This window comes from Drosophila subpulchrella, unplaced genomic scaffold (genome assembly GCF_014743375.2).
Source record: "Drosophila subpulchrella strain 33 F10 #4 breed RU33 unplaced genomic scaffold, RU_Dsub_v1.1 Primary Assembly Seq66, whole genome shotgun sequence".
Taxonomy (NCBI): Eukaryota; Metazoa; Arthropoda; class Insecta; order Diptera; family Drosophilidae; genus Drosophila; species Drosophila subpulchrella.
In genome coordinates, this window is record NW_023665702.1 from 468,886 (window position 1) to 540,974 (window position 72,089).

General features: G+C 48.3%; 1 protein-coding gene across 1 annotated transcript; it reads left to right on the plus strand.

The window, feature by feature from the left end:
* Positions 1 to 18,060: 18,060 nt before the first annotated feature.
* LOC119562591 lies at positions 18,061 to 58,190 on the plus strand. The gene is made up of 6 exons (XM_037875814.1): positions 18,061 to 18,306; positions 18,863 to 18,941; positions 49,645 to 51,025; positions 51,125 to 51,471; positions 52,653 to 53,215; positions 55,334 to 58,190. The coding sequence occupies exons 1-6, from the start codon at positions 18,061 to 18,063 to the stop codon at positions 57,959 to 57,961; spliced, it is 5,244 nt and encodes a 1,747-aa protein (XP_037731742.1). The 3' UTR covers positions 57,962 to 58,190.
* Positions 58,191 to 72,089: the final 13,899 nt, after the last annotated feature.

Consider the following 72,089-nt stretch of genomic DNA (forward strand, 5'->3'; position numbering starts at 1 on the left):
CAAATTGAACGGTTAGTCCTAGAAAAGAGGCGCCTGCGACGTGCCTGGCAAACCAACAGATCGCCGTCATCAAAACAACGTCTCAAGGAAGCCACTCGCACACTAAATCGAGCTCTAAAGCAAGAAACCGAAAATGCACAGCTGCAGTACATTAAAAAACTTTCGCCAACCAGTACAAAACATCCTCTGTGGAGGGCTCACCCAAATCTGAGCTCTCCAATCGAAACAGTCACTCCGATAAGAAACTCATCTGGCATCTGGGTCCGCAGCGACGAAGATAGAGCCGAAACTTTTGCTTTACATCTCAGAAACGTCTTCCAGCCGAACCCTGCCACTGGTTCATTTTTCCTACCACAAATCGAACCTGAATCTATTTCCCTACCACCACTGTTTCAGCCAAAGGAGATCGCGAAAGTCATTGGTGAACTGAAACCGAAAAAGGCCCCTGGCGGTGACCAAATAACCCCAAAAATGTTAATAGAACTTCCAAACTCTGCCATTGAGGTTATTTGTAAGCTCTTCAATGGGATTATAACTCTCGGCTACTATCCGAAAAAATGGAAAAAATCTATCATCATTATGATACCGAAGCCCGGAAAAGACCACACAATTCCGTCATCCTACAGACCAATTAGTTTATTATCGTGTCTGTCTAAGCTGTTCGAAAAATGCCTTCTAACTCGCATAACACCATATCTAGGAGCACACAATGTTATCCCTGCTCATCAATTTGGATTTCGTCAAAACCATGGAACTATCGAACAAGTTAACAGAATAACATCAGAAATACGCACAGCCTTTGAGCATCGGGAATACTGCAGCGCAATATTCCTCGATGTATCTCAAGCCTTCGATCGAGTATGGCTAGATGGCCTCATGCACAAAATCAAAACACACTTGCCTGATTACACTCACAAGCTTCTTGAGTCGTACCTATACAACAGGACCTTCGCAGTAAGGTGCAATACAACAACATCCGACGACTACATTATCAAAGCCGGAGTCCCGCAAGGAAGCGCGCTAGGGCCTACTCTGTTCCTCCTATACACAGCGGATATTCCTACGAACGAGCAGCTAACAACATCTACGTTCGCTGACGACACCGCAATTTTAAGTCGCTCGAGGTGCCCAGGCCGAGCCACAACACAGCTAGCAAACCACCTCCTCGTAGTAGAGAGGTGGCTATCTGATTGGCGGATTAAAATAAATGAACAAAAATGTAAACACATAACGTTTACTCTCAACAGGCAAACATGCCCTCCACTATTATTGAATAATACGCAGATTCCCCAAGTCAACGATGTAACGTATCTCGGCGTCCACCTTGACAGACGACTAACCTGGAGAAGACACATCGAACGCAAGAAAGTACATCTAAAACTAAAGGCCAGCAGCTTCCACTGGATTCTTAACGCTCGTTCGCCCCTGCGTCTAGACTACAAGGTTTTGCTCTACAACTCCACTCTCAAGCCTATCTGGACATACGGCTCCCAGCTATGGGGAAACGCCAGCAGAAGCAACATAGACATTATACAGCGCGTTCAATCGAAAATCCTGCGAACTATCACTGGGGCACCATGGTATATTCGCAACCAAAACATCCACAGGGACCTAAGCATTCCTACCGTAAAAGATGAAATAGACAAACAAAAAGCGTCCTACAACGAAAAACTCTCTGTGCACCCCAATCGCCTCGCAAGAGGCTTGACTTGGGTTTCCAGCCGATCCCGTCTACAACGCAACGACCTGCCAAGCCAGCTATAACTTTCGGGCCCCTTTAGCACAACAGCAGTCATATGACTGAGAGATAGATTAAGTAGTCTAAGATTTGATACACTTATTGTTAGTATCCAAAGGGAGAAGATTCAATAAATAAATAGCAAAGCATTAAAAAAAAAAAAAAAAAAACTTAAGTTACGTTTGACGTAGTAGAGTATCCCACTTCAAGACTATTTTTGGAAGACTAACTATTGTCCTCGATCATTTATAGTGTTTGAAGTGGGCTTGAACGATAATATTGAAGATGAGAGGTGCATACTTAAGATTTTTTAAATTCAAAAACTTAGGTAATTCTAGTAGGTTACATCGACTATTCATTGGTTAGGGGCGGAAACAAAAATGTGTGTTTGAAAATATTCCCCATCTGAGAATCATTAACTTGTGAGATTTATTTTATTGGGGTTTTTTTGATTTCTAAATTAATTTTACAATCATAAAAAATATTATTCCTCAACATGATCGGACATGTTCCTCTAAGATAACCATCTTTGAATACTTTGGGTGTGCGACCTTTCTCACGTGCACAGCAACACCTGTGATAATGAGGCAAAAGGGTACGTGATCACACCTTTCCCCAACATGATCGGATATGTTCCTCTAAGATAACAACCTTTGGATACTATGGTTGTGCGACCTTTCTCACGTGCACCTTTCTCACCTGACTATTAATTGCACATAATGAGGGGAAGGATACATGATCAATATTGTCACATGGGGATGTGGGGCCGATGGGGGCAATTAAGTATACTCTTTATAGACATGATCGTGACATTTTTATGAGTTCAAAGTCCATTAAAATCACTTAATTTATTGGATTATGCTAATTGTCCCAGAACCCGCATAGGTTAATGAGGGGGAGGGGGGCTTGGGGCCCTTAATATGCTAATCGTCCCAGAAGCCGTCTTTCCCTACTACTCATTTAAATGGGTCATTTTTAATTACTTTTAATAGTACTACTACAATAAATAATATACCCTTCTCTAATCTTGACCATAAGATAATAGAATAGTAGTAGTAGTAGTATTCTTAATTTGTAAAAAAAAACATTGAACAAACGGCATTTCAAGTTTCACAAATTTGTATATAAACAAGAATTAAAAAAGGAAATGAAATATATCGACTTGGTTATTTTAACCGTCTGTCGATCTCCGCTTTCCCAGTGTCAAAACTGCACAGTGTACTAAACCTGACTTCCCGGGTCTTCCCCAGATATCACATCGTTCTACCAATCAGTTTAACACTAGGTGAACTGAGTTACGTGTTGGATTTATAATATGAAGTGTTTAAAGGGTTTCCGTTAAAATGTTGTTTCGGTACTTTAGAGCCTGGTTGATGTATCTGTAGAGAGTTGACCAACATTGCCCATCCAGCGAATTAAATACATCCCGCGGTTGCAGCTGTGCCTTACCAAAATGCAGCAGGCGGATCTCCCGTAGAAGGGGGCAGCGTCCTATAAAGTGCACGACGTTTTCCTGCTCCCTCATATTGCAGATCGGGCACACCGTGTCGCTGGCTGTCACGTTTGGGATATAGCTTAGTGGGAGGATTTCTCCCCTGGCCATGAAAATGGTACGAATCTTCTCAACGGTGAAAGCGTCAGTAAAATAGTTATCAAGTCCCAAATCATAATTAAGGGACCTATGAGTCATCCGAGTTGTGCTTCTCCTTGATTCCATTTTGAACTGAGACTTATAGGTTTCGTCTATATGTACTAGAATATTTTTCGCCCATTGCGACCATTGTGAAGGATCGCCTAACTGTAGCCTTTCTCCGTAGGTCTCGGCAAGCGTCTCCCATTCTATGACCTATTGCTTAAGCTCCTGCACTTAAAAGTTCGCTAGAATTCGTGGCAGCCTATTTTCGGGCATGGTTACCACTTTCTGGATATACCTGAAATGCATTTCAAATGTAAAGATATGCAGCGGCGACAGTCCTGTTTCAAGATGTAGCATCCTGTTCGGAGTAAATCTGGGTAGACGAAATATTTTCTTTAAGAACAATCTTAGAAGGCTTTGCACTTCTTCATAAGGTGAGATGCCCCAGACCTGCGCGCCGTAACAAAGGATTGACCGCATTGCTGCACTAAACAGTTTGTACTTGCTACTCATTGTGACGTCCTTTTTTCCTAGCAGCGATTTCCATGTGCAGTTTATGGCTAGTTTTGCTTCTCGAAGTTTCTCCTGTAAATAATTGTTGAAACGACCGTTGTGGTAAATCCAGACTCCCAGATACTTATACGACTTGACAATTTCTAGCTGAATAGACCCTAAATTCCACTTTTCGTTTTGTGCTAGCCTTCTCCAATGCCTCTTGAAGATCAGAACTTTCGACTTCTCGGTGTTTACTAACAATCCCCATAACAAACAGTATTTTTGCAGAGCATTAATCATTGTTTGCAGTTCAACGGGGGATTCGGCGAGGATCACAATGTCATCTGCATACAGCAGAGCCTTGATCGAGCATCCGCATATTTGAATACCGCAAGGCAGGCTATCCGTTATGTCGTTTAAAAAAAGGGAAAACAGGAGGGGGCTGAGTAGACATCCTTGCTTTACTCCAGCTTCCGTGGTAAACCGCTCGGATAGTTGTTCTCCATCCCATACTGTCGCCAGTTTATCCGTGTACAAGCTTTGTAGGACGTTCAAAAATGCCGTTGATATGCCGATATTGCTGAGCTTGTAGTTTAGGGTTCTTCTGTCTATAGAGTCAAAGGCAGCTCTGAAATCTACAAAGAACGCGTATAACTTTTTCCCGCTGTCGATATATGACCTTGCTATACTTGTAAGACTGAAAATGTTGTCTACCATCGAATATCCTTTTCTAAAACCGGCTTGGAATTCAGTAAGAATATTGTTGTTCCTTACCGAGTTTTTTAGCCGCTCGAGTAGCAACGCAGAGAAGACTTTAGCTAACGCATTTTGAAAAGAGATTCCTCTGTAGTTAGATGTCACTTTCGGGTCGCCTTTCTTAAAGATGGGAAAAATTATAGCTTTTTGAAAGCTCTTTGGGACTGTTTCCGGGTGCTTTTCTTTCTTTTAACATTGAAAGTACATTTTCCACTTCTAGTCCTGTCACACATCCATCTAAAGACTGATTCTTTACCCACGGCATTGCAAAGTGCAGCGATCGCGTCCAGTCTGGAGGCGAAAGAAGATCACGGAAATGTTTTCCTAGAACATCCGCATTAACTTCCATTGATTTTACAAATGAGTTTCCATTGAGTTTCCTAATAGTACTCCAATATGCCCTGCTATCTCTTATGGAATCCAATGACCTCGCTAGGTTAATGTAAAATTGCGTCCGAGCGTTATGACAAGTTAACTTGTATGCGGCGTTTGCTTCATGATACATTACCGCTGCACTTGCTGCGTTAGTTGATTTGGCCTGCCTTAGCAAGTTGAAGGAAAGTATTTGAGCTGCCTCACGCTGCTCCGTGTACCACTCTTGGTTAAAGTCTCTGGGCTTTCTTCGTCCCCGATTATTAGCGGCTTTGGTAATGCAATCTGTAAGAAATCCTTCAAATTCGTCAGGGGTTATCAAATCTGCCACACAATTTGTTGCCAGGTTTCGGTCCAACTTTGTCCTATAGTTTTCACTCTCTCGATTTCGCCAGATCGAACTTGGTAAAAGTCCGAGCGGCGCTGTGCTTGCGTCCGATGTTGTGGAGAGGATGACTGTAACTTCCAACGGGAGATGGTCAGAGAATATTTGACTGCTCACTTGGAAGTCCTTGATAGTTTCTATCCATGTACCGCGTGCCATGCATAGGTCGATGGTGGACCGAGCTTCACCTCTCATAAAAGTGTAAGCGCCCAAAGGATCGCTTGCCGACCTTCCATTGACCACCGTGAAGCCAAACAGCTCGACCAAGTCCATTAGGTGCCGGCCATTGGCGTCTGTTTCTTTGTCTTTGGCATTACGGGCTTCATTGAGGGAGGTTGTGACTAACTGTTGGTCGAATCCATGAAGTTGAGCGTCCCACCCAGCCTTGCGTTACAATCTCCTATGATCAGTGCACTTTCATTTAGTCGAGCATGGTTTAAAACCTCATATAACTTTCCAGAATCTCTTTCCCAATGATTGCAGTTAATATACACTGGCAGCAGGTGCAGGTTTTCATTTTCTACAGTCCTCAGTTGGATAATAGTGGTCTCATCTACATTTATGAATCTGATTATATTCCGGTCGTGAAGTTCTTTTTTTATTCCAAATAGCATTCCATCACTTGCTCGTCCTCTTGCGCTAGTTCGGATGGCGGGCACCCATCTAAGCACAAAATCTTTAAATTTGACTTCGACAGCATCTAATTTGGATTCAAGGAATGTTTCAGATAGAATGAAAATTTGAAACGACTGAAAGAAATCGTTATATATAAGCTTATTTTTTATTCCTGCCACGTTATAGGACAATATTCTGATCTCCAGTCTCTTTATGGTATCGGCCTCTTCATTCGCATTTGCACCTGCAACATTACTACATTTTAACAAAGGACTACATCTACTACATTTATTCTTGTTTCTTTTTAGTTTTTTGACTTCGACTTTTGGGTTAGGGACGCATAATTAATGTCAGACATTTTTAAACTGTTTCCGTATATTTCCTTTAATTTGGTTTCAGCTGGTTTTCCTTGCCACATAAGCACCTTATTATTATTAAAGGACATTCAATTTCCGTCTACGTTAATACTGTCGTTTTGGACTTTTACTTTTGTTTCCCTGCGAATGGCCAGAAGAAACTTTTTTAGCTCTAAAAGAGCCATTTTATTCGCCTGTTTTTCCAATGTCAAATCCTTGTCAAGGAACACCTGACTTCCGCGCAATTTATGGCCACTCTTCAAAATATTCTCCGCTTCTCCTTGGGATTCACATTCCACTAGAACCATCATTTTGCAATCCCGCTCATTAAGCTTTCGCACATCGGAAACCCTTGAACCTTTTAATTGTAGTTTCTCTTCAATCAGAGTTTTTACAGCCAATTTGCAGTTTTTTTCCACCTTCAGACCTTTTACAACTAAATTGTTTTTCTTTTGTTGTTCGCTTATCAGCTTCTCTATCTCAGCGAAGGCTCTTAACATCTTCTTTGAGCCGCGCATTGTCGTCGGTAAGCTGTTTGACCTGCAGAGAAATAGACCCAATATCGCTTTTCAGCTCTTGTTTAAGCCCTTCGACGTCCGATTTAGTTGGCAGATTTTTTAACTTTATGTCGAGCAGCTTCGACATAGCTGATGTCAGATCCTTCAAGGATGTTCCACCTGCAATGTTTTGGGACATGTTCTCCAGCTTCCGCTTTTGTGATGCCTGCACCGGTGATAAGTAGTTATCTTTTTCATCCGAACTCGACATGACTAATTATTTACCCGCCCAGCAGTATGCTCTATTTTAATAAAAAAAAAAGTACCTATGTAATAGAATATATCACTGCTAAACAGTATAATGAATTTTTAATATCCGAATATCTTATGTCAAATGATTCGGAACTTTCATTCGATAACATTAACATATTAAGCCCATTTATTCAAATTAAGCAAACACAAATTCCAATAACGTTAAAACTGATCATATTAACTTTAATATATGTAATTATCACGCTTGTATTTAAATTCAAAAAATATCTAATAAATAACCCCCGAAAATAATATGTCCGAAAATGAAAATACCACTGAGGATGAAATTATAGTCGAATTCACAAATCATCTACACTCAGTTTATCCGACACTTCCAATGAATCGGGACGATTCAATTTAGAAGGGGGAGAGTTATCCAGCTCATGATCCCAGCCTCCTTACCCAATTTATAAACAAACTCTTCATATACAATTCTTAGCTGAGAACGCCTTCCAGCTCGAGCTTACCCGCCTTACCCAAGTCGTAAACAATTTCTTATAAACAATTCTTAGCTGGGAACCCCTTACTCAGCGTTCCCACAGAATCCCAATTAGCTCCCCCACTTTAATCGAAGTTCATTATTAAGATTAAATTGCGCCGCGGTCCTCCTAACATAAACTAAGCTGGCTCCAGCTAATGTAAACACAAGCATCCGGTCAACCCCCGGCGAGCCCCAAAACTGCAGCGTAATCCGTTTAGTAATCGAGCAGAGAATTTGATCGTCCGATTTCCCGACTCTCTTAAGTCCAACCCTTGTCCAACTCTTAATGAGCTCCCCAATTCTCTTAAACCGAGGTTTGTTTATCAGATAATCGGCCCTTGGCCAGGCAGTCCGTTTTTGCATCCGAGAAGATCGGTTCAGTAGAAGATATATTGTGAACAGTAAGATAAAAGTCGGTATTAAGGAATAGTTGTAAAGTTGTAACTAAGTGAATAAAAAAAAAAATTATTCGCAAGTGAAATAATTAATTTGCACGTCCGTCTGTTTGTCCTAATTATAGCTTCCGTGTTTTTTAATATATCACCTTCTACTCTTGGGAATATCAGTTTTGATATATATTCGAATTAATTTTAAAAGAAATTTATTTATTTTTCAATAAATTTTTTTTTTATTATTTTTATACCCTGAGATTCCTGCGCAGCGCAAGTTTGTTTCAGAAGAGTGCCACGCCCACTCTAACGCCCACAAACCGCCCAAAACTGTGGCTCCTACAGTTTTGATGCTAGAACAAAAATTTTAACTGAAATGTATTGTTCTCATCAATACCTACCGATTGACCTAAAAAAAAGTTTGCCACGCCCACTTTAACGCCCAAAATCCGCCCACACACTTCAAAAAATCGTAAGTATGAACACGGATATCTCGGAAAATATCAAAGATGGAGAAACGGGATTTCAGATTTAGATTCCGTAGGCTTGAGCGCAGCGCAAGTTTGTTATGCGAATATGCCACGCCCACTCTAACGCCCACAAACCGCCCAAAACTGTGGCACCCACAATTTTCATGCTATATAAAAAAATTTTAACTGAAATGTATTGGTCTTCACTCTAACGCCCACAACGCTTAAATCTGTCTACCGCCGGCGCATTTGCTGCTTGCATATCCCCATTTTCCTTTGGTCCCTTTGTGAGGATGCGTGAAACACACCCTCCACATTTCGCCATTTCTATTTCCGCCACGAAGGCATACAACTGGAGATTACGCCACGAAGGCCATTAATTTATAAGTTGTAATATATAATATAATTATAATATAAGTCGTTACGCCACGAAGGCAATTTATTTAAGTTCAAACTAGAAGCTAAGCCTATCCGATTTAAATATCGCGCGCACCAGGGCTGGAAAACCCCCCAGTGTTGGTCTACCGAGGGCCAACAGCTGATAGTGCCGATAGCGATAGGCGGAGGTTCGATAAGAAACTGTGTTGGGAAACGAAGAAACCCGGCAAGCCGGGCTGACATGCGGCCGCAAGGGCGGAAGCTCGCTCTCTTTTCTCGAATGGCAGCCAAGGCGATCAGACCTAGGAGCGGACTTCAACCCGGAGTGGTACAGCGGCACGAGCGTCGGCACGCCGGATCCAAGGAGTAAGTGGGACAATAGGAGACAATAGCGATCAGACTGAGTGCGAGTAGGGGTAGTAGTAGTAGTACTAGCGAATAATAAAGACAAGAGAGAATGAAGAAGTATGTGTCCGTGTGAATTTGTGTATTTTTCGGGAACCCACGTGCAGTGATTTGTGCCGGTCGGGAATCGTGTTGCGCCAGAGCTGCTTACTCAGTGCAAACGACCACCCGATCGCCCACAAGGAGCATAAGAAAGGATCGCCTCTGGCCACCCTCTCCTGGGAACCCCGCCCCAATTACGGTTTAGGTAGGCGCGAGCCACGTGCAGTGATTTGTGCCGGTCGGGAATCGTGTTGCGCCAGAGCTGCCTACTCAGTGCAAACGACCCCCCGATCGCCCACAAGGAGCACAGGAAAGGATCGCCTCTGGCCACCCTCTCCTGGGAACCCCGCCCCAAATACGGTTTAGGTAGTCGCGAGCCACGTGCAGTGATCTGTGCCGGTCGGGAATCGTGTTGCGCCAGAGAAGCTTACTCAGTGCAAACGACCACTCGATCGACCACAGGGAGCACAGGGAAGGGTCGCCTCCGGCCATCCTCCCCTCGGATCCCTACCCCCTACCCCAGTAGCTTGTGAGTCGCACATCCAGGGGGGAACGGCCACGCCGTGCAGTTTTGTTGGTATTTTCTCAGGGATCGGCTACGCCACTCGTTTCGTTAGTATTTTCGCCGGGAGCAGCCCCGCCCTCCACTATACCTTTCGGGTTCCGTGTTGCGCTAGAGCTGCTTACTCGGTGCAACGCGGATACTCTGGCCTCCTTTCCCCACAAATCCCCGCGGCAACTCCCCGTCCAGTTTCGTCCCAATACTTTTCTACAAATTTAACTGTAGAGGACCCTGGCCGGACTGAGTTTTATCCCAGCCCATGAAAAAGGTCCTTACAGTTTGGCGCCCGAGCAGGGACGAATAAGGACGACTAGATATCCTTCAGGAGAGTTGGGGTTTTACCACCAACCGCATGGTCTAAAGACCCATGTCCAGTAGACGAGATTTAGAGAAAGATAGGAGACCGCAGGAATAGTTAGAGTAGGGGATCCCGTAACGCTGCGCCCGCCAACGCCAACCACTCCCGGAGCGCCACATAGCCACGTGGCCTCCCACGAAGCCGTCAAGCGCATACCGCGCCCCGAGCAGCGCCCACAGAAAGCGGCCCCGCAGCGCCTAGCCGCGCCCTCAGCAGCGCCCACACAGCGCTCCCACCAGGAGCACGCACAGCGCGGCCACCGCGCCCTCAGCAGCGTCACCCGCGCCGCCAGCCGCGTTATCAGCAGCGCAGACCCAGCAGCGTCCCGCGCCGCGCAGTGCCACCCACGTGGCCATCAGGTGCCCACAGAGCGCCACCAACAGCGCCCATCAGCAACGCCCCCCACGGGATCCACAGGAGCGTCCACTTCGTCTTCACTAGCGCCTGCCGACAGCACCCACCGCGCCACCAGCAGCGCCCTACGAGCGGATACCACCGAGCGCCATCAAGCAGGGCAACAGCAGTACCAACCGAGCGGCTACCGCGCCCTCAGCAGCGTCACCCGCGCCGCGCAGTGCCACCCACGTGGCCATCAGGTGCCCACAGAGCGCCACCAACAGCGCCCATCAGCAACGCCCCCCACGGGATCCACAGGAGCGTCCACTTCGTCTTCACTAGCGCCTGCCGACAGCACCCACCGCGCCACCAGCAGCGCCCTACGAGCGGATACCACCGAGCGCCATCAAGCAGGGCAACAGCAGTGCCAACCGAGCGGCTACCGCGCCCTCAGCAGCGTCACCCGCGCCGCGCAGTGCCACCCACGTGGCCATCAGGTGCCCACAGAGCGCCACCAACAGCGCCCATCAGCAACGCCCCCCACGGGATCCACAGGAGCGTCCACTTCGTCTTCACTAGCGCCTGCCGACAGCACCCACCGCGCCACCAGCAGCGCCCTACGAGCGGATACCACCGAGCGCCATCAAGCAGGGCAACAGCAGTGCCAACCGAGCGGCTTCCGCGCCCTCAGCAGCGTTCAGCGCCCATCGATCGGCGTTAGTGCCCAACAGGCGCCCTTAGCAGCGCCAATCACCGAGCGCCATCAGGAGCGCCAACCAGCAGCGCCAACAACAGCGCCGGACACGTGGTCACCAGCCACACAACGAGCGTCACCAGGAGCACGCAACGAGCGGCCCCGCGCCCTCAGCAGCGTTCAGCGCCCATCGGGCGGCGTCTTTTGCACCATCAGCAGCACCCACCGAGCGCCACCAGCAGCGCCCACAGCAGCGCCCATAGCAGCGCCCATCAGCAGCGCCCAACCGCGCCCTCAGCAGCGCCAAACGCGCCGGATACGTGGTCACCAGCCACACAACGAGCGTCACCAGGAGCACGCAACGAGCGGCCCCGCGCCCTCAGCAGCGTTCAGCGCCCATCGGGCGGCGTCTTTTGCACCATCAGCAGCACCCACCGAGCGCCACCAGCAGCGCCCATAGCAGCGCCCATCAGCAGCGCCCAACCGCGCCCTCAGCAGCGCCAAACGCGCCGGATACGTGGTCACCCGCCACGCTACGAGCGCCACCAGGAGCGCCCAACGATCAGCACCGCCGCTCACCAGCCGCACTCACCGAGCGCCAACGGGAGCGCCAGCCGCAACCACATCGGTCAGCCAGTGCCGCACGTCAGCAGCATCTGCCGTGCGCCCAGCGCCCAGTCACGCCACTAGCGCTCACCGAGTGATCCCCAGCAGAGCCATCGGCAGCGCCACCGCGCGTATGCCCAGTGTCTCGGGAAAGAAAACGTCAGAGGACGCAGAATCTAAGCCAGATCCGGCAGCTGCCGGACTGGAAGAGGACAGGTTTTTCACCGCATCCGGGGGTGATTCCACGACCGCAAACATGGGGGTCAGGTGGATCGCCTACCGCCGGAAGGACGAGCTGCAGGCTCTGCTAAAAGAGTTTGGACTTGACGCGAACGGCCAAGTAGACGAACTACGACCACGATTGGCATCCTTCATCGGAGGAGGAGACCACAGCCCGGCTCTACGAGAACGCTTTGCCGCACTGGAGGCAATGTACCCGGAAGCACCCACCCAGAGGACGTCCACCAGTCGGGCCACCTCACCGATGCCCGGAATTGAGGATCACACGCTTCCCGTGCCCTGCTTAGGGAACCTACGGAAAAGCCCTGGACGGGAGATACCGGCCGCCAACCCAGCCGCCCATCTTACGCACAGCCCTATATCCGCGGCAGTGTTCGCCGAGAAACTGCGAGGATGGGGCGTACTGTTTGACGGACAGTCAGACCCCGTTCATTTTATAGAACGCATCGAGGAAGGTGCCACTGCCTACAATGTGAGAACGAGTGACATACCGCGGGCCGTCATTGGACTTCTCTCAGGCCGCGCCGAAGGCTGGTACCGGGCATACCAAATGCACACCGAGCCATGGGAAACTTTCCGGAGAGAGTTTCTGGAGTTTTTCTTGCCTCCGCGGTACTACCAGAGCCTAGAAGATGCCATCCGGACCAGGCAACAACAAGTGGGCGAGCCCTTCAAAATATACGTAGTGGAATTACGCCTGATGATGCAACGCGCCAAGTACTCACTAGACCAGGAGCTCGAGCGGATCTACGAGAATTTGATGCCGGAGTACCAGCTTTTCATACGGCGACATGAGTTCTCCTCACTAGAGGGGCTTACCCAACTGGCAACTGCGTTCGAAATCGCACGGGATCGAGACCCCGTTCGACATGCAGCCCTAATTCCAACCGCAAGCTGGAATTCCGGCAGGGAGAGCAGCGGAAAACCCGCACCTAGACCCCAGAACTTTCTCGCTCCAACGCCCTCTGGACCCAGGAGGCCGGCGATATCCAACGGGATGATCGCCCAGGCAGCGGAACCACCGGTTGACATCGGCCGAGCTTGTCACCGCTGCGGGGAAGTTGGACACTTCACACGAGAATGCCGAAACCCACCGCTGATGTACTGCTGGGACTGTGGGAAACGAAGCATCCGTACCATCGACTGCTGCCGCCGGACGGAAAACGGCCAGGGTCGCCGCCCACGTCGGGAGCCTGCGGTGACCCACTCGGTGCTCCCCCATCACTAGATTCCCCACTCCGCCTGGCGGGGGGGCGAATTGTTGCCAATGTTACCATCGAGGGACAACCTTTCTCGGCAACAATTGACACAGGAGCCTCGCGAAGCTTTGTCAGCGAAGCGATCGCCAAGCGCTTAGACTCAGGAAGAAACAGCAGAGAAGTCCGCTCCCGCATCTCTCTGGCGGATGGATCCCAGAAAGAGGTGACCAAGGCCCTCCGGGCGCAAGTCGGCTTAAACGACCGACAGATCGGGCTGACGCTACTAGTCCTGCCAACGATCCTGGATGAAGTGATTTTGGGCATCGACTTTCTTTGCGCCATCAGCGCAACTCTAATCTGCGGGCAAGTCTGCTTGCAACTAGCCCCACCGGCCACCCGGAAGGTAGAACCAACCCCAGATACGCGGGCGACTCCTACGGCCGCAACCGCGCAATCCCCAAGCACACCCGGTACGCCGCAATCATCGCAAGGCACCGAGGGGGGAACCAAAACAGTTCCAAAGCCTGCTCCGAGGACTCACATAAAGCCAAGCGCGCCAGTGCGGAAGACAAGTCCTGACCCCTCGGGACCCCCGTTGTCGAGGAACCCGTCAGGCGACACCGCAGGAACCTGCATCACCACGGAGAACAGCTACGGCCTACAGCCGCAGGCGGACGCCGCCACGGCAAAGGGGAAGAACCCGTTTCGACGCCCCTCCACGAGCGCCATGTTGGCCACCACAACGGTGGAAACTCACACGCGCAAACCAGCCACGTCACCTGGGCCGCGGGAACCACAACGGAAAATCGGTGTATATCAGCTGCCAGCCCAGTCGGACGCAGCCAGCGCACGGAAGCACAACCCGTTCCGGAGCCACTGTCCCCACGGACACCTGGCCACTGTAGCGGAGGACCCAACCAGGCTACAGGTGACCAAAGAACCTCACGCCGAGGAAACCGCCCACTTTCTACAGGAGGAGCTACAGCTTTTCGACGAGCTAAGCGGGCCAACGGAGATCGCCGAGCATACCATCACTCTCCGGGATAATAAGCCACTAAAGCAGCGGTATTATCCAAAGAACCCCGCCATGCAGAGCATAATCAATCAGCAGTTGGACGAGCTATTACGAGACGACCGAATCGAGCCCTCTCGTAGCCCGCACAGCGCCCCGCTGGTGCTCGTGCGGAAGAAGACAGGGGATATGCGGATGTGCGTCGACTATCGGCAACTCAACGCACATTCCATACCCGATGCGTACCCACTCCCACGAATCAACCACATATTGGAGCGGCTACGGAACGCCCGGTTCATCTCAACGCTGGATCTTAAGAATGGATACTGGCAGATCCCTATGGCGGAAGGAAGCCGCGAATGCACGGCTTTCACCGTCCCTGGGCGTGGACTCTTCCACTGGAAAGTCATGCCCTTTGGACTGCATTCTGCCCCAGCAACGTTCCAGCGAGCCCTTGACAGCGTCATCGGGCCGGATATGGAACCCCACGCCTTCGCCTACTTGGATGACATCATCGTCATCGGGGCGACGTGGGAGGAACATGCCAGGAATCTCAGGGAAGTCTTCCGACGACTACGGGAAGCAAAGTTTCGGCTGAATCAAGGAAAGTGCAAGTTTTTCCAGAAAAAGCTGGTATACTTAGGCCACTTGATCAGCGAAGAAGGCATCAGGACGGAACCAGATAAGATAGCTGCTATCCAGGGACTACGCCCGCCAACCAACGTCAAGGAACTCCGTCGCCATTTGGGCATCGCATCTTGGTATCGACGCTTCGTCCAGGATTTCGCCTCCATCGTTCAGCCCATGTCCCGACTCCTCAGGAAGGGGGTCAAGTGGAGCTGGGAGGAGCCCCAACAGCAGGCATTCGAGACACTCAAAGCCAGACTAACGGCCGCACCGGTACTGGCCTGCCCAAATTTTGAATACAAGTTCCAGCTTCAGACGGATGCAAGTGATACAGGACTTGGAGCAGTCCTCACTCAGAGCATCGATGGAGAGGAGAAGGTCATCGCCTACGTAAGTCGACGCCTCGAGCGGGCCGAGGAAAACTACTCCACTACCGAAAAGGAGTGCCTCGCCATAGTTTGGGCCACGCGGAAGCTACGCTGCTACTTGGAGGGCTACCAGTTCGACGTGATTACGGATCACCTCGCTCTCAAGTGGTTGAACTCGATTGACAACCCCACGGGCCGCATAGCCCGGTGGGCTCTGGAGCTGCAGCAATACCAGTTTACCGTCCTCTATCGGAAGGGCAAATACAACGTTGTCGCCGACGCCCTCTCCCGACAACCCCTAGGGATGCTTCAGCTGCTCGCGGAGCACGGAACTCAGTGCAAATGGATCCGGAGGATGCAAGAAGAAGTCCAGAGGCGCCCCGAAAAGTTTCCGGATTACACTCTGGATCACGGACAGCTGTATCGACACATCGGACACACCTCAGACGTGGGAAACAGCAACCCATGGAAGCTTTGCGTGCCTCGGGAGCAGAGACAACGAGTGCTGGAGGAATGCCACGACCACCCTTCTGCTGGTCACCTGGGCATCCGGAAGACTCGCAGACGGATTGCCCAACGATATTTCTGGCCGGGATTACATCGAGACGTTGTGCGGTACGTCACCAGCTGCTTGGTTTGCCAACAATACAAGGTGAGTCAACGCAAACCGGCGGGCAAAATGCTCACCCGCCATCCCACGGAGCCATTTGCGCTCGTCGGAGCCGACTTCGTTGGACCTCTTCCTCGGACCCGACGAGGGAATACCATGCTGCTCGTATTTATAGATGTCTTTTCCAAATGGGTCGAGATCATACCCCTAAAGAAGGCCACAGCCGCCCAACTGGAGTTTGGATTTCGGGAAAGGATAATATCCCGCTTTGGAGCACCCAGGACTTTGATCTGCGACAACGGCACGCAGTTCACCAGCCGCGGTTTCAAGACATTCTGTCGCACTAACGGCATCAAACTGGAGTACACAGCTCCCTATTCCCCGCAGCAGAACCCCACCGAACGGGCAAACCGGACCATCAAGACAATGATAGCTCAGTACGTGGACCAGGATCACCGGACATGGGATCAGCTACTGCCAGAGATCTCGCTGGCCATAAACACGAGCATCTCAGATAGCACCGGTTTCAGCCCCGCCTATCTGGTGCAGGGTAGGGAACCCAGATTGCCAGGGGCCCTCTTTGATGTGGTCACGCCTGGTCTACACTCGTCGCCGTTGGACCCCACTGAGCGAGCTAAACGACTTCAGGAAGCTTTCCGCACTGCGCTGGAAACCAACCAGATGGCTTCTCAGGAACAAGGCCGCCACTACAATTTGCGACGTCGCGAGTGGAGACCTCAGCTCGGATCACAGGTGATGGTCCGCCTCCACCACCTGTCAAAGGCCAGCGAAGGCTTTAACGCGAAGCTTGCTCCTAAGTACTCGGGGCCATTTAAGGTGCTGAAGTTCCTCTCCCCGAATATCGTCAGGATACAACATATGGAAAACAGGAAGAGGCGAACAGCAGGAGTAGGCGACCTGAAGGAGTACCACCAACGCAGTGACCAACTAGGGGACCCGGAAGAAGCCACCGGAGAGAGCGCGTTCCCAACATAAGGGAGTCGACCAATGTACCCAAAGCATCGTAGTAATAACTTTAGTAGAAAAACTAGGTTAAGCTGAGAGTTGTACCCACTAGATAAGTCGATCCTCGCACTCAGGCAGGGCCAGTAAGGAACGTAGGCCTAGGCTAATATTCTAGCAATTTACAGATCGGAACTACAACAACAGGATGGAGCCTTTCTACCCATACTACGTCGCAGGGGTCTACCAACCGGTCGACCACCGTGACTCGGACACGGATACCAACGACGGCGCACCCCCCAGTCGGGACTCGGTCCTGTCAGACCGGAGCCCCACACCACCCAGCTTCAGCCCAATCCTCAGCCTCCAGTCACGCGAAGGGCGTAACGGCGACTCCATCTCCACCGTGCCCTGGTCGCCGGACGCAAGCATCGCCGTTAGCGGCGAGCCACCTGCGGCGTTTGCAATTGGAGCATCGGGGACGAGGACGACGACCCGACAGCACCCACGGTAGCCCGTTTGGCACGGCTGCAGATCTTCGAATCCGGCGAACCGGGGACGGCAACAGTTCACCGTTCGGTGGATGCTTGGATCCAGAGCCAGGAGCACCACGCGTTCGCACCCGGCTACCTTGAGCAATGCCGGTGGGAAGCCGAACGATGCCCCTCGGGAAGCCCGATGTCTTCCGATGACTCCTCCGTGGCGATGGACGGTCGCTTTGGAGCCGGGTAACTTCGCGCGCCCCAACAGCCGGTCATCGACGAAGCTAACCGGGCCTGGGAGGACTACGGCGGCTACGTCAACCCAGAGCCTGGGGAAGCCGACGCTGGGAGGAGACTCAGCTCCGGGCACGGTTCCGACGAAGCCAACGAGGAGGAGGACGAAGCTAACGAGGAGGAGGACGACGCCAACGAGGAGGACGCAGGACCCGCTGCTGGCCAGGACCCAGGAGTCGGAGGAAACGCTCCCCAGGATTTCGTAGACCCGCCACCGCCGGCCCTACCAGAGGCATCGCCCGGATCACCACCAGAGCGGCCCCCGAGGGCATCTCCCAGAACGCCGCGACAGACGTCACCCCCAGGAGGTGGAAGCCACTATACCAGTCCGCTACCACGAACGCCCGGACGTCGGCAAAGCTCCCCACGAACCCCGGAAGGGATGTTTCGAGCACACAGCCAGCGATCGCCGCACCCAATATCGCCGGGCCTGGGCACCTCTGCGCGCGCCGTACCGCAAACTCCCGGCCGCACGATCGCACCAAGCGAGCTGGGCTGGGAACCGGCCCTGAAATTGTTCCTCAGCAAGGAAGAGGAGGATGAGGTCCTGCAAGCCCTCCGGGAGTGTCCGGACGCTGGACAAGTTATGGAGGAGGCCCAGTGGATCGTCGCCCCAGTCGGCTGGAGGGTAGACACCCACCAGCGACGACTGCCTACAGCCCTAGTCGCATCCATCCAGGAGCAGGATCGACGGAGGGTGCGCTACCTGCGCCAGATCGAGGGTCATCGGTTCCGAGTCACCATCACCGCCGGGCGGGAGGTGATCGTTTCCCTCCGCCATAATCACGCCGAAGAAAGGGGGGGGTGTGAGGATGCGTGAAACACACCCTCCACATTTCGCCATTTCTATTTCCGCCACGAAGGCATACAACTGGAGATTACGCCACGAAGGCCATTAATTTATAAGTTGTAATATATAATATAATTATAATATAAGTCGTTACGCCACGAAGGCAATTTATTTAAGTTCAAACTAGAAGCTAAGCCTATCCGATTTAAATATCGCGCGCACCAGGGCTGGAAAACCCCCCAGTGTTGGTCTACCGAGGGCCAACAGCTGATAGTGCCGATAGCGATAGGCGGAGGTTCGATAAGAAACTGTGTTGGGAAACGAAGAAACCCGGCAAGCCGGGCTGACATGCGGCCGCAAGGGCGGAAGCTCGCTCTCTTTTCTCGAATGGCAGCCAAGGCGATCAGACCTAGGAGCGGACTTCAACCCGGAGTGGTACAGCGGCACGAGCGTCGGCACGCCGGATCCAAGGAGTAAGTGGGACAATAGGAGACAATAGCGATCAGACTGAGTGCGAGTAGGGGTAGTAGTAGTAGTACTAGCGAATAATAAAGACAAGAGAGAATGAAGAAGTATGTGTCCGTGTGAATTTGTGTATTTTTCGGGAACCCACGTGCAGTGATTTGTGCCGGTCGGGAATCGTGTTGCGCCAGAGCTGCTTACTCAGTGCAAACGACCACCCGATCGCCCACAAGGAGCATAAGAAAGGATCGCCTCTGGCCACCCTCTCCTGGGAACCCCGCCCCAATTACGGTTTAGGTAGGCGCGAGCCACGTGCAGTGATTTGTGCCGGTCGGGAATCGTGTTGCGCCAGAGCTGCCTACTCAGTGCAAACGACCCCCCGATCGCCCACAAGGAGCACAGGAAAGGATCGCCTCTGGCCACCCTCTCCTGGGAACCCCGCCCCAAATACGGTTTAGGTAGTCGCGAGCCACGTGCAGTGATCTGTGCCGGTCGGGAATCGTGTTGCGCCAGAGAAGCTTACTCAGTGCAAACGACCACTCGATCGACCACAGGGAGCACAGGGAAGGGTCGCCTCCGGCCATCCTCCCCTCGGATCCCTACCCCCTACCCCAGTAGCTTGTGAGTCGCACATCCAGGGGGGAACGGCCACGCCGTGCAGTTTTGTTGGTATTTTCTCAGGGATCGGCTACGCCACTCGTTTCGTTAGTATTTTCGCCGGGAGCAGCCCCGCCCTCCACTATACCTTTCGGGTTCCGTGTTGCGCTAGAGCTGCTTACTCGGTGCAACGCGGATACTCTGGCCTCCTTTCCCCACAAATCCCCGCGGCAACTCCCCGTCCAGTTTCGTCCCAATACTTTTCTACAAATTTAACTGTAGAGGACCCTGGCAGGACTGAGTTTTATCCCAGCCCATGAAAAAGGTCCTTACACCTTTAGCTGAGTAACGGGTATCTGATAGTCGAAATACTCAACTATAGCAGACTACGCTGCCGTCAAAGTGCAGGGTCAGCACTTCATATCCGGCGATCATTCACTGAGCGAGTGTTCCCAGCGCTGCCGGTAAAGCGCCGGGTCAGCACCAAATATCTGGCCAGCGACGATCACTTGCTGCGTGAGTGTTTGTGGCCGGACTCCGGGCAATGGCCCCCAAAGTGTGGAGTCGGCAGTTTCCTTACTGCGCGTGTTGGCCACCTGATATGGCCTGCAACTCTACAATTTCTACTCATGGAAACCGGGTGTGTTAACTCTTCCCTCTCTTAAGTGGTCGCCGCCCCGGTGACCTGCTATTTCTACGTCACCGTTAGTTCCTCGTTTGCCATGCCTTCTGGTCCTTAGAACGTGGTAGCCGAGCCAAACTGCAGAGTACAATAGAAAGGAGGCGGGTAGGAAGAAGGAGTAGCTGAGGATGGAACCCATGATAAGTTTTTCTCTAAGGGTCCCAATGTGGTGGAGAAACGGAAGAATTGGTCGGTTTTGGTGGGTCGTGATGTTGACCACGGTCATGGCTGACACCGCAGGATTTTTCATCGAACTTCCAAGCTTATTTACGAACCAAGACCCGTTGAGGCTTATTTTGTCGGAATATGTTATCAAGTAGGTTCCAGATATTTTTTGGTCCCGCCCTTGGTCATCGGTTATGGTCATGTTGTCCTCATTCACTATGAGGGTGCCGTGATCTACTACAGTAACTTGATTCAGACGGGCTGGGAGTGTGGAGCAGTGCGCAATAGCTCCGTAAACTAATTGCTGTGCACAAGTACCTTTTTGGAGTTCCCTGTAGAAGGTGGCGCCAACCGTCTTGCAATGCCCGATGTTGAGGATTCGTGCTGGGCACTCAGCGACTAGGATTCCGTTTTCGAAGTCCAGGATCTTGTTGAGGTGCTGGACCGGATAGACCGTTATCTTTTTACATACAAGTTTAGGACTAGGGAATACAATAAGAAAATGGAGTATATCGGAATTTTGACAAACACTTATACTAGATACTTCTAATAATTCTATCAAACTAATGTTAGTAGGCTGCCTGTCCTTAAATGTGTCAATGTCGGAGCTATCTAGAATTGCCGGACTTACAATATTTAATTTTGCTAGGGTTTAGCCCGATCGAATATGTTCCAAATCTGTGACGACAATTCGATTTATAGCTAAAATGATTTCCAAAAGGTGCGTTCCTTTATTTGTTTCAATTTTTATACCCGTTACTCGTAGAGTAAAAAGGGTATACTAGATTCGTCGGAAAGTATGTAACAGGCAGAAGGAAGTATTTCCGACCCCATAAAGTATATATATTCTTGATCAGGATCACTAGCCGAGTCGATCTAGCCATGTCCGTCTGTCCGTCTGTCCGTATGAACGCTGAGATCTCGGAAACTATAAGAGCTACAATACTGGGATTAGGCAGATTCCTGAGATTCCTGCGCAGCGCAAGTTTGTTTCAGAAGAGTGCCACGCCCACTCTAACGCCCACAAACCGCCAAAACTGTGGCTCCTACAGTTTTGATGCTAGAACAAAAGTTTTAACTGAAATGTATTGTTCTCATCAATACCTACCGATTTGTCACGCCCACTTTAACGCCCAAAATCCGCCCACAAACTTCAAAAAATCGTAAATATGAACGCGGATATCTCGGAAAATATCAAAGATGGAGAATCGGGATTTCAGACTTAGATTCCGTAGGCTTGAGCGCAGCGCAAGTTTGTTACGCGAATATGCCACGCCCACTCTAACGCCCACAAACCGCCCAAATCTGTGGCGCCCACAATTTTCATGCTAGATAAAAAATTTTAACTGAAATGTATTGGTTTCGTCAATACCTATTAATTAAAAAAAAACTTTGCCACGCCCACTCTAACGCCCACAACGCTTAAATCTGTCTACCGCCGGTAGGTGGCGCATTTGCTGCTTGCATATCCCCATTTTCCTTTGGTCCCTTTAGCTGAGTAACGGGTATCTGATAGTCGAGGTACTCGACTATAGCGTTCTTCCTTGTTAGAATTTGATTCATCGCATTCGCGAGTTCGCTCAAGCGTTCCTGAAATTTGATGACGATTCTATTGTTAGCTTAAATGATTTCCAAAAGGTGCGTTCCTTTATTTATTTCAAATTTTTGAACTTGATTCATCGCGTTCGCGATTTCGTTCAAACGTTCCTTAAATTTGATATTTAGTTCCGATTGTCCTGCATCTGTTCTCATTAGTTGCTCTTGATTGAATTTTATTTGCTCCCAATCATTTATTTCGGTTGTGCCCGCAATAACCTTTTAAGCTGTCCCAATTAAGTTAATACTCCTAGCGGCCCTATGGTGAATTTCTAGGGTAGCTTTCAACTTGCGAATGTGTCTGAGGTCCGACGTTATAACCGGTATCCTGTTGGCGTTGGTGAACGTCCTTGGCAACGATTCAGTCTGATATTTAGTTCCGTTTGTCCTTCATCTGTTCTCATTTGTTGCTCTTGATTGAAATTTATTTGCTCCCAATCATTAAAGTCGGGTGTGCCCGCAATAACCTTTAAAATTGTCCCAATTAAGTTAATACTCCGAGCGACCCTATGGTGGATTTCTAGAGTAGCTTCCAACTTGCGAATGTGTCTGAGGTCCGTCGTAATTACCGGTATCCTGTGGTCGTCGGTGAACGTCCTTGTCAACGTTTCAGTCTGATCAGCGCAGTCCTCGTAGGTCGTCATGTTTGTTGTGTGTTGTAGGTATCCGTAAAGTTCCCAGACTACGATGACACCGTCTTCTAATGGGATGGTTTGGGGTTGGGGCAGTCTTACTGTCGCGTCCATTCTGACAGCCGTTAGTGCCCAAATTAAAACGTATTTCCTAGCCTAGAAAAAATAAAAGAATATAAGGAAAAAAATTAATTTTTTTTATATATAGAAAGTATAAAATGTACTAAAATGGTCTGAAGTCTAGCGAAGATGGTTAGCGTAGACTGCCCTTTTGAACCACCCTCCCCTTAATTAGGACCGTGGTCACCAGGTCTGCTTCAATAACTTCTTCCTAACAGATTGGTGAGAGCTTGTTACCTAATCGTTTTTTTGCTTTTAAGAAAACCTTTTCGCCACCCGATAACCTTTATAAGTGCTATCCTTGTTTACGTGGTCAAGGGACTTCTCCTGGGCCTGTTGAATTTTCCTACCAATCTCTCAATCGAATTCTGCGGACTTTGAGTGAACTATTTCCAATTGTTTTTTTATCAGTATCCGAGTGAATTGAGTTATTATCAGCGCATGTAAGGAAAAGGGTCTCATCCGTTGAGAAAATATCAACGTGTAGAATTTCTCGCACAAAAGAAGGTATAGGTGTTTCTGCTACCGTCGGCCTCGATGGATGGCGTTAGTATCTTGCCATGGAACAGGTTTTGGAGTTCGAGGTTATTTCCGTTGCTAGCCGAAGCATTTTTGGGAAAAAGTAGTCCCTAAGGATTTGATTCACGTTTTCCTGTGCTGCTCTATGAGTCCTGTTGTGTTCTGTTATAACGATTTCCCTCTGCTCGGTTGTGTCCGTTATGTCTTGTACAAAGCTTTTCGTGTACTTGTATGAAGTGCTAGGGAACGACTCGACTAGTCGGTGTTGGATAAACGCCAAGGTTGGTAGGGAGCAATGTATTGCGTTTACTACCTCAGCGTTTACTACATCTTTTAATGCATTTAGCAGATTTTCCCGGTTGGGGGTTATAATTATGTGCCTCACTTTGATCTTAAGCAAGATTAATGTGTCCACCGAGAAACTGTTTGCATCCTCAATTAGTATTTGATTTCGGAAACAGTTTACTGGGTTGTCAGTTGTATCGATAGTATAAGTTAGCGACTGTTCGCTATGTTTGGTGGCTGCATCTGATTTATGTACGTCCTCTAGGGACGATATTTTCTTTGCCTGGTTTATAAACCAGTTTTGCACCATGATCGTCAATAATCCCCTTCCACCGCTTCAGCTTTGCGTTAGGATTTTTGTCCGAGATGGCAAAGGTAAGTGGCTGGTGATCGGTAAAGATCTGCAAGCCCTCTACTCCGTATAAATAATTCCGGTTTTTCAGTGCCCAAACAATGGCGAGGAGCTCTCGCTCGTTGGTTGCGTAATTCTTTTCGCCGTTACGCAGGGCACGCAATATCATTGTGATTGGGCGGCCATCTTGAGATAGTACCAGCCCTAGACCAAAGCCTGACGCATCCATTGTTAAATCGAATGGCCTCTTAAAGTCTGGGTATGAGAGCAAAACGTCCTCTGATGCCTAAATTTCTTTCAGTCTGTCAAACGTTTCTCTCTGTTCTTTGTTCAAATTGATGTACATTTTTCTTGACTGATATTTGCTGCCCTATAGAATATTCGTTAGAGGTCTTGCGATTGTCGCGAAGATTTTTATGAAACACCTGTAGTAGCTTGCTAGCCCCAGAAAGCAACTGAGGTCGAAAAGCGTTTTTGGTGGGAGAAATTCTTTTATGGCTTTTGTCTTTTCAGGTGAAGTTCGAAGCCCCCCTTGTGACACTATGAACCCCAAGTATTCAACGTTCTTTTTAAAGAATTTTGATTTCTTTTGGGACACTCTCGTGCCTGCTTCTAAGAGTTTCGTTAAGACCCAATCCACGTCCCTAACGTGGTCCCCCGTTGTTTTGGAGAAAATTATAACGTCATCCACGTACACGTAGCACAACTTAGAGATTCCTTCTCTTAGGACCTCGTCAATGGCCCTTTGGAAGATGCTTGGGCCATTTTTAAGTCCGAATGGCAGTATACAAAATTCGTATTTGCCGTTGTTTATAGAAAATACTGTCTGTTCCCTGCCTCTTTCTGCCAGCTGACTCGCCCATGTTCGACAGTATTGTCGAAGGGAAAGTAAATCTATAATCTACGGTTCTTTGATTTAACTTCTTGAAGTCGATAACTAATCGATTCTTCTTTACGCCGTATTGATCTGTTCCTTTTTTATCTACAACCCAGGTATGGTTCTTATATGGGGACCTGGATGGCCTTATCATGCCGTCCGCAAGAAGTTGTTAAACTTCTGCATTTACGAATTCGGTGACACCCATGAATTGCGGGTATGACTTGGAGTATACACCCAGAAAAATTGAGAACGGAAAAAACCGAGATCGGTTCTTCTCGGTTTTAGTATTGTGTCTTCTGACATTTTTCTTATCGGTTTCATGACGGAAGCGATGTCGATTTTAGTATTCCGAACTAAAATCAATCTCTGTTCTGCGGTTGTTGACGAGGGGCGTGAGGGGAAGACGTAGAAAAAATGAGAGTGAGAAGAAAGAGACCGAACTCCTCTCTTGAAATTACCGCAAAGTTATCGAAATAAGCGGTGTCTATATCGCTGCGAATTCACTTCTATGTATATGGTGGCAATGAGTGACAACGACCAAAAATTGGAGGACCTGCTCCAGGAAATCAACCTAATAAAAGGCCTTCCATATTTACAGCGTAAGTAAAATTATTTTTTATATTTATATGTACAAATGTAATAGATTGTGATTGTTATTCGCAGCCATCTTAAGCACGACATAAATGTAAAGGGTATACATATGTTTGTACAGTGGGAATCGGATCCCTCCGCTTTTATTTAACGTGGCATGTTCCGCAATGAAGGGATTACAACCACGGCATTCTAATATACCCACAAGTGAGTATATAATGCACGGGTCTAGATTAAGCGCCAAACCAACGCCCCGGAAGAAGCTATAGCTATATACATAGCAACCACCCCAGTAGCAATTCGAGTGCTTACTTGTCGGGCAAGCACTCCCCTTGCGTAGGGGCGAGATCTATCTAAAATCTCTACCGTTCTGTGGGTCACAGCACCCGAGTTGTATAACGCAACATCCACGTCGAGCCCGAAGACTCTACCCGCGATATAGGTGTCAACCACAGCCACCACGATACTCCCACTAGGGGGCCAACCTTAATGAGCAGTCTTGGAACTGCTCAACCCGTGGTACCGAGATTACAGGCTCGGTGAGCCTCACCCCTTCAGCTCCGACATGCTCGGATGGGGCAACCATTTGCCATATAAGTCGCCTCCTACGACAAGCTATGACAGGCTGTGGCAGTATTCTTCGCCGCTACCACACGGCAGGGGGTTTGGAGGTTTGCATAGAGGGGGCAGTCACACAAGACGTGCTGCCAATCCTGAACTGGATCGCCACATGAGCGTGCGGCAGAGTCCGAGAGCGCTCTATTATGCAGAAATTCGTTTAACGATCCGTGTCCAGTGATCAGAAATCCGGTGCGCATCGGAAATCCGAAGTGTGGATTCCGAAATGCCAGAGTGACATCTGGGATGAACTTGTAGGTCACCCGTCCAGATGCATCTACGTCATCCCATCTGTCCTCCCATCTGAGCAGTAGGCACTGCTCCATACGCACCATCTGGTCTTCCCAGCTCAGACTCGTGAGGTCTTCGCCATACAGCAGATCGTATTCCTCCAGCGGGTATCCACGCTTTAGTTTGTATTTAATCAAACGGGGGAACGCCAGCAAGAACCTGCAGTGCCGCAGTGGACACTGTTCGGCATACCGGAAGGCTTCCCATAAGGACTAGCCTCTGGCAAGCAAGGAGTCGCCTCTTGGCCACAACTTGCTGCGTCGTAGTGACATACCATACCGAGGCACCAAATAGAGCACAGGCACCATGAGTCCGGCATAGATGGTCCGCCTGGCTCGAGGACTGAAACCCCAGTCTACTCGAAGCACACGCGCCAATGCTGCAACGACTCCAGCCATACGCTGTCGAAGGTTCCCGACGTGCTCGAGAAATTTCAAGCCTTCGCTGACTGTGATGTCACGGTACCGGCAGCTGCTTACAAACGGTAAGTTTGCTCCAGCAAATTTTACCGCAGGGGGGCGACTTGGTACACGCGAAGGGCCACGCTTAAAGTATTCGCTTCCTTTAAGCAGCATAATTACCGTCTTACTGGTGGAAACGGCAACGCCGACTTCCATCCCCCACGTTTCAACGATGGACATTAGTTGCGCTCCTTTTGTCTCCAGCGCGAGTCGGGAGTTTCCCTCGACGAGAAGCAGCAAATCATCCGCATACGCACTCAGTGTGCAGTACGACTCAAGGCGCCGGATCAGTACATCCATCAGCAGATCCCAAATAAATGGGCCGCTGATTGACCCCTGCGGACAGCCTCTAGTTACGGGGACATCAACTTCCTCGTTACTGCATCGGATGACTGCTCTTCTGCCTGAGAAGAAGCTCTGCCACAAGCCCATCTCTCGGCATCCCAACTCCGCCAATCGGCGCAGTACAGCACTGCATTCCACATTGTCAAAGGCTCCCTTGAAGTCCACGAAAATGCCAAGCACGTATTTGGCGTGAATACTGCTCTTCACGTGCATCCAAGCATCCTCCACACAACGTCCTTGGCGAAAACCGAACTGCCACCTGCAGCCTTCCGGAAGAACTTCTCTCACACGATCTACCATGATAACCTCCAGCACCTTTCCGAAAACCGGAAGAAGGCAAATGCCGCGGTACGACGATGGCTCACACCTGTCCTTGTCGGGTCCCTTGAGCAGAGCTACCACACGAGGGCATTTCCACTCAGCAGGGAAGTACCCCGACCGGATGCAGCTGGAATACATCGCCGTAAGATGCTGAGGTATGGCGCGCCACACAGCCTTGCAAATCGCACCGTTGGTGCCGTCCATGCCAGGCGAGCGTTTGCTCTTCAACCTAGCGACACAAGCACCAACCTCAGAAACTTCCAGGGGCGGTGGGAATTCCTCCGCTGAAGCAATCGGTGCATCGGACTCCGCAACTGGGAAAAAGTTGCGGAGGAGCACACGAGCACAGTCACTCCAGTTGGTGACTAGCTCGCCATTTACGCGAAGGCACCTAATCTCCGTCCGTTTCTTGCGACCTCGGCACATCTTGTAGACGCGCCCCCAGGGATCGTGTGAATTTTCTGCCACGAAGCGTCTCCAGCTGTCCTCCTTCGTCCTCAGGATGAGCTTCTTGTAGGCGGCCGAGGTAAGTCTCAGCTCGCGCACAATAAGCTCGGCCACGTCGTCATGGCGACGACGTCTGGCATCCTGAAGTCGGCGCCTAAGTCTCCTGACTTCGCGGCGCATCGCACTAAGATCAGCGGTCCACCAACCTGGTCTCGATCTCGGCGATCCTGCAGTCCTCCTACCCAGAACAAGGTCGCACACTTCGTAGACGATCCTGCAAAGGGTAGAGGCTTGTTGGTCCAGCGGCGATTCTGAGAAGTCTTCCGGAAGTTCGGTTGCCCTACTCACCATTTCCTGCTCGAACAACCGCCAACGTGCATTGGAGAAGTTCCAGGACGGCACCGGAGCTAGGCTCTCAACGGCTGTATCGGTCGTTGGGTTGGCCACAACAGTAACGATGTTGTGGTCACTCAACTCCCAATCGTCCACTCTCCACTCATATGTGGCTAGCATAGATCCTGCAGCGTTGCCGATCGTCACGTCGATGTCGCTCCGTCCGTTGCTGGAATCGAACGTGTACACCGAACTTGGCTGGTTTAGAACCACGGCTTCCATCTCCACAATCCACTGAGACAGCAGCTTACCGATTATAGTTTGCAAGTCCCTCAGCGTGAGGAGGGAGCTTACTAAACCACATGGGGGATGCTGCGTTCGCATCAAGGCCAAGGATTGCTGGGGCTCTGCTGGCCAGCAGCAGGACCGCATCCAAGTACGCGAGGTACGGTGGTAAGTCGGCATCAAACTGACAATATGCGGAGCATAGAAAGATTAAGCCAAATCTTCCTTTAATGCTCACACATACGCCGTACTCCGTGGTGAGGGGCTCCACTTGCATGCAGGTGACATCCTGGTGATTAGCTAGGATGGCCGCCTTTCCTCCTTGATCGGTAAAACTCCTTATACCGTCAGGCAGCTCATCCATCCTCCCGTCGTTCACATATGGCTCCTGGACCAGTGCGAACAGGCTCTTGCTCTCTCGCAATCGGAGTCCGAGCTCGATGGTCGCAGCTCGTCCTTTGCCACAATTTGCTTGGATGAAGCTATACATTTTTAATGTCTAGCATTCACCCGCGCCAGCACCGCCGCATACACAGGGCACCCGGGGGACAGCATATGGTGCGCCGATGGGTAGCCCTTGAAGCGGCAATTCCGGCAGTCCACCGGATTGGTGCAGCCTCGCGCATTGTGGCCAGTCTGTCCGCACTGTCGGCAGACCTTGTCGTTCTCCTTCATCCTGCAACTGGCCACCTTGTGGTCGAAACCGACGCACCTATGGCACGCATAAGTGCGCGCCAAGGCCCGGCAGTTGTACGCAAACCACCCAATGTAGGCTTTTCTTCCGTCAAGGACATCAAGAGCCATCGCGTCGACCTCTAGCTTCACGTTGACCGTGGCGCCATTGGCCTGCGACCAGGATTTTTCGAGCCACATTGTCCTCTTAAATTGTGCCAGGTGCATCTTGACCTCGAAGTTGTTTTTGTACAACTCCGTCATTGAGTCCTCGGGCGTGTGCGCAGTGTCGACGTTGCTAACTACAACCTTCGGCTTAAGTTCAGGGGTCTGCTTGATTTCAAGTCCGGCCTCGCTGAACTTCTTGTTTGCCATCACGCGCTTAAGTTCTCCTGATGACGGGGTACGTATAACGGCACCGCCACGCGCCAGTCCCCTGACTTCGTGGACTCGGACTCCTAGTGCAGGAGCGATTTCATTCCGCACCTTCTCCGCCAGGTGCTTGCCCGAGATGGTCGGGTCTGGGCTGTGCACGACTGCCGACCGATCTCCCGCGGCTTTCGCGGCATCGGGATCGGCGTGGCAGAAGGCACTGGCAAACTGGGGTACGCGCCTGCATACGACGGCTGGTTGGCAACAGCGACTGGTCACTGAGCTGGCGGCGGTGGCGTCTTCTTGCACTGCTTGTAGCGATCATCGAGAATGGCATTTCTAATCAACAGCGACGAGATCAAGGCCTCGTACCTCGCTGTGACTTTCAGTATCACCGTCTGGAGTTTCGTAGACACGACATTCACGAAGAGCCCTAGCATTTCATTCCTGATTGCAGTCGACTCTTCTTCGACGCGGCACGATCCTTGCTTCATCACCTCCGTGGGGCAGTGCGGCGAGCGAACAACGGGAGGGGGAGAGGGGACTACGACCTCAGCTCCAACGGCGACATTTGCTGCAGCGGCTGATGTCGAGGCTTCAGCGACGTCGGCAGCGGCAGCAGCAGCGGCAGCGGCAGCAACAGAATCGGCTGCAGCTACTACAGCAGCAGTGGGGGTGGCAGCAGCGGGGGCGACAGCAGCGGGGGCGACAGCAGCGGGCGGCGGCATCTCAAGCGACGAGAGCGTCTCCTCTGCAACAGGTTCCGGGGCACCTGTGGCCCCATCTACAGCCGCTACCTTGGCACGCGACACTTCTCTTGCAGCCTGGTGGCTGCGTTTTCCCCTAGCACGGCCTCTTCCGCGACGACTAGCGCTGCTGCTGCGACTGTTCGCCGACTCGCTGCCCTATTCGACAACGTCCATTGTTGACGGCATCTATCGGCAACCTCTCCAACTAAGAAAGTAGGCTTTAGCAAGATCACTCACCAAGTTCTCTTCCCGCAGCAACCACTTAGTGGATGCACACTCCCGCTAGAACAGCTGATGCGCGAGAGAAATCCCGTGCGAGAGAGAGATCGCCTAACGCCAAGCGCTCTCACGAAAGCTTTCTCACGAAAGTGGTCTCTCAAAAGCGCTCTCCAAGCACACGCGGCGCGCGCACGTGTCGAACTTTCCAAAAAGGAAAACACCGATTACACCGCTCACCGCTGACTTTTCCAAAATGTTTTTGCACCACCGTATTCCTTTCACTAAGGCACGAATTTTAACGCAAATTTTTTTTCTTTGTACACCACGTACTTCCCGAGATATGACGAAATGATTGGGACCACGATAAAACACACGTCCGTCGTTAATCCATTCATGCGCGTCACTGTACGTCATATGTTTGTACAGTATTAATAAAAATCATTTCTTATTTTAGGTGCCGGCAGTACTTACGAGTGCCCTCAGTATATAAATAATAATGAAATTAATGACGCCATCCCACAGATTGGGCTCCGTGTGCTTTTCGGGGTTGACGAAGTGGAAGGAGGTTTAAATAAGAATAATTTTATGCTATTAAAATTAAGCTATTTTTATTTGCCAAAAAAAAAAATTGTTGTAGAATACAATTATTATTTAAGATCGTACGTTGTAAAAAATCAATCAAGAAACTACATTTGTAGTTTGTCCGACTTTGTAACGCCCCCTCCATGTATATAGACTTAATAATGACATTAAAGCCTTAAGGCTAAAATATACAGGGGAGGTCAAAAGTATTTTCACAAAAGAAAAGTTAAATATACTCATAATATGAACTTACATCTTGTTAACTTTGGCATCAATAGAAAGGTAATTTAAATGGCGTTTGAATGATACAATCCATTTTTTAACCCATTCAGTACTTATTGAAAAGGACGAATTTGTGTGAAAATGTCCTTTTTGAACTTTTTTCCTCGACTTGAAAACTTAAATTTTTTGATGCAAAAAGTTTCTTTAAACAAAAATAATAGTAACTGCAAAAAGAATTTTTAAAAAATCATTTTGCTTATAATTTTTATGATTTTTTGAAAATGCTTAGAAACATGCATTTGAGCCATATTTTTCTCTTTTTCATACAAATTTTTTCCGACATTGTCACCTTCAAAAAAGTTCAAGTTTGTTTCAGTAGAGTGCCACGCCCACTCTAACGCCCACCAACCGCCCAAAAATGTGACTCCTACAGTTTTGATGCTAGAGTAAAAATTTAAACTGAAATTAATTGTTCTCATCAATACCTACCGATTGAAAAAAGATTGCCTCGCCCATTTTAACGCCCACAAACCGCCCACAAACTTTTAAAAATCGTAAGTATGAACGCGGATATCTGGAAAATATCAAAGATAGAGAATTGGGATTTCAGATTTAGATTCCGTAGGCTTGAGCGTAGCGCAAGTTTGTTACGAGAATATGCCACGCCCACTCTAACGCCCACAAACCGCCCAAACCTGTGGCGCCCACAATTTTCATGCTAGATAAAAAATTTTAACTGAAATGTATTGGTCTCGCCAATACCTAATGATTGATCCAAAAAAAAAAAAATTGCCACGCCCATTCTAACGCCCATAACGTTTAAGTCTGTCTACCGCCGGTAGGTGGCGCATTTCAATCTCGCTTTGCTGCCTGCATATCTTCATTTCCCTTTTGTTCCTTTAGCTGAGTAACGGCTATCTGATAGTCGAGTTACTCGACTATAGCGTTCTTCCTTGTTTTATTTCTTCTCCTGCTACCGTACGTGTTATGTAAGGAAGCATGCCATGCTGTGGGTTGTTTAAACCTGGAAGAGGTGTCGACCTCCATTGGCTCTGGTGCTGGCTGACCCCGAGTATTCCCTGTGCTTTTGTACGGCCAATGTCTAAAACAACCATTTTGGTTGTTGGCTCCGCTTTCAGTCCTAACAAAGTGAGGGGTTGTTTTTTATTGCTCCTGAGTGTTGGTTCTGTTTGTAGTGTGCCTGGGAATTTTTCCATCCCGCTTGTCGCTGGTAACTCGGCCTATACGTTTTCTCCTTGTTGTGTCGGGCGAAAGTGGCTGCAAAGACACTTCTTTCGTTACTTGATTCAGCTTCTTGCACTAGCGCTAATGCTGAAGGGAAGTCCCGTGGTTGTGCCGGAAAAACTATTCAGAGATTTCTTCAAGCCAGATATGAACGCAAGCAGAGCGTCTTTTCTGTGTTGTTCATTTAAGACGGCCGCTGCGGATGCGTCGTGCGTCATAATTGTTTTCTTAGTAAGAAGCGTTAGCTTCCGTTCTATTTCGTCATAGTATTTGAGCGGGGGTAGTTCCCCCTGTCTCGTCAAACTTAGTTCTTGCTTAATTACATGCGTCAGAGTTTTATTACTTTGTATCTCTGGCTTCAATTCGATTTCTTGGAATGTTTGAATTTGTGGGATGTTATCTTTCACCTTAAGTGAGTTCTACTCCCCTATCACTGCCGCTAATTTTTTATTAAATAGCTCCTGATGCTTTTGAAGTGCACCGACTATGGCGGCCTCCATACTCGCAGTTTGTTCTGCCTGCATTTTTAGTGCCTGCTGGGTTTCAGGATTAGGGACGTTGAGAGCACTGTGTCGAATAAGTGGTGCCCTACTGGTAGATGGGTTACAATCTGCCTCAGTTACCTGTTATTGCTGACATTTTTCTTTTGCAACTTTTGTTTCCAAAAGCTTCTAATATTCCGCAAGAATTTTCTCGTCCGATAAAACGTCTCAGTTATTTCTATTCATGATCTCGTATTTGAAAAGATTTTTCGGGTGTGACAGGCTAAGAGTTTTCCGAAGAATTTATTTTCAATACTAATTATTTTTTTCCAACGACAATAAAACAAAAACAAAAAAAATCGTATCACAAAGTTTTTTTGGGTGCTAAAAAATTTAATTAAGAACTTGTTGAATATTTTTGTCTTCGAAATTTATCGGTTTTTTTATCCCACAATTAAATACCAAAGTAAAAAATTTTATTATAATAAACTTTAATTTTTCAAGAAAAATATTTCTTGTTTTAATTGAAACTTAATTTTTTAAATTAAAAGGTAAAATTTTAATGCGAGGGAATTAATAACCCAGTCGGACCTGTCCATAGGAAAAATGTGCAATCGGCTGCAGGTTTCACATCCCCATTGTGCCCAAAGTTCATTCGCTTTTATTAAGGCTGTCCAAAATTTTCAGCCCCTTCAAAAGGCCGGAAAAAGTCAGCTTGTGCTGAAACGTTCGCGACATCTTTACATAGGCTGTTCCTATTAAAAGAGGCGAGGGAAATTCAGGGGGTCTCATTTTTCGGGTCTGACACCCTGAATTTCCCTCGCCTTTTTACATAATTGGATATAGGAAATTGCTATGGAATTGGATTTAAAAAATTCCAATGGAATTGGATATAGGAAATTGCTATGGAATTGGTAAGGGAAAATGTTTTTAAAATTGCCTCAAAAAAAACGTAAAATAATTTAGCTAAAAATTTGTTTGAATTACAAAATATGCTTTATTTAGCTAGTTATTTTAACATATTGGGTTTATTAATGTTACATAGCCATTAAAGCTAAATGAGAGTATCTAAGATTTAATAATTATAGATAAGTAAGGAACTTTTGGCAACTAAAAATTAGTTTAATCTTTTTTGATTATGTTCTTAGTCCTGCCGGCTTCCTTGTTGGATCTATCCTTTGACTTTTAAGGTGCCTCACGGACACTTTTAGTATAGTCTCCGAAACTATTGCCTTCAGACCTAGTGGCTTTTGTAAGTATAATAAATACAAAATATAGTAAAAATAATATTTTTAAAACACAACATTTAAGACTGTTCCAAACCAAAATGTTTGTAAACAAAACAAACTAACATATAAGTACATACAAGTTATATGACACATTATTTAGGGGCTCTTACCCAATTTATAAACAACTTTGAGCCGAGAGCTAATTTCCAAATAACTCTGACAGACCCGATATAAATCCGTGGTCAGCTATTTCTGTCAACCAGGCCTCCGAATCATTCCCACTCAGATCAATTTCACGCAGCCCAAATCAAACGGATGCTGTAAACATCCAGTCCGCTAACGTAAAAAAAAGATCCCCAAAGCGAGCCCCGAGTCCGCTAACGTAAACAAAAAAATCCCCAAAGCGGTCCCTAAACTCCGCTAATGTAAACAGCAATTTCCGGCCAAGATTGGACTTCAAATTTAATTGGCAAATTGCATCATCCTATTTTCCGACTCTCTTGAGTCATTCTCTTTATCAATTTTTGGGGGATAAATTCTCTTAAGCCGAGGTTTGATTATTGATCATTGAACTAGAGATCAGGCAGTCCGTTTTTGAGATCCGAATCGAGCAGTAGTACTAATCGAGTAAAAAGTAAACGAGCAGTGAATAAACTAAGTTCGACCTATTGAAAAATTGTAATAGTGATTAAGTGATTAAAAAATAAAAATAAATTTTTTTAATTAAATCACGAGTGAGAAACTTAATTGGCGCCCAACGTGGGGCCGTGCGATTAAAAAAATTCTAAAAAAGCAAAGCTTTAAAATAAACACAAAAAAGTTTTAAAGTGAAAAAAGGAATTTAGCGCGGCCAAAAAATCCAGATACAACCGACGAATAAATAAAGCCTATGTTGATAAAAATAAGGTGGAAATCAATAAATGCAATAATCCCCTTAAACTCTATACAACCGGCAAAAAATAAAAAGTTTGTGTTGATCAAAAAAACTAAGGTGGAAAATAATTAATGAAATAATCCCCTTAAAATCTCAAATTACAAAATAGTGATCGTAACATAAATTCACTGCTCGGACAATATAAAAATCAAAAAGTGACAAAAAATTTCATCAAAAAATAAACATTGTGAAAAACAATTTAATTAAAAAAATATTTAAAATCAAAAAATAAAAAAATCTTCAAAATCATCAACAAAAGACATTTTAAGAAAACGGGCTGAAGGGAAATCCCTCGCCAAATATTGGAAAAGAAGGAAGACCCCAATTTAAAAACAGAATTAAAGAAGGAAGACCCCAAGACAAAATCTAAAAACAAAAAAAGAAGGACGACCCCAATCAGGATCATCATTCAGGATAAGGACGACCCCAACAGGCAAAAAATACAACGAGAAGAAAAAATTAAGGACGATTCGTGAGCGATACTATCTTTTTTTATTATTATTATCATATATTTTTTTATTATTATTATTATATAAAAAAATTTGTAAGAAAGGAAATATAAATATACAAAGTGGAAGTGTTAATTTCAAATTTTGAAAAAGTTCTCAAAATGTCAGAACCTTCAACAAGCCAGACTGGAGCTAATAAAAGACTCCACATTAATCCGCCACAAGAAAATACAAGCCATCAGGCAATAACAAACAATACCATGTTAAATGTAGGAGATTTAATTAAACAAATTGTAAATTTGGTATTAAATCCATTGAAGGAGGAGATCGTTAACTTAAGATCGCAGCTTTCTCACAAAATTAAAACGGTTGAGGATTATCAGATAGAGATTGTAGATCCAAATATAAAATGCGACACATCTTATGAGATCATCAAATCTGTTAGGGAATATAAAGGTGAAGAGGATAAATATGTAAGCTGGAGAGAATCGGCAGAAGTAGCCATGGGGCAATATGCCAGAGGGAGTGAAAGATTTTATTCTGTCTTATCTATATTACGGAACAAAATAACAGGAATGGCAAACGATGCCTTAACCCATAACGGTACTGTATTAAATTTCAATGCCATAATGGCCAGACTTGACTTCGTCTTTAGCGACAAACGACCAATTCACATTATTGAACAGGAATTAAGCGTATTGAGTCAGGGAAAATTATCCATACTGGATTATTGTGGTACAGTTAATAGAAAGTTAACTCTGCTAATTAATAAAACTATTATGACCTACGGTAGAAACAAACCTATAACAGCGGAAATGAATGAGAAACATAGGAAGACAGCTCTTAGAGTTTTCATTTCCGGCCTCAACGGCCAAATTTCAGATACTATTTTCTCAATGGATCCACCTGACCTACCAAATGCAATGGTCATAGTTCAGGAATTGGAAAGCAACAACATGAGGGCTCATTTCGCAAATAGTTTCTCTACTACTCAGAGAAAACATAGCGAGCCAAACTCTAGTGGAAATGGACAAACACATTTCAACCACAAGACAAGACAGCAAAACAATAGTTACAGTAACCAGCGAAACAATAATAATTTAAGGTTTAATCATGACAACAACCAGAACAAAAATACTTATGGTTATTATAATCAGAATAAAAATAATTCTTGGAAGCAGGGTAGATTTAATAATAACCAACAAAATCAGTGGAACACCTATAGGCAGCCACAAAATAAGCCGGAACCAATGGAGGTAGACGAGTCTATCCACGCTCAGAATAAGGCTAACAACGGCTATAATCAAGGCTATAATAAATATCAAAATAATAATTATAGTCAGAACAAGTGGGATCAAACAAAAAAATTTGAGACCCAGAACACTCAGCAAGGCCAAGCCCAAAATAAAAGGGTACCAACTGGAACTGTTAACCAACCGGCTAACAAGACGATGAGACTAAATAACATTGAGGAGAACCATTTTTTAGACAAAAGTCAGGAGTAGGCTTACCCTACTTAATTAGAAATGATCCAAAAATAAATAAAAAATTAAAAATATTAATTGACACTGGGGCAACCTCGTGTTATATAAGAACAGGAATCTATAAAAATAAGAACGAGCTTCCAATTTACAAAAGAGTATCCACAGTGAATGGATATTCAATAATTAAATTTTATCATATGATAACTATTTTTGATACGCGATATACTTTTTATGAAATAGATGGGCTAGACTCAGATTTACTGGTCGGCTATAACCTATTAAAAAAAATAGGAGCGGTAATTGATACAGCTAAGGGAGTAATTAAATATAATGGAATAGAAGAAAAATTAAATTATGATAACGGAAACATATTAAACCAACATTCCTTAACAGAAGAAAACACCATTCTTCCATTAAAAGAATTTATATTAAAAAAATACTTTGATGAAAAAGCTCAAATCAGATCCGAATCTGAAATGGGTAATCAAAGCGAATCTAGTTTGGGATATACAAATCCTGAACACGCCGTCGTTGAAAAATCCGACAAAAATAAAAGTTTGGAATTCAAAAATTCCGAACACGCCGTCGTTGAAATATCCGACAAAAATAAAAGTTTGGGAATTAAAAATCCTGAACGCGCCGTCGTTGAGAAATCCGACAAAAATAAAAGTTTGGAATTTAAAAATTCTGAACACGCCGTCGTTGAACTACCCGACAATCAAAGAATAAACAACATAAAAATATCGTCTGCAGATCAAAGAAAAGATCTGGAGAACGAAATATTAAATATTATCAATGAAGAGCATTCAAAAATAAATATGCAGATTCCATTTAGGACAGATATCCGCGGTGAAATAAACACCGTAAATGATAGGGCCATTTACAGCAAACAATACCCTTATGCTCTATCAGCTTCAGATTTTGTAAATTCTGAAATAAGTCGAATGTTAAAAGAAGAAATTATATGGCCAAGTAGAAGCCCTTATAATTCACCAGTACTAGTAGTACCAAAAAAGGGTTTTAATGAAGACGGAACTCCAAAACTCAGACTTGTAATTGATTATAAAAAACTTAATGAAAATACAATACCAGATAGATATCCAATGCATGACCCTTCAGTGATTTTGTCAAATCTTGGGAAAGCCAAATACTTTTCGACAATTGACTTGGAATCTGGATTTCATCAGATTCTCATGAATGAACCAGACATTCAGAAAACCTCATTTTCAATAAACAACGGGAAATACGAATTCCTAAGAATGGCTTTCGGTTTGACCAACGCTCAAAGAATATTCCAACGTAGATTTGAAGTTTTACCGAAAACTAGCTCATATGGACAATAGTCATGTGCCATGGATAAGGTTGTATTTAAAAAATATACGAAGTATCGTAGCCATACATCCCAATCTGTTTTGTCAACTGAGATGTATGAACGAATGAACTCATTTAGTGTTCTGTGGCTTCGCTCCACGGTACCTACTGTCTGGTGGTGGTGTGCAGTTGAAGTTATGTTCTTAATATGTAAGTATTTACATAGATCTTCAATAATTGAATTTTTATATTCTGTTCCCATGTCCGTAATGAACGTCTTCATTGGACCGTACTTTAGAATAAAATCTTCAAATATAGCTTTTGCTACTGTATTTGCACTTTTATTTGGTATAGGTATAGCTACTAGGTATTTGGTTAAATCGCAGATGAGTGTTACTGCGTATTCGTTTCCATTATTCGATTTTGGAAGTGGACCAATAGTATCTACAATTACTCTATCAAAAGCTCGTTGTGGAGTTTCGGTTATAGTTAGTGGGGTCTTAGTATGTTTAGTCGTTTTCGACTTTTGGCATTTAGGACATTTCTTTATGTACTCTTTTATGTCTTTGGACATATTTTTCCAGTAATAGTGTCTCTGGACCTTGGCCAAGGTTTTTGTAATGCCTGTATGACCACCTTGTATTGGATCATCATGGAATGTAGACAATATAGCTTCTTTTTCTTTATTATGTTTTATTACGGTCACCGGGTTGAGTAGCGCTACTCTCAATGATTTCAATATTTTATTGCCCATATTTTTAAAATTATCAATTGAAACAAGTTCAAAGATATTTTCCCACGGTGCCACTTTGAGTTGGCTGACTTTGTGAATACCGGCCTGCTTTTCAAGCCTTTGAAAGAATTGACCTAAGTCAATGGTTCCATTAGTATACAAATCGCTTACATCATAACTTGCTGTAATTTTCTTTCCGTGCTTAAATAAACACATTTTATTATTTACATGCAAGGTCACTACTTTACGTACTTCATCATTGTTTATGACTTCATATACGTTGGGCTTTGAAGCTTTTTCTATAGGTTGCTTATGCAATTCTATTTGATCTTTTCCTGCGCAGGATTTCTGTCTACTTTGGTTTCTGGTAGTGACTTTCAGAATTTTATTACTTGTTTGTATATTTGTTAGGTCTGTGATTGTTATTCTGGAGAGCGCATCGGCTACATAGTTGTCTTTACCCTTTAGATACTCCACCGTAAAATTATATTCCTCTAATTCAAGTCTCATTCGTGTTAGTTTGGAACTTGGATTTACCATTGAAAATAAGTATGTCAGTGCTCTATGGTCTGTTTTGACAGTGACCATATATTGTCTACCATAAATATATGGTCTGAAGTGTGTTATTGCCCAATGAATGGCTGCTAATTCTTGTTCTGTGGTGCTCTTGTTGCTTTCACCTTTCGTAAAGGATCTTGATGCGTATGCCACTGGAAGCTGTAGTCCATTTTTGTTTTGAGTTAGGACTGCTCCACAAGCGTATTTGCTAGCATCTGTGATTATGCAAAATTCTTTGCTAAAATCTGGATATTGCAACAGAGTAGGATTTATTAATGCTGATTTAAGATGTTCGAAGGCGTTTTGACATTGTGTTGTCCATTCGAATTTTACATCTTTCTTACATAATCTTGTTATGTGACGGGAGTATTCAGCAAAATTCTTTATAAAACGTCGGTAATAATTGCAAAATGCAACGAATCTTCTAGCGCCGTCCGCATCATGTGGGACTGGATAATTTTGAATGACGTCGTATTTTTTGTCGTCGGGCAAGATTCCTTTATCTGTGCATTTATGTCCTAAGAAAGTGACTTCATGCATGAAAAATGAACATTTTTCAGGATGTAACTTCAGGTTGTGTTTCCTACATGTCTCGAAAACATCAGTTAAGTTCTTGAGCATATGTTTTTCGGAACAACCTATGACTATTAAGTCATCCATATAAAGAAATGCTTGCGAAGGTTCTAATCCAGAGAAAGCTATAGTCATCATTCTTTGAAAAGAGTTTGGCGCTATTTTTAAACCGAATGGTAATCGCGTGAAGCGGTACGAACCATTGTTTGTTGAAAAAGATGTTATATCCCGTGAACTTTTTTCCAGTTCAATTTGATGGAAACCTGACATTAAGTCAAGGCATGAGAAGTATTTTGCTCTACCTAGTTGATCTAAAATATCATCGATTCTAGGTAATGGGAATTTATCAGACAAAAGTTTTTTATTAATTTGACGATAGTCAATTACTAATCGTCATTTTTTATTTTCCGTATTTGCAAGTGACTTTTTTGGTTCTAACAGAAGTGGGCTATTATAAGGTGATACAGAGGGTTCCACTATTTCATCATTGATGAGTTTTTGGACTTGTTTTTGAATTTCGTCTTGTTGACTATGAGGATTTCTATAATTTTTTATATATACGGGTTCATCATCAATTAATCTCAGCTTTTGTTTATAAAAATTATTGGTAGTGATCGATTCGGTTTCTTGTCCGAACACATCACTATACTGGGTGCATAATGCTGTAAGTTGTTTATTGAATTGAGGCGGGAAGTTTTTGCAAGTTGGGATAATACAATTTTTTGTCTGTCTTCTAAGTTCGTTTTTACTATGTCGTAGTTTGAAAGTGGTTCATGATGAATGTTTTTGATATAGACTACTTGATCTGTGTTTGTAGTATTTAGTAATCTTATATATGCATTTTGGACTGTTGCTATGGTATTTGCGATATAGATACCATGCTGAATTTCTTGATTCGGAATTAATACACTGTCTTCTTCTGAATTTATTTCGATTTTTCGGACGACTTGGGATCTTGCTGGCAGAATTAGGGAGTTGTTGCCAGAACTGTATGCTATTGGAACATAAATTGGATATTTTAGGTTATTTGGTCTTATTATAAGCCAGTCTTCAGACGGCTTGAAGTCTAATTGACAGTTGTATCTTTTGATAAAATCGATTCCTAGTACTCCATCACATGGAATAGCGAATTGCATATTTACGATATGGAAATCATGTTGAATTATGTACTTAGAAGTTTGAATTTCAATAGAAGTTAAGCCTTTAGATTTTGTAACTTCCTGACTTATACCCTGTATGTTTATGATGTGATTATCTTGAATGTTTTGAAAATTATCAGAATTTTCCTTCAATAAGGATATTTCCGCACCTGTGTCTAGTAAGAGAACTAATTCTTTTCCTGTTGCTACGTTCGTGAAAGTGACAAATGTATTTTGACTGAGATTTAAAGTGTGAATTTTGATGTTGTTTACTGTCGTGTATCTAAAGGTGTTTGGTAGTTTCCCAAATTTGTTTGCGCCACTCTAACATTGTTATTGTGGTTGTTGTTTCCCCCACGGCTGTTTCCGCCGCTGGTGTTTCCACCACGGTTGTTATTTCTGTTATAATTGTTATTTTGGTTATTTCTGTTATAACCATTGTTTTGATTATATCCGTTATTCTGATAATATCTGGTATTGTTATCATTTCCTCGATTATTACCTCGATTATTACCTCGTCCGCGATTTCCACCGCGCTGCGGGTAATTTTTGTAAAATAGGACAGTGTTTGGCTGTCCGGTTGCTTCTGTGCAACTGCTTACAAATTTGGATATGGCTTCATTCATTGTATTGAAGGTACCGGCTTGCATTATAGTTTTTACCTTATCTATTTGGCAATTTTTAGTCATTGCTTTCACTGCATGCCGAGTGGAATAACGTCTGGCTAACTCTAGGGATAAGCCATCTGTTATAAATGCACCTTCTAAGGATTTCGTCATCTGCTCAACCTCTTGTGTGTACTGGTTGGCAGTCTTATTGCGTTGTTGTAGGCTCATCAGTTTTGCTGACAACACTTCTACAGATTCGCCTTTGACGTTGTTTTTTAATCTGGAAATGACTTCAGCTATTGTTGTTTCATCTCCGATTAGATTTCTGGCGACACCTTTTAGCTTTGTTTTTATAATTGAAACTGCTAATTGTTCGTGTTCGCCTTTTATTGATTCTATTATTTCTAATGCATCCATAAAACTTGTTAAGTTTTCAGATTTACCATCGAAAACTGGTATAAGTTTGGATGCTGTGTTAATGAAATCAATATTAGATTGTGCCATTGTGATATTGTTTCTTATTTTATTTTCTATTAAGGAATTATCATCAGAATCTGTAGAATTATCCAGATCTGACATTAAAACAGCTGGAATAGTAAGATTATTTAAATCTTGCTCTTCTATTTTAGGATTTGTTTCTGTAAGGTCTTCTGATTCTATTTGGTCACTGTCAGTTTGTTTTGTTGATTCCGATTCATCACCAGTTTCAACTGCTAGGGAGGTGTTAAGTATAGTTGGTACCGATATGTCCAACTTAAACTTTTGTTTAATTGATATTAAATTATATCGTAGTCTGATCAAAAATTTTGATACTTGGGACCAATGATCTTGATTTAATTTTTCCTTCTGGCCATATATTAGTATTCGTGCTTCATTAAAGCATTTTACTAGAATTTCCACATGTTTTTTAATGGTATTCTTTTGAATTGGCCTGTTTTGAGTAAGTGACTTATATGATTTGTCAAAGTCAACTTTTATATTATTTAGCTGCTTATATAATTCATTCCATTCCATTATATTGTGGAGATGAATTATTTCTTGGAGACCATCATTACTATTGTTTTACCTAGTATTGGGTGTTCGTCTACTACTGATCTAACCTGTACCCCTGGGATGGTTGATAGGACAATTGCCTTTTGGGTGCTTGTGCAATGAATTAGTGGAGAGGCATCTAAATTAAATGTTTCAATATATAAGTTTTCTAACTCGTAAATGCTTACTGAAGTTGGTGCAACTAGTTGCAGAATTCTTTCTCTAAAATAGATGTCCCTATCATATGTGTTTGCAATTGCTTTTAGCGTAGCCATTTTTAATTAATTTGTTTTTATTTATTTATTTGTTTTTTATTCCATTTTCTTTAACTTTTTAAAATTTCAATACAGCAATATTTTTATAATAATGTTGTTTGTGCCAAAATGTTTAAATTTTGTCCAGATCATTTGCCTGGCTCATATATTTTTTTTTTTAGACATTTATTGTGCAATTTATAAAGTTTATAGAAACAGTTTGCGCACATTATTACAACAATTATTATAAGCAATGTATGAATTAATTCTAAGTCTATGGGGTTTGATTCTACCTTATTAATAACATTTGCAGTGGAATCCACTGTTTTTGTATCTATTAAACCCATCTTTGGGGTTGGTATTCTTAATATATATCTTGGTCTGTCAAATTCTTTTGATTTTTGAATCAATTCGTAAATGTTGTTAATGTTATTCATAAACAACTAGTTTAATATTGTTCACGTCAAAAGGGCGTTTAATTTCAGGAGGCAGTGTCGAGCGGCAGTTTTATCCAGATGTCTACATCTCGCGCGCTCGCACTGCCGTCCGCTCTCCCTCTCCATCTCTCCCCTAAGTCTCCGCTCTGCTCTGGAGCGCTTAAGTTAAGTTAGGCTTAGGCAGTTCATGTTTCAAAGTGTACTAATAAACACCTACGCTCGTCGCGAAAAAAACCCCAAAAGTACTCCCGTGTTTTTTGGGTACCAATCAGTCTTGGGGCTTCAACTATTTCCAACGATCAAGCCGCATCGCCCCAACATTTTGGTTCACGTCAAATGGGCGTTTAATTTCAGGAGGCAGTGTCGAGCGGCAGTTTTATCCAGATGTCTACATCTCGCGCGCTCGCACTGCCGTCCGCTCTCCCTCTCCATCTCTCCCCTAAGTCTCCGCTCTGCTCTGGAGCGCTTAAGTTAAGTTAGGCTTAGGCAGTTCATGTTTCAAAGTGTACTAATAAACACCTACGCTCGTCGCGAAAAACCCCAAAAGTACTCCCGTGTTTTTTTGGGTACCATTCAGTCTTGGGGCTTCAACTATTTCCATCGATCAAGCCGCACCGCCCCAACATTTTGGTCCTTCGAGCCGGATTTCAAAATCTTTGGATTTTCCTCTCCTGGAGTTTTCTTTGATTTTGTCCCAGCAGGCTTGAACCGCTCCAGATAAGTTCCACTTACTATAATTGCCGGTCATACGCCAGTTTTTCGAACCCTATTTCGACTAACTTTCTGTATGATATATTGTCTAAATCCAAAAGTGATTAATCCGACGCAACGGCATTTAATATATGTATTTCGATTCCGTTACTTGTGCCCGACATTATTCCAGTTTCCTTTGCCCACAATTGTACACTTGAAACAATTCCAGAAGATATTTCAGTGCTACTATTCAACAAAAATATTTCTGAAATATATTTTCAATTCCAATTGTGTGTAAAATATAACTCAGCCACAGTAAAAAATTCCCGATCATAAAGATTGTCCTTAAGATTTGCACTCTTTATTTTTTACTGTGTTCCAGCTGCATGTGTATATTTACAAAAACAATCTAATACAGTCCACTCGAACTACTTTTTTCTAATACAGTCCACTCCAACTACTTTTCTCGACCTACAAATACGGCTATACTATTTCTAAAATTAAAAACAAAGTGACAATATCCACAAATTTACTCCAGCAAATCGTTTGCAATTTAGTTGTGCAGGTGACAAACAAACGCACCGACATACAAACATAAGCGAAGTCTTTCCAATTCCCGCAACGTTATTCCGCTACTCGCACCCCACATATGTACATATGTACAGTGTGCATACATACGTATATCGCCAGTGCACAGTGGGTCAATAGCTCACAAAAAGTGTTCCTTTCAAACAAACAATATTAAAGTCCGTAATTCCTTACATAAGTCCGACCATCCGATATAATAAATATTTATTGCCTATCCGACAGTGTGACCGTATATATTTACAATCTTAATTGGTTCCTAAATTCCAATTTGATTCCAATCCGTTTCCTTACATCTGAATTAAAATTCTAAATTATTTAACGTCATGGCAACATCAGTAAAATCCGCTTTAACCCGATTTATGGCCACAGCTGACTGTCTGATCCACTTTGAGGCCACTGTGAACGCTCCAGGTGCTCCTACACCAACGTTATCCGTCTGTAACATCCGTCGCGATCACCTCAATTCCTTGTGGCAAACGGTAAAGGCAGCATACGACATATGCTCCGACAGCATTATATCTGCCGGCGAGAGCGCCGCAGACACAAAATCCATACTAAAGTCCACGTATTACCAAACGTACTCCACTTACGAAATATTTGCCGCGCAGTTGATGGAACAAATCCAAAAAGGCTCCTCCCAAATACCTCAAGCTCCAGTAACTCCGTCCCGAAATTCCACGTCTTATGGCTGTCGGCTCCCTCCTATCGACACAGAGGTTTTCTCTGGCGACTATCTTCGCTGGCCGACTTTCCGGGACCTTTTTACGGCAATATACATAGACAATCCGAGTCTAACGCCCGTTGAAAAATTATTCCACTTAAATTCAAAAACAAATGGCGAAGCTCATTCCATAGTTTCAAGATCCCCACTCACCAATGATGGCTTTCGCTCAGCCTGGAATAACCTAACTGAGCGTTTCGAAAATAAGCGATTGCAGGTTAACAGTCACCTGAAAACACTTTTCAATGTGCAATCCATAGCACAGGAGTCGGGAGCAGCCTTAAAGGAACTTCAACGCACTTTTCAAGGTTGCTTAACTTCCTTAAAATTTTCCGGTGTTAATATTGAGAATTGGGACCCTATCCTGGTTTATATGTGCTCGACAAAACTACCAAAGCTCACTCTCTCACTATGGGAGCAATCCATCCAAAATAAAGCCGAAATTCCTACGTGGCTTGAGCTTGATTCATATTTGACAGAGCGCCATCGAACTCTTGAGGCCGTCGATAGCTTCCGATCTGCCAATTTCCACCACGTCCAGTCCAAAGACACAAATCGAGTGGCAGAATTTCCAAAAATAAATTCCTTCAACACAAGGTTAGTTCCGATACCCAAGGGCTGCGATCTGTGTTCCAAGAAGAACCACCCCGTGCGTATATGTCCACGCTTCTTACAGATGACGGTAGACGATCGCCTAGCCTGTATTCAAAGGAAGCAGTTGTGCTCCAATTGCTTTGCAAGTAGCCATCAATTCCGGGATTGCACAAGCGCTCACAACTGTCTCACTTGCCAAGATCGGCATCACACATTGCTGCATCGAAACAGCGGCCCTACTACTCCGACGATTCCATCCGACCCTCCAAGGCCAGTAACCGCCTCAGTTCCACACATCATTTCGTCCTATTCAGCGCAAGTTTCCGTACAAAAAGTCCCTCCTAAGAATACTCCATCCGAGTATTGGGTTCCATACCCATCCTTGGATGGCAGACGTACTCGAGGTATTAAATCCTACCAATGCCGAGTCTGCCAAAAGATCCATCCTCTACGGAAGTGCCACCACTTTCTACGGCTAAGCCCCCAGGATCGGCTCCAGGAAGTACATATCCAGAAGTACTGCTCCAATTGCTTGGCTCACAATCATACCAAGGACTCCTGCCGTAGTGGTCATCACTGCCACAAGTGTGGAAAGGACCACCACACTCTCCTACATACCGACGACCGATCTACACTTCCAACGTATTCCTGAGCCTACTATCCTGAGGTTCTTGCTACGGGTGTCCTCGCAAGGGGGGGGAGAATGTTCACGTCAAAAGGGCGTTTAATTTCAGGAGGCAGTGTCGAGCGGCAGTTTTATCCAGATGTCTACATCTCGCGCGCTCGCACTGCCGTCCGCTCTCCCTCTCCATCTCTCCCCTAAGTCTCCGCTCTGCTCTGGAGCGCTTAAGTTAAGTTAGGCTTAGGCAGTTCATGTTTCAAAGTGTACTAATAAACACCTACGCTCGTCGCGAAAAACCCCAAAAGTACTCCCGTGTTTTTTTGGGTACCATTCAGTCTTGGGGCTTCAACTATTTCCATCGATCAAGCCGCACCGCCCCAACAAATATTATTAATTTTGATTTTACTTTTTTTTTTTGTTTTTGACCAATTATTATCATATTTTACATATAATTTCCTGCCTATTTTGTGTATGGTTTTAAGGCCATACTCTAATCGGGCAACTTTTATGTCGCTCAATTTTTACAATTGTTTTTATAAAATAAATGAAAAAATATGCATCGCAGTGCAATTAAAAAAATTTTTGCAACGCAGTGCAAAGATAAAAAAAATTATGCGCTCTTGGTAGCGCTGTCGGTTCACACTTCCTTGGTACCGGTGCTGGCTGCACAGGTGTACTTCATGGTGGGGCACCGGTGCTGGCTACACAGGTGTACTCGCAGAACGGGGAGCACAGTGGTCCCTCGCAGTCATCTAGGCACGTCTTCTTTAGTTTTGGGATGGCTACTTTTCCTGGAGGAGGCAATGTGTTTTTATTTTTTGAAATATTTTGTATTACAGGGTAGGTGGATGTGGCTGTAGCTGTGGTCTGATTTTTTCGTTCTGATAGCAAATTTTTTAGGTATTCGACTTCGGCATGTATTTTTACCGAGTCGTTCCACTGTATTGCTTTGCCGCTGTTGAGCAGCTTCAGTAGATGAGCCTTTCTGGCTTTTAATCTTTTGACCACGCCACTTCTTTTGGCACACATCACACTCTACTCACTGCGTTTCTTCTCTTGTTCTTGTTGTTGCTGCCGTTTTTGCTGTTGTTGCCTTTGTTGTTGCTGTTGTCTTTGTTGTTGTTGATTGCTGCTGTCGCCTTGGTTGCTGTTTTATTTTTCGAAGTCCCGATCCATGTCCAGATCCAGGTCCAGATCCTTTAGGACCAAAGTCACGGTCGCCATGTAGAGTAATGTCATCTTTTATTTTCTATTATTGTAATTCTTTATTTAAAATCCTGTCGCCATAAAAAGTAGACATCTTTTATTGGTTATTGTAATTCTTTATATAAAATCTTTATTCAAAATCTGGAGCAGCATTAGTGCCGCTTCCAACGTCAAGTTGTTTCTGATTTTTACAATTTGCCTTAGGATCTAAGTAAGCCTAATTCTCGTTGCTGCGCTGCTTACAGTTGGGCGGCAGAGAGATGGCTATGTATATCTTATGTATATAAAGTGTATTTAATTATGCTCTCTTTGGCTGGAGCGCGAGGGCATGTGTATGTAATTGAGTTTGGCTGAGCGGCCGGCGTGTGCAACAGAATGCTGACACTTGCACTTTCTTTAAGCGCGCCGATCGACTCATGTTTCGGCCACTTAGGGTTTTTGACCGAGCCTTTTGTTTATAAAAACAATGCAACAAAGTGTTACAGTGTGTTTGTTTCAAGTACTCTTGGTACAGTAGATATTCGATATAAGTGCATACTACACTTCAACCCGGAGTGGTACAGCGGCACGAGCGTCGGCACGCCGGATCCAAGGAGTAAGTGGGACAGACAATAGCGATCAGACTGAGTGCGAGTAGGGGTAGTAGTAGTAGTACTAGCGAATAATAAAGACAAGAGAGAATGAAGAAGTATGTGTCCGTGTGAATTTGTGTATTTTTCGGGAACCCACGTGCAGTGATTTGTGCCGGTCGGGAATCGTGTTGCGCCAGAGCTGCTTACTCAGTGCAAACGACCACCCGATCGCCCACAAGGAGCACAGGAAAGGATCGCCTCTGGCCACCCTCTCCTGGGAACTCCGCCCCAAATACGGTTTAGGTAGCCGCGAGCCACGTGCAGTGATCTGTGCCGGTCGGGAATCGTGTTGCGCCAGAGAAGCTTACTCAGTGCAAACGACCACTCGATCGACCACAGGGAGCACAGGGAAGGGTCGCCTCCGGCCATCCTCCCCTCGGATCCCTACCCCCTACCCCAGTAGCTTGTGAGTCGCACATCCAGGGGGGAACGGCCACGCCGTCCAGTTTTGTTGGTATTTTCTCAGGGATCGGCTACGCCACTCGTTTCGTTAGCATTTTCGCCGGGAGCAGCCCCGCCCTCCACTATACTTTTCGGGTGCCGTGTTGCGCTAGAGCTGCTTACTCGGTGCAATGCGGATACTCTGGCCTCCTTTCCCCACAAATCCCCGCGGCAACTCCCCGTCCAGTTTCGTCCCAATACTTTTCTACAAATTTAACTGTAGAGGACCCTGGCCGGACTGAGTTTTATCCCAGCCCATGAAAAAGGTCCTTACAGTTTGGCGCCCGAGCAGGGACGAATAAGGACGACTAGATATCCTTCAGGAGAGTTGGGGTTTTACCACCAACCGCATGGTCTAAAGACCCATGTCCAGTAGACGAGATTTAGAGAAAGATAGGAGACCGCAGGAATAGTTAGAGTAGGGGATCCCGTAACGCTGCGCCCGCCAACGCCAACCACTCCCGGAGCGCCACATAGCCACGTGGCCTCCCACGAAGCCGTCAAGCGCATACCGCGCCCCGAGCAGCGCCCACAGAAAGCGGCCCCGCAGCGCCTAGCCGCGCCCTCAGCAGCGCCCACACAGCGCTCCCACCAGGAGCACGCACAGCGCGGCCACCGCGCCCTCAGCAGCGTCACCCGCGCCGCCAGCCGCGTTATCAGCAGCGCAGACCCAGCAGCGTCCCGCGCCGCGCAGTGCCACCCACGTGGCCATCAGGTGCCCACAGAGCGCCACCAACAGCGCCCATCAGCAACGCCCCCCACGGGATCCACAGGAGCGTCCACTTCGTCTTCACTAGCGCCTGCCGACAGCACCCACCGCGCCACCAGCAGCGCCCTACGAGCGGATACCACCGAGCGCCATCAAGCAGGGCAACAGCAGTACCAACCGAGCGGCTACCGCGCCCTCAGCAGCGTCACCCGCGCCGCGCAGTGCCACCCACGTGGCCATCAGGTGCCCACAGAGCGCCACCAACAGCGCCCATCAGCAACGCCCCCCACGGGATCCACAGGAGCGTCCACTTCGTCTTCACTAGCGCCTGCCGACAGCACCCACCGCGCCACCAGCAGCGCCCTACGAGCGGATACCACCGAGCGCCATCAAGCAGGGCAACAGCAGTGCCAACCGAGCGGCTACCGCGCCCTCAGCAGCGTCACCCGCGCCGCGCAGTGCCACCCACGTGGCCATCAGGTGCCCACAGAGCGCCACCAACAGCGCCCATCAGCAACGCCCCCCACGGGATCCACAGGAGCGTCCACTTCGTCTTCACTAGCGCCTGCCGACAGCACCCACCGCGCCACCAGCAGCGCCCTACGAGCGGATACCACCGAGCGCCATCAAGCAGGGCAACAGCAGTGCCAACCGAGCGGCTTCCGCGCCCTCAGCAGCGTTCAGCGCCCATCGATCGGCGTTAGTGCCCAACAGGCGCCCTTAGCAGCGCCAATCACCGAGCGCCATCAGGAGCGCCAACCAGCAGCGCCAACAACAGCGCCGGACACGTGGTCACCAGCCACACAACGAGCGTCACCAGGAGCACGCAACGAGCGGCCCCGCGCCCTCAGCAGCGTTCAGCGCCCATCGGGCGGCGTCTTTTGCACCATCAGCAGCACCCACCGAGCGCCACCAGCAGCGCCCACAGCAGCGCCCATAGCAGCGCCCATCAGCAGCGCCCAACCGCGCCCTCAGCAGCGCCAAACGCGCCGGATACGTGGTCACCAGCCACACAACGAGCGTCACCAGGAGCACGCAACGAGCGGCCCCGCGCCCTCAGCAGCGTTCAGCGCCCATCGGGCGGCGTCTTTTGCACCATCAGCAGCACCCACCGAGCGCCACCAGCAGCGCCCACAGCAGCGCCCATAGCAGCGCCCATCAGCAGCGCCCAACCGCGCCCTCAGCAGCGCCAAACGCGCCGGATACGTGGTCACCCGCCACGCTACGAGCGCCACCAGGAGCGCCCAACGATCAGCACCGCCGCTCACCAGCCGCACTCACCGAGCGCCAACGGGAGCGCCAGCCGCAACCACATCGGTCAGCCAGTGCCGCACGTCAGCAGCATCTGCCGTGCGCCCAGCGCCCAGTCACGCCACTAGCGCTCACCGAGTGATCCCCAGCAGAGCCATCGGCAGCGCCACCGCGCGTATGCCCAGTGTCTCGGGAAAGAAAACGTCAGAGGACGCAGAATCAAAGCCAGATCCGGCAGCTGCCGGACTGGAAGAGGACAGGTTTTTCACCGCATCCGGGGGTGATTCCACGACCGCAAACATGGGGGTCAGGTGGATCGCCTACCGCCGGAAGGACGAGCTGCAGGCTCTGCTAAAAGAGTTTGGACTTGACGCGAACGGCCAAGTAGACGAACTACGACCACGATTGGCATCCTTCATCGGAGGAGGAGACCACAGCCCGGCTCTACGAGAACGCTTTGCCGCACTGGAGGCAATGTACCCGGAAGCACCCACCCAGAGGACGTCCACCAGTCGGGCCACCTCACCGATGCCCGGAATTGAGGATCACACGCTTCCCGTGCCCTGCTTAGGGAACCTACGGAAAAGCCCTGGACGGGAGATACCGGCCGCCAACCCAGCCGCCCATCTTACGCACAGCCCTATATCCGCGGCAGTGTTCGCCGAGAAACTGCGAGGATGGGGCGTACTGTTTGACGGACAGTCAGACCCCGTTCATTTTATAGAACGCATCGAGGAAGGTGCCACTGCCTACAATGTGAGAACGAGTGACATACCGCGGGCCGTCATTGGACTTCTCTCAGGCCGCGCCGAAGGCTGGTACCGGGCATACCAAATGCACACCGAGCCATGGGAAACTTTCCGGAGAGAGTTTCTGGAGTTTTTCTTGCCTCCGCGGTACTACCAGAGCCTAGAAGATGCCATCCGGACCAGGCAACAACAAGTGGGCGAGCCCTTCAAAATATACGTAGTGGAATTACGCCTGATGATGCAACGCGCCAAGTACTCACTAGACCAGGAGCTCGAGCGGATCTACGAGAATTTGATGCCGGAGTACCAGCTTTTCATACGGCGACATGAGTTCTCCTCACTAGAGGGGCTTACCCAACTGGCAACTGCGTTCGAAATCGCACGGGATCGAGACCCCGTTCGACATGCAGCCCTAATTCCAACCGCAAGCTGGAATTCCGGCAGGGAGAGCAGCGGAAAACCCGCACCTAGACCCCAGAACTTTCTCGCTCCAACGCCCTCTGGACCCAGGAGGCCGGCGATATCCAACGGGATGATCGCCCAGGCAGCGGAACCACCGGTTGACATCGGCCGAGCTTGTCACCGCTGCGGGGAAGTTGGACACTTCACACGAGAATGCCGAAACCCACCGCTGATGTACTGCTGGGACTGTGGGAAACGAAGCATCCGTACCATCGACTGCTGCCGCCGGACGGAAAACGGCCAGGGTCGCCGCCCACGTCGGGAGCCTGCGGTGACCCACTCGGTGCTCCCCCATCACTAGATTCCCCACTCCGCCTGGCGGGGGGGCGAATTGTTGCCAATGTTACCATCGAGGGACAACCTTTCTCGGCAACAATTGACACAGGAGCCTCGCGAAGCTTTGTCAGCGAAGCGATCGCCAAGCGCTTAGACTCAGGAAGAAACAGCAGAGAAGTCCGCTCCCGCATCTCTCTGGCGGATGGATCCCAGAAAGAGGTGACCAAGGCCCTCCGGGCGCAAGTCGGCTTAAACGACCGACAGATCGGGCTGACGCTACTAGTCCTGCCAACGATCCTGGATGAAGTGATTTTGGGCATCGACTTTCTTTGCGCCATCAGCGCAACTCTAATCTGCGGGCAAGTCTGCTTGCAACTAGCCCCACCGGCCACCCGGAAGGTAGAACCAACCCCAGATACGCGGGCGACTCCTACGGCCGCAACCGCGCAATCCCCAAGCACACCCGGTACGCCGCAATCATCGCAAGGCACCGAGGGGGGAACCAAAACAGTTCCAAAGCCTGCTCCGAGGACTCACATAAAGCCAAGCGCGCCAGTGCGGAAGACAAGTCCTGACCCCTCGGGACCCCCGTTGTCGAGGAACCCGTCAGGCGACACCGCAGGAACCTGCATCACCACGGAGAACAGCTACGGCCTACAGCCGCAGGCGGACGCCGCCACGGCAAAGGGGAAGAACCCGTTTCGACGCCCCTCCACGAGCGCCATGTTGGCCACCACAACGGTGGAAACTCACACGCGCAAACCAGCCACGTCACCTGGGCCGCGGGAACCACAACGGAAAATCGGTGTATATCAGCTGCCAGCCCAGTCGGACGCAGCCAGCGCACGGAAGCACAACCCGTTCCGGAGCCACTGTCCCCACGGACACCTGGCCACTGTAGCGGAGGACCCAACCAGGCTACAGGTGACCAAAGAACCTCACGCCGAGGAAACCGCCCACTTTCTACAGGAGGAGCTACAGCTTTTCGACGAGCTAAGCGGGCCAACGGAGATCGCCGAGCATACCATCACTCTCCGGGATAATAAGCCACTAAAGCAGCGGTATTATCCAAAGAACCCCGCCATGCAGAGCATAATCAATCAGCAGTTGGACGAGCTATTACGAGACGACCGAATCGAGCCCTCTCGTAGCCCGCACAGCGCCCCGCTGGTGCTCGTGCGGAAGAAGACAGGGGATATGCGGATGTGCGTCGACTATCGGCAACTCAACGCACATTCCATACCCGATGCGTACCCACTCCCACGAATCAACCACATATTGGAGCGGCTACGGAACGCCCGGTTCATCTCAACGCTGGATCTTAAGAATGGATACTGGCAGATCCCTATGGCGGAAGGAAGCCGCGAATGCACGGCTTTCACCGTCCCTGGGCGTGGACTCTTCCACTGGAAAGTCATGCCCTTTGGACTGCATTCTGCCCCAGCAACGTTCCAGCGAGCCCTTGACAGCGTCATCGGGCCGGATATGGAACCCCACGCCTTCGCCTACTTGGATGACATCATCGTCATCGGGGCGACGTGGGAGGAACATGCCAGGAATCTCAGGGAAGTCTTCCGACGACTACGGGAAGCAAAGTTTCGGCTGAATCAAGGAAAGTGCAAGTTTTTCCAGAAAAAGCTGGTATACTTAGGCCACTTGATCAGCGAAGAAGGCATCAGGACGGAACCAGATAAGATAGCTGCTATCCAGGGACTACGCCCGCCAACCAACGTCAAGGAACTCCGTCGCCATTTGGGCATCGCATCTTGGTATCGACGCTTCGTCCAGGATTTCGCCTCCATCGTTCAGCCCATGTCCCGACTCCTCAGGAAGGGGGTCAAGTGGAGCTGGGAGGAGCCCCAACAGCAGGCATTCGAGACACTCAAAGCCAGACTAACGGCCGCACCGGTACTGGCCTGCCCAAATTTTGAATACAAGTTCCAGCTTCAGACGGATGCAAGTGATACAGGACTTGGAGCAGTCCTCACTCAGAGCATCGATGGAGAGGAGAAGGTCATCGCCTACGTAAGTCGACGCCTCGAGCGGGCCGAGGAAAACTACTCCACTACCGAAAAGGAGTGCCTCGCCATAGTTTGGGCCACGCGGAAGCTACGCTGCTACTTGGAGGGCTACCAGTTCGACGTGATTACGGATCACCTCGCTCTCAAGTGGTTGAACTCGATTGACAACCCCACGGGCCGCATAGCCCGGTGGGCTCTGGAGCTGCAGCAATACCAGTTTACCGTCCTCTATCGGAAGGGCAAATACAACGTTGTCGCCGACGCCCTCTCCCGACAACCCCTAGGGATGCTTCAGCTGCTCGCGGAGCACGGAACTCAGTGCAAATGGATCCGGAGGATGCAAGAAGAAGTCCAGAGGCGCCCCGAAAAGTTTCCGGATTACACTCTGGATCACGGACAGCTGTATCGACACATCGGACACACCTCAGACGTGGGAAACAGCAACCCATGGAAGCTTTGCGTGCCTCGGGAGCAGAGACAACGAGTGCTGGAGGAATGCCACGACCACCCTTCTGCTGGTCACCTGGGCATCCGGAAGACTCGCAGACGGATTGCCCAACGATATTTCTGGCCGGGATTACATCGAGACGTTGTGCGGTACGTCACCAGCTGCTTGGTTTGCCAACAATACAAGGTGAGTCAACGCAAACGCGGGCCAACGGAGATCGCCGAGCATACCATCACTCTCCGGGATAATAAGCCACTAAAGCAGCGGTATTATCCAAAGAACCCCGCCATGCAGAGCATAATCAATCAGCAGTTGGACGAGCTATTACGAGACGACCGAATCGAGCCCTCTCGTAGCCCGCACAGCGCCCCGCTGGTGCTCGTGCGGAAGAAGACAGGGGATATGCGGATGTGCGTCGACTATCGGCAACTCAACGCACATTCCATACCCGATGCGTACCCACTCCCACGAATCAACCACATATTGGAGCGGCTACGGAACGCCCGGTTCATCTCAACGCTGGATCTTAAGAATGGATACTGGCAGATCCCTATGGCGGAAGGAAGCCGCGAATGCACGGCTTTCACCGTCCCTGGGCGTGGACTCTTCCACTGGAAAGTCATGCCCTTTGGACTGCATTCTGCCCCAGCAACGTTCCAGCGAGCCCTTGACAGCGTCATCGGGCCGGATATGGAACCCCACGCCTTCGCCTACTTGGATGACATCATCGTCATCGGGGCGACGTGGGAGGAACATGCCAGGAATCTCAGGGAAGTCTTCCGACGACTACGGGAAGCAAAGTTTCGGCTGAATCAAGGAAAGTGCAAGTTTTTCCAGAAAAAGCTGGTATACTTAGGCCACTTGATCAGCGAAGAAGGCATCAGGACGGAACCAGATAAGATAGCTGCTATCCAGGGACTACGCCCGCCAACCAACGTCAAGGAACTCCGTCGCCATTTGGGCATCGCATCTTGGTATCGACGCTTCGTCCAGGATTTCGCCTCCATCGTTCAGCCCATGTCCCGACTCCTCAGGAAGGGGGTCAAGTGGAGCTGGGAGGAGCCCCAACAGCAGGCATTCGAGACACTCAAAGCCAGACTAACGGCCGCACCGGTACTGGCCTGCCCAAATTTTGAATACAAGTTCCAGCTTCAGACGGATGCAAGTGATACAGGACTTGGAGCAGTCCTCACTCAGAGCATCGATGGAGAGGAGAAGGTCATCGCCTACGTAAGTCGACGCCTCGAGCGGGCCGAGGAAAACTACTCCACTACCGAAAAGGAGTGCCTCGCCATAGTTTGGGCCACGCGGAAGCTACGCTGCTACTTGGAGGGCTACCAGTTCGACGTGATTACGGATCACCTCGCTCTCAAGTGGTTGAACTCGATTGACAACCCCACGGGCCGCATAGCCCGGTGGGCTCTGGAGCTGCAGCAATACCAGTTTACCGTCCTCTATCGGAAGGGCAAATACAACGTTGTCGCCGACGCCCTCTCCCGACAACCCCTAGGGATGCTTCAGCTGCTCGCGGAGCACGGAACTCAGTGCAAATGGATCCGGAGGATGCAAGAAGAAGTCCAGAGGCGCCCCGAAAAGTTTCCGGATTACACTCTGGATCACGGACAGCTGTATCGACACATCGGACACACCTCAGACGTGGGAAACAGCAACCCATGGAAGCTTTGCGTGCCTCGGGAGCAGAGACAACGAGTGCTGGAGGAATGCCACGACCACCCTTCTGCTGGTCACCTGGGCATCCGGAAGACTCGCAGACGGATTGCCCAACGATATTTCTGGCCGGGATTACATCGAGACGTTGTGCGGTACGTCACCAGCTGCTTGGTTTGCCAACAATACAAGGTGAGTCAACGCAAACCGGCGGGCAAAATGCTCACCCGCCATCCCACGGAGCCATTTGCGCTCGTCGGAGCCGACTTCGTTGGACCTCTTCCTCGGACCCGACGAGGGAATACCATGCTGCTCGTATTTATAGATGTCTTTTCCAAATGGGTCGAGATCATACCCCTAAAGAAGGCCACAGCCGCCCAACTGGAGTTTGGATTTCGGGAAAGGATAATATCCCGCTTTGGAGCACCCAGGACTTTGATCTGCGACAACGGCACGCAGTTCACCAGCCGCGGTTTCAAGACATTCTGTCGCACTAACGGCATCAAACTGGAGTACACAGCTCCCTATTCCCCGCAGCAGAACCCCACCGAACGGGCAAACCGGACCATCAAGACAATGATAGCTCAGTACGTGGACCAGGATCACCGGACATGGGATCAGCTACTGCCAGAGATCTCGCTGGCCATAAACACGAGCATCTCAGATAGCACCGGTTTCAGCCCCGCCTATCTGGTGCAGGGTAGGGAACCCAGATTGCCAGGGGCCCTCTTTGATGTGGTCACGCCTGGTCTACACTCGTCGCCGTTGGACCCCACTGAGCGAGCTAAACGACTTCAGGAAGCTTTCCGCACTGCGCTGGAAACCAACCAGATGGCTTCTCAGGAACAAGGCCGCCACTACAATTTGCGACGTCGCGAGTGGAGACCTCAGCTCGGATCACAGGTGATGGTCCGCCTCCACCACCTGTCAAAGGCCAGCGAAGGCTTTAACGCGAAGCTTGCTCCTAAGTACTCGGGGCCATTTAAGGTGCTGAAGTTCCTCTCCCCGAATATCGTCAGGATACAACATATGGAAAACAGGAAGAGGCGAACAGCAGGAGTAGGCGACCTGAAGGAGTACCACCAACGCAGTGACCAACTAGGGGACCCGGAAGAAGCCACCGGAGAGAGCGCGTTCCCAACATAAGGGAGTCGACCAATGTACCCAAAGCATCGTAGTAATAACTTTAGTAGAAAAACTAGGTTAAGCTGAGAGTTGTACCCACTAGATAAGTCGATCCTCGCACTCAGGCAGGGCCAGTAAGGAACGTAGGCCTAGGCTAATATTCTAGCAATTTACAGATCGGAACTACAACAACAGGATGGAGCCTTTCTACCCATACTACGTCGCAGGGGTCTACCAACCGGTCGACCACCGTGACTCGGACACGGATACCAACGACGGCGCACCCCCCAGTCGGGACTCGGTCCTGTCAGACCGGAGCCCCACACCACCCAGCTTCAGCCCAATCCTCAGCCTCCAGTCACGCGAAGGGCGTAACGGCGACTCCATCTCCACCGTGCCCTGGTCGCCGGACGCAAGCATCGCCGTTAGCGGCGAGCCACCTGCGGCGTTTGCAGTTGGAGCATCGGGGACGAGGACGACGACCCGACAGCACCCACGGTAGCCCGTTTGGCACGGCTGCAGATCTTCGAATCCGGCGAACCGGGGACGGCAACAGTTCACCGTTCGGTGGATGCTTGGATCCAGAGCCAGGAGCACCACGCGTTCGCACCCGGCTACCTTGAGCAATGCCGGTGGGAAGCCGAACGATGCCCCTCGGGAAGCCCGATGTCTTCCGATGACTCCTCCGTGGCGATGGACGGTCGCTTTGGAGCCGGGTAACTTCGCGCGCCCCAACAGCCGGTCATCGACGAAGCTAACCGGGCCTGGGAGGACTACGGCGGCTACGTCAACCCAGAGCCTGGGGAAGCCGACGCTGGGAGGAGACTCAGCTCCGGGCACGGTTCCGACGAAGCCAACGAGGAGGAGGACGAAGCTAACGAGGAGGAGGACGACGCCAACGAGGAGGACGCAGGACCCGCTGCTGGCCAGGACCCAGGAGTCGGAGGAAACGCTCCCCAGGATTTCGTAGACCCGCCACCGCCGGCCCTACCAGAGGCATCGCCCGGATCACCACCAGAGCGGCCCCCGAGGGCATCTCCCAGAACGCCGCGACAGACGTCACCCCCAGGAGGTGGAAGCCACTATACCAGTCCGCTACCACGAACGCCCGGACGTCGGCAAAGCTCCCCACGAACCCCGGAAGGGATGTTTCGAGCACACAGCCAGCGATCGCCGCACCCAATATCGCCGGGCCTGGGCACCTCTGCGCGCGCCGTACCGCAAACTCCCGGCCGCACGATCGCACCAAGCGAGCTGGGCTGGGAACCGGCCCTGAAATTGTTCCTCAGCAAGGAAGAGGAGGATGAGGTCCTGCAAGCCCTCCGGGAGTGTCCGGACGCTGGACAAGTTATGGAGGAGGCCCAGTGGATCGTCGCCCCAGTCGGCTGGAGGGTAGACACCCACCAGCGACGACTGCCTACAGCCCTAGTCGCATCCATCCAGGAGCAGGATCGACGGAGGGTGCGCTACCTGCGCCAGATCGAGGGTCATCGGTTCCGAGTCACCATCACCGCCGGGCGGGAGGTGATCGTTTCCCTCCGCCATAATCACGCCGAAGAAAGGGGGGGGTGTGAGGATGCGTGAAACACACCCTCCACATTTCGCCATTTCTATTTCCGCCACGAAGGCATACAACTGGAGATTACGCCACGAAGGCCATTAATTTATAAGTTGTAATATATAATATAATTATAATATAAGTCGTTACGCCACGAAGGCAATTTATTTAAGTTCAAACTAGAAGCTAAGCCTATCCGATTTAAATATCGCGCGCACCAGGGCTGGAAAACCCCCCAGTGTTGGTCTACCGAGGGCCAACAGCTGATAGTGCCGATAGCGATAGGCGGAGGTTCGATAAGAAACTGTGTTGGGAAACGAAGAAACCCGGCAAGCCGGGCTGACATGCGGCCGCAAGGGCGGAAGCTCGCTCTCTTTTCTCGAATGGCAGCCAAGGCGATCAGACCTAGGAGCGGACTTCAACCCGGAGTGGTACAGCGGCACGAGCGTCGGCACGCCGGATCCAAGGAGTAAGTGGGACAATAGGAGACAATAGCGATCAGACTGAGTGCGAGTAGGGGTAGTAGTAGTAGTACTAGCGAATAATAAAGACAAGAGAGAATGAAGAAGTATGTGTCCGTGTGAATTTGTGTATTTTTCGGGAACCCACGTGCAGTGATTTGTGCCGGTCGGGAATCGTGTTGCGCCAGAGCTGCTTACTCAGTGCAAACGACCACCCGATCGCCCACAAGGAGCATAAGAAAGGATCGCCTCTGGCCACCCTCTCCTGGGAACCCCGCCCCAATTACGGTTTAGGTAGGCGCGAGCCACGTGCAGTGATTTGTGCCGGTCGGGAATCGTGTTGCGCCAGAGCTGCCTACTCAGTGCAAACGACCCCCCGATCGCCCACAAGGAGCACAGGAAAGGATCGCCTCTGGCCACCCTCTCCTGGGAACCCCGCCCCAAATACGGTTTAGGTAGTCGCGAGCCACGTGCAGTGATCTGTGCCGGTCGGGAATCGTGTTGCGCCAGAGAAGCTTACTCAGTGCAAACGACCACTCGATCGACCACAGGGAGCACAGGGAAGGGTCGCCTCCGGCCATCCTCCCCTCGGATCCCTACCCCCTACCCCAGTAGCTTGTGAGTCGCACATCCAGGGGGGAACGGCCACGCCGTGCAGTTTTGTTGGTATTTTCTCAGGGATCGGCTACGCCACTCGTTTCGTTAGTATTTTCGCCGGGAGCAGCCCCGCCCTCCACTATACCTTTCGGGTTCCGTGTTGCGCTAGAGCTGCTTACTCGGTGCAACGCGGATACTCTGGCCTCCTTTCCCCACAAATCCCCGCGGCAACTCCCCGTCCAGTTTCGTCCCAATACTTTTCTACAAATTTAACTGTAGAGGACCCTGGCCGGACTGAGTTTTATCCCAGCCCATGAAAAAGGTCCTTACACCTTTAGCTGAGTAACGGGTATCTGATAGTCGAAATACTCAACTATAGCAGACTACGCTGCCGTCAAAGTGCAGGGTCAGCACTTCATATCCGGCGATCATTCACTGAGCGAGTGTTCCCAGCGCTGCCGGTAAAGCGCCGGGTCAGCACCAAATATCTGGCCAGCGACGATCACTTGCTGCGTGAGTGTTTGTGGCCGGACTCCGGGCAATGGCCCCCAAAGTGTGGAGTCGGCAGTTTCCTTACTGCGCGTGTTGGCCACCTGATATGGCCTGCAACTCTACAATTTCTACTCATGGAAACCGGGTGTGTTAACTCTTCCCTCTCTTAAGTGGTCGCCGCCCCGGTGACCTGCTATTTCTACGTCACCGTTAGTTCCTCGTTTGCCATGCCTTCTGGTCCTTAGAACGTGGTAGCCGAGCCAAACTGCAGAGTACAATAGAAAGGAGGCGGGTAGGAAGAAGGAGTAGCTGAGGATGGAACCCATGATAAGTTTTTCTCTAAGGGTCCCAATGTGGTGGAGAAACGGAAGAATTGGTCGGTTTTGGTGGGTCGTGATGTTGACCACGGTCATGGCTGACACCGCAGGATTTTTCATCGAACTTCCAAGCTTATTTACGAACCAAGACCCGTTGAGGCTTATTTTGTCGGAATATGTTATCAAGTAGGTTCCAGATATTTTTTGGTCCCGCCCTTGGTCATCGGTTATGGTCATGTTGTCCTCATTCACTATGAGGGTGCCGTGATCTACTACAGTAACTTGATTCAGACGGGCTGGGAGTGTGGAGCAGTGCGCAATAGCTCCGTAAACTAATTGCTGTGCACAAGTACCTTTTTGGAGTTCCCTGTAGAAGGTGGCGCCAACCGTCTTGCAATGCCCGATGTTGAGGATTCGTGCTGGGCACTCAGCGACTAGGATTCCGTTTTCGAAGTCCAGGATCTTGTTGAGGTGCTGGACCGGATAGACCGTTATCTTTTTACATACAAGTTTAGGACTAGGGAATACAATAAGAAAATGGAGTATATCGGAATTTTGACAAACACTTATACTAGATACTTCTAATAATTCTATCAAACTAATGTTAGTAGGCTGCCTGTCCTTAAATGTGTCAATGTCGGAGCTATCTAGAATTGCCGGACTTACAATATTTAATTTTGCTAGGGTTTAGCCCGATCGAATATGTTCCAAATCTGTGACGACAATTCGATTTATAGCTAAAATGATTTCCAAAAGGTGCGTTCCTTTATTTGTTTCAATTTTTATACCCGTTACTCGTAGAGTAAAAAGGGTATACTAGATTCGTCGGAAAGTATGTAACAGGCAGAAGGAAGTATTTCCGACCCCATAAAGTATATATATTCTTGATCAGGATCACTAGCCGAGTCGATCTAGCCATGTCCGTCTGTCCGTCTGTCCGTATGAACGCTGAGATCTCGGAAACTATAAGAGCTACAATACTGGGATTAGGCAGATTCCTGAGATTCCTGCGCAGCGCAAGTTTGTTTCAGAAGAGTGCCACGCCCACTCTAACGCCCACAAACCGCCAAAACTGTGGCTCCTACAGTTTTGATGCTAGAACAAAAGTTTTAACTGAAATGTATTGTTCTCATCAATACCTACCGATTTGTCACGCCCACTTTAACGCCCAAAATCCGCCCACAAACTTCAAAAAATCGTAAATATGAACGCGGATATCTCGGAAAATATCAAAGATGGAGAATCGGGATTTCAGACTTAGATTCCGTAGGCTTGAGCGCAGCGCAAGTTTGTTACGCGAATATGCCACGCCCACTCTAACGCCCACAAACCGCCCAAATCTGTGGCGCCCACAATTTTCATGCTAGATAAAAAATTTTAACTGAAATGTATTGGTTTCGTCAATACCTATTAATTAAAAAAAAACTTTGCCACGCCCACTCTAACGCCCACAACGCTTAAATCTGTCTACCGCCGGTAGGTGGCGCATTTGCTGCTTGCATATCCCCATTTTCCTTTGGTCCCTTTAGCTGAGTAACGGGTATCTGATAGTCGAGGTACTCGACTATAGCGTTCTTCCTTGTTAGAATTTGATTCATCGCATTCGCGAGTTCGCTCAAGCGTTCCTGAAATTTGATGACGATTCTATTGTTAGCTTAAATGATTTCCAAAAGGTGCGTTCCTTTATTTATTTCAAATTTTTGAACTTGATTCATCGCGTTCGCGATTTCGTTCAAACGTTCCTTAAATTTGATATTTAGTTCCGATTGTCCTGCATCTGTTCTCATTAGTTGCTCTTGATTGAATTTTATTTGCTCCCAATCATTTATTTCGGTTGTGCCCGCAATAACCTTTTAAGCTGTCCCAATTAAGTTAATACTCCTAGCGGCCCTATGGTGAATTTCTAGGGTAGCTTTCAACTTGCGAATGTGTCTGAGGTCCGACGTTATAACCGGTATCCTGTTGGCGTTGGTGAACGTCCTTGGCAACGATTCAGTCTGATATTTAGTTCCGTTTGTCCTTCATCTGTTCTCATTTGTTGCTCTTGATTGAAATTTATTTGCTCCCAATCATTAAAGTCGGGTGTGCCCGCAATAACCTTTAAAATTGTCCCAATTAAGTTAATACTCCGAGCGACCCTATGGTGGATTTCTAGAGTAGCTTCCAACTTGCGAATGTGTCTGAGGTCCGTCGTAATTACCGGTATCCTGTGGTCGTCGGTGAACGTCCTTGTCAACGTTTCAGTCTGATCAGCGCAGTCCTCGTAGGTCGTCATGTTTGTTGTGTGTTGTAGGTATCCGTAAAGTTCCCAGACTACGATGACACCGTCTTCTAATGGGATGGTTTGGGGTTGGGGCAGTCTTACTGTCGCGTCCATTCTGACAGCCGTTAGTGCCCAAATTAAAACGTATTTCCTAGCCTAGAAAAAATAAAAGAATATAAGGAAAAAAATTAATTTTTTTTATATATAGAAAGTATAAAATGTACTAAAATGGTCTGAAGTCTAGCGAAGATGGTTAGCGTAGACTGCCCTTTTGAACCACCCTCCCCTTAATTAGGACCGTGGTCACCAGGTCTGCTTCAATAACTTCTTCCGAACAGATTGGTGAGAGCTTGTTACCTAATCGTTTTTTTGCTTTTAAGAAAACCTTTTCGCCACCCGATAACCTTTATAAGTGCTATCCTTGTTTACGTGGTCAAGGGACTTCTCCTGGGCCTGTTGAATTTTCCTACCAATCTCTCAATCGAATTCTGCGGACTTTGAGTGAACTATTTCCAATTGTTTTTTTATCAGTATCCGAGTGAATTGAGTTATTATCAGCGCATGTAAGGAAAAGGGTCTCATCCGTTGAGAAAATATCAACGTGTAGAATTTCTCGCACAAAAGAAGGTATAGGTGTTTCTGCTACCGTCGGCCTCGATGGATGGCGTTAGTATCTTGCCATGGAACAGGTTTTGGAGTTCGAGGTTATTTCCGTTGCTAGCCGAAGCATTTTTGGGAAAAAGTAGTCCCTAAGGATTTGATTCACGTTTTCCTGTGCTGCTCTATGAGTCCTGTTGTGTTCTGTTATAACGATTTCCCTCTGCTCGGTTGTGTCCGTTATGTCTTGTACAAAGCTTTTCGTGTACTTGTATGAAGTGCTAGGGAACGACTCGACTAGTCGGTGTTGGATAAACGCCAAGGTTGGTAGGGAGCAATGTATTGCGTTTACTACCTCAGCGTTTACTACATCTTTTAATGCATTTAGCAGATTTTCCCGGTTGGGGGTTATAATTATGTGCCTCACTTTGATCTTAAGCAAGATTAATGTGTCCACCGAGAAACTGTTTGCATCCTCAGTTATTATTTGATTTCGGAAACAGTTTACTGGGTTGTCAGTTGTATCGATAGTATAAGTTAGCGACTGTTCGCTATGTTTGGTGGCTGCATCTGATTTATGTACGTCCTCTAGGGACGATATTTTCTTTGCCTGGTTTATAAACCAGTTTTGCACCATGATCGTCAATAATCCCCTTCCACCGCTTCAGCTTTGCGTTAGGATTTTTGTCCGAGATGGCAAAGGTAAGTGGCTGGTGATCGGTAAAGATCTGCAAGCCCTCTACTCCGTATAAATAATTCCGGTTTTTCAGTGCCCAAACAATGGCGAGGAGCTCTCGCTCGTTGGTTGCGTAATTCTTTTCGCCGTTACGCAGGGCACGCAATATCATTGTGATTGGGCGGCCATCTTGAGATAGTACCAGCCCTAGACCAAAGCCTGACGCATCCATTGTTAAATCGAATGGCCTCTTAAAGTCTGGGTATGAGAGCAAAACGTCCTCTGATGCCTAAATTTCTTTCAGTCTGTCAAACGTTTCTCTCTGTTCTTTGTTCAAATTGATGTACATTTTTCTTGACTGATATTTGCTGCCCTATAGAATATTCGTTAGAGGTCTTGCGATTGTCGCGAAGATTTTTATGAAACACCTGTAGTAGCTTGCTAGCCCCAGAAAGCAACTGAGGTCGAAAAGCGTTTTTGGTGGGAGAAATTCTTTTATGGCTTTTGTCTTTTCAGGTGAAGTTCGAAGCCCCCCTTGTGACACTATGAACCCCAAGTATTCAACGTTCTTTTTAAAGAATTTTGATTTCTTTTGGGACACTCTCGTGCCTGCTTCTAAGAGTTTCGTTAAGACCCAATCCACGTCCCTAACGTGGTCCCCCGTTGTTTTGGAGAAAATTATAACGTCATCCACGTACACGTAGCACAACTTAGAGATTCCTTCTCTTAGGACCTCGTCAATGGCCCTTTGGAAGATGCTTGGGCCATTTTTAAGTCCGAATGGCAGTCTACAAAATTCGTATTTGCCGTTGTTTATAGAAAATACTGTCTGTTCCCTGCCTCTTTCTGCCAGCTGACTCGCCCATGTTCGACAGTATTGTCGAAGGGAAAGTAAATCTATAATCTACGGTTCTTTGATTTAACTTCTTGAAGTCGATAACTAATCGATTCTTCTTTACGCCGTATTGATCTGTTCCTTTTTTATCTACAACCCAGGTATGGTTCTTATATGGGGACCTGGATGGCCTTATCATGCCGTCCGCAAGAAGTTGTTAAACTTCTGCATTTACGAATTCGGTGACACCCATGAATTGCGGGTATGACTTGGAGTATACACCCAGAAAAATTGAGAACGGAAAAAACCGAGATCGGTTCTTCTCGGTTTTAGTATTGTGTCTTCTGACATTTTTCTTATCGGTTTCATGACGGAAGCGATGTCGATTTTAGTATTCCGAACTAAAATCAATCTCTGTTCTGCGGTTGTTGACGAGGGGCGTGAGGGGAAGACGTAGAAAAAATGAGAGTGAGAAGAAAGAGACCGAACTCCTCTCTTGAAATTACCGCAAAGTTATCGAAATAAGCGGTGTCTATATCGCTGCGAATTCACTTCTATGTATATGGTGGCAATGAGTGACAACGACCAAAAATTGGAGGACCTGCTCCAGGAAATCAACCTAATAAAAGGCCTTCCATATTTACAGCGTAAGTAAAATTATTTTTTATATTTATATGTACAAATGTAATAGATTGTGATTGTTATTCGCAGCCATCTTAAGCACGACATAAATGTAAAGGGTATACATATGTTTGTACAGTGGGAATCGGATCCCTCCGCTTTTATTTAACGTGGCATGTTCCGCAATGAAGGGATTACAACCACGGCATTCTAATATACCCACAAGTGAGTATATAATGCACGGGTCTAGATTAAGCGCCAAACCAACGCCCCGGAAGAAGCTATAGCTATATACATAGCAACCACCCCAGTAGCAATTCGAGTGCTTACTTGTCGGGCAAGCACTCCCCTTGCGTAGGGGCGAGATCTATCTAAAATCTCTACCGTTCTGTGGGTCACAGCACCCGAGTTGTATAACGCAACATCCACGTCGAGCCCGAAGACTCTACCCGCGATATAGGTGTCAACCACAGCCACCACGATACTCCCACTAGGGGGCCAACCTTAATGAGCAGTCTTGGAACTGCTCAACCCGTGGTACCGAGATTACAGGCTCGGTGAGCCTCACCCCTTCAGCTCCGACATGCTCGGATGGGGCAACCATTTGCCATATAAGTCGCCTCCTACGACAAGCTATGACAGGCTGTGGCAGTATTCTTCGCCGCTACCACACGGCAGGGGGTTTGGAGGTTTGCATAGAGGGGGCAGTCACACAAGACGTGCTGCCAATCCTGAACTGGATCGCCACATGAGCGTGCGGCAGAGTCCGAGAGCGCTCTATTATGCAGAAATTCGTTTAACGATCCGTGTCCAGTGATCAGAAATCCGGTGCGCATCGGAAATCCGAAGTGTGGATTCCGAAATGCCAGAGTGACATCTGGGATGAACTTGTAGGTCACCCGTCCAGATGCATCTACGTCATCCCATCTGTCCTCCCATCTGAGCAGTAGGCACTGCTCCATACGCACCATCTGGTCTTCCCAGCTCAGACTCGTGAGGTCTTCGCCATACAGCAGATCGTATTCCTCCAGCGGGTATCCACGCTTTAGTTTGTATTTAATCAAACGGGGGAACGCCAGCAAGAACCTGCAGTGCCGCAGTGGACACTGTTCGGCATACCGGAAGGCTTCCCATAAGGACTAGCCTCTGGCAAGCAAGGAGTCGCCTCTTGGCCACAACTTGCTGCGTCGTAGTGACATACCATACCGAGGCACCAAATAGAGCACAGGCACCATGAGTCCGGCATAGATGGTCCGCCTGGCTCGAGGACTGAAACCCCAGTCTACTCGAAGCACACGCGCCAATGCTGCAACGACTCCAGCCATACGCTGTCGAAGGTTCCCGACGTGCTCGAGAAATTTCAAGCCTTCGCTGACTGTGATGTCACGGTACCGGCAGCTGCTTACAAACGGTAAGTTTGCTCCAGCAAATTTTACCGCAGGGGGGCGACTTGGTACACGCGAAGGGCCACGCTTAAAGTATTCGCTTCCTTTAAGCAGCATAATTACCGTCTTACTGGTGGAAACGGCAACGCCGACTTCCATCCCCCACGTTTCAACGATGGACATTAGTTGCGCTCCTTTTGTCTCCAGCGCGAGTCGGGAGTTTCCCTCGACGAGAAGCAGCAAATCATCCGCATACGCACTCAGTGTGCAGTACGACTCAAGGCGCCGGATCAGTACATCCATCAGCAGATCCCAAATAAATGGGCCGCTGATTGACCCCTGCGGACAGCCTCTAGTTACGGGGACATCAACTTCCTCGTTACTGCATCGGATGACTGCTCTTCTGCCTGAGAAGAAGCTCTGCCACAAGCCCATCTCTCGGCATCCCAACTCCGCCAATCGGCGCAGTACAGCACTGCATTCCACATTGTCAAAGGCTCCCTTGAAGTCCACGAAAATGCCAAGCACGTATTTGGCGTGAATACTGCTCTTCACGTGCATCCAAGCATCCTCCACACAACGTCCTTGGCGAAAACCGAACTGCCACCTGCAGCCTTCCGGAAGAACTTCTCTCACACGATCTACCATGATAACCTCCAGCACCTTTCCGAAAACCGGAAGAAGGCAAATGCCGCGGTACGACGATGGCTCACACCTGTCCTTGTCGGGTCCCTTGAGCAGAGCTACCACACGAGGGCATTTCCACTCAGCAGGGAAGTACCCCGACCGGATGCAGCTGGAATACATCGCCGTAAGATGCTGAGGTATGGCGCGCCACACAGCCTTGCAAATCGCACCGTTGGTGCCGTCCATGCCAGGCGAGCGTTTGCTCTTCAACCTAGCGACACAAGCACCAACCTCAGAAACTTCCAGGGGCGGTGGGAATTCCTCCGCTGAAGCAATCGGTGCATCGGACTCCGCAACTGGGAAAAAGTTGCGGAGGAGCACACGAGCACAGTCACTCCAGTTGGTGACTAGCTCGCCATTTACGCGAAGGCACCTAATCTCCGTCCGTTTCTTGCGACCTCGGCACATCTTGTAGACGCGCCCCCAGGGATCGTGTGAATTTTCTGCCACGAAGCGTCTCCAGCTGTCCTCCTTCGTCCTCAGGATGAGCTTCTTGTAGGCGGCCGAGGTAAGTCTCAGCTCGCGCACAATAAGCTCGGCCACGTCGTCATGGCGACGACGTCTGGCATCCTGAAGTCGGCGCCTAAGTCTCCTGACTTCGCGGCGCATCGCACTAAGATCAGCGGTCCACCAACCTGGTCTCGATCTCGGCGATCCTGCAGTCCTCCTACCCAGAACAAGGTCGCACACTTCGTAGACGATCCTGCAAAGGGTAGAGGCTTGTTGGTCCAGCGGCGATTCTGAGAAGTCTTCCGGAAGTTCGGTTGCCCTACTCACCATTTCCTGCTCGAACAACCGCCAACGTGCATTGGAGAAGTTCCAGGACGGCACCGGAGCTAGGCTCTCAACGGCTGTATCGGTCGTTGGGTTGGCCACAACAGTAACGATGTTGTGGTCACTCAACTCCCAATCGTCCACTCTCCACTCATATGTGGCTAGCATAGATCCTGCAGCGTTGCCGATCGTCACGTCGATGTCGCTCCGTCCGTTGCTGGAATCGAACGTGTACACCGAACTTGGCTGGTTTAGAACCACGGCTTCCATCTCCACAATCCACTGAGACAGCAGCTTACCGATTATAGTTTGCAAGTCCCTCAGCGTGAGGAGGGAGCTTACTAAACCACATGGGGGATGCTGCGTTCGCATCAAGGCCAAGGATTGCTGGGGCTCTGCTGGCCAGCAGCAGGACCGCATCCAAGTACGCGAGGTACGGTGGTAAGTCGGCATCAAACTGACAATATGCGGAGCATAGAAAGATTAAGCCAAATCTTCCTTTAATGCTCACACATACGCCGTACTCCGTGGTGAGGGGCTCCACTTGCATGCAGGTGACATCCTGGTGATTAGCTAGGATGGCCGCCTTTCCTCCTTGATCGGTAAAACTCCTTATACCGTCAGGCAGCTCATCCATCCTCCCGTCGTTCACATATGGCTCCTGGACCAGTGCGAACAGGCTCTTGCTCTCTCGCAATCGGAGTCCGAGCTCGATGGTCGCAGCTCGTCCTTTGCCACAATTTGCTTGGATGAAGCTATACATTTTTAATGTCTAGCATTCACCCGCGCCAGCACCGCCGCATACACAGGGCACCCGGGGGACAGCATATGGTGCGCCGATGGGTAGCCCTTGAAGCGGCAATTCCGGCAGTCCACCGGATTGGTGCAGCCTCGCGCATTGTGGCCAGTCTGTCCGCACTGTCGGCAGACCTTGTCGTTCTCCTTCATCCTGCAACTGGCCACCTTGTGGTCGAAACCGACGCACCTATGGCACGCATAAGTGCGCGCCAAGGCCCGGCAGTTGTACGCAAACCAACCAATGTAGGCTTTTCTTCCGTCAAGGACATCAAGAGCCATCGCGTCGACCTCTAGCTTCACGTTGACCGTGGCGCCATTGGCCTGCGACCAGGATTTTTCGAGCCACATTGTCCTCTTAAATTGTGCCAGGTGCATCTTGACCTCGAAGTTGTTTTTGTACAACTCCGTCATTGAGTCCTCGGGCGTGTGCGCAGTGTCGACGTTGCTAACTACAACCTTCGGCTTAAGTTCAGGGGTCTGCTTGATTTCAAGTCCGGCCTCGCTGAACTTCTTGTTTGCCATCACGCGCTTAAGTTCTCCTGATGACGGGGTACGTATAACGGCACCGCCACGCGCCAGTCCCCTGACTTCGTGGACTCGGACTCCTAGTGCAGGAGCGATTTCATTCCGCACCTTCTCCGCCAGGTGCTTGCCCGAGATGGTCGGGTCTGGGCTGTGCACGACTGCCGACCGATCTCCCGCGGCTTTCGCGGCATCGGGATCGGCGTGGCAGAAGGCACTGGCAAACTGGGGTACGCGCCTGCATACGACGGCTGGTTGGCAACAGCGACTGGTCACTGAGCTGGCGGCGGTGGCGTCTTCTTGCACTGCTTGTAGCGATCATCGAGAATGGCATTTCTAATCAACAGCGACGAGATCAAGGCCTCGTACCTCGCTGTGACTTTCAGTATCACCGTCTGGAGTTTCGTAGACACGACATTCACGAAGAGCCCTAGCATTTCATTCCTGATTGCAGTCGACTCTTCTTCGACGCGGCACGATCCTTGCTTCATCACCTCCGTGGGGCAGTGCGGCGAGCGAACAACGGGAGGGGGAGAGGGGACTACGACCTCAGCTCCAACGGCGACATTTGCTGCAGCGGCTGATGTCGAGGCTTCAGCGACGTCGGCAGCGGCAGCAGCAGCGGCAGCGGCAGCAACAGAATCGGCTGCAGCTACTACAGCAGCAGTGGGGGTGGCAGCAGCGGGGGCGACAGCAGCGGGGGCGACAGCAGCGGGCGGCGGCATCTCAAGCGACGAGAGCGTCTCCTCTCCAACAGGTTCCGGGGCACCTGTGGCCCCATCTACAGCCGCTACCTTGGCACGCGACACTTCTCTTGCAGCCTGGTGGCTGCGTTTTCCCCTAGCACGGCCTCTTCCGCGACGACTAGCGCTGCTGCTGCGACTGTTCGCCGACTCGCTGCCCTATTCGACAACGTCCATTGTTGACGGCATCTATCGGCAACCTCTCCAACTAAGAAAGTAGGCTTTAGCAAGATCACTCACCAAGTTCTCTTCCCGCAGCAACCACTTAGTGGATGCACACTCCCGCTAGAACAGCTGATGCGCGAGAGAAATCCCGTGCGAGAGAGAGATCGCCTAACGCCAAGCGCTCTCACGAAAGCTTTCTCACGAAAGTGGTCTCTCAAAAGCGCTCTCCAAGCACACGCGGCGCGCGCACGTGTCGAACTTTCCAAAAAGGAAAACACCGATTACACCGCTCACCGCTGACTTTTCCAAAATGTTTTTGCACCACCGTATTCCTTTCACTAAGGCACGAATTTTAACGCAAATTTTTTTTCTTTGTACACCACGTACTTCCCGAGATATGACGAAATGATTGGGACCACGATAAAACACACGTCCGTCGTTAATCCATTCATGCGCGTCACTGTACGTCATATGTTTGTACAGTATTAATAAAAATCATTTCTTATTTTAGGTGCCGGCAGTACTTACGAGTGCCCTCAGTATATAAATAATAATGAAATTAATGACGCCATCCCACAGATTGGGCTCCGTGTGCTTTTCGGGGTTGACGAAGTGGAAGGAGGTTTAAATAAGAATAATTTTATGCTATTAAAATTAA

Bases quoted from the DNA above. Each gene is read 5' to 3' on its own strand.
- LOC119562591 (XM_037875814.1), top strand. From the start codon at position 18,061: ATGTTTCGAGCACACAGCCAGCGATCGCCGCACCCAATATCGCCGGGC. The intron at 51,026-51,124 runs GTCTTTTGCACC...CCGCGCCCTCAG, and splicing joins TTCAGCGCCCATCGGGCGGC to CAGCGCCAAACGCGCCGGAT. The intron at 53,216-55,333 runs ATAAAGCCAAGC...CAACAATACAAG, and splicing joins AGCCTGCTCCGAGGACTCAC to GTGAGTCAACGCAAACGCGG.